This window comes from Medicago truncatula, chromosome 1 (assembly GCF_003473485.1).
Source record: "Medicago truncatula cultivar Jemalong A17 chromosome 1, MtrunA17r5.0-ANR, whole genome shotgun sequence".
In the NCBI taxonomy this organism is placed as follows: Eukaryota; Viridiplantae; Streptophyta; class Magnoliopsida; order Fabales; family Fabaceae; genus Medicago; species Medicago truncatula.
The window spans coordinates 14654647-14708680 of record NC_053042.1 but is presented as its reverse complement, the minus strand read 5'-3'; the positions used below and the strand labels follow the sequence as shown (position 1 = coordinate 14708680).

General features: G+C 33.2%; 4 protein-coding genes across 7 annotated transcripts; 2 read left to right on the top strand and 2 right to left on the bottom strand.

Moving 5' to 3' along the window:
* The first annotated feature begins 8611 nt into the window (after positions 1-8611).
* LOC11424927 (65-kDa microtubule-associated protein 6) lies at positions 8612-13645 on the top strand. The gene is made up of 12 exons (XM_003589704.4): positions 8612-9355; positions 10120-10323; positions 10494-10766; positions 10872-11087; positions 11187-11342; positions 11425-11584; positions 11678-11829; positions 11919-12006; positions 12084-12157; positions 12258-12332; positions 12734-13106; positions 13201-13645. The coding sequence occupies exons 1-11, from the start codon at positions 9281-9283 to the stop codon at positions 13085-13087; spliced, it is 1827 nt and encodes a 608-aa protein (XP_003589752.1). The 5' UTR covers positions 8612-9280; the 3' UTR covers positions 13088-13106; positions 13201-13645.
* Positions 13646-16004: 2359 nt separating this feature from the next.
* LOC11423618 (uncharacterized) lies at positions 16005-27364 on the top strand. The gene is made up of 17 exons (XM_039834338.1): positions 16005-16367; positions 17907-18105; positions 18762-19067; positions 19374-19463; positions 20187-20660; positions 20804-20911; positions 21387-21517; positions 21607-21736; positions 22860-23226; positions 23317-23810; positions 23933-24112; positions 24194-24352; positions 24684-24758; positions 25196-25313; positions 25947-26098; positions 26329-26544; positions 26651-27364. Exons 1-17 carry the CDS (start codon positions 16156-16158, stop codon positions 27293-27295), a joined length of 4056 nt encoding a protein of 1351 aa, XP_039690272.1. The 5' UTR covers positions 16005-16155; the 3' UTR covers positions 27296-27364.
* Positions 27365-31723: 4359 nt separating this feature from the next.
* On the bottom strand, positions 31724-36216 carry LOC11423619 (pentatricopeptide repeat-containing protein At2g35030, mitochondrial). Of its 2 annotated transcripts, none has more exons than XM_024778421.2 (4): positions 34169-36216; positions 32467-33670; positions 32252-32318; positions 31724-32172 (listed from the first exon to the last, which is right to left on the bottom strand). In XM_024778421.2, exon 1 carries the CDS (start codon positions 36114-36116, stop codon positions 34239-34241), a length of 1878 nt encoding a protein of 625 aa, XP_024634189.1. In that variant the 5' UTR covers positions 36117-36216; the 3' UTR covers positions 31724-32172; positions 32252-32318; positions 32467-33670; positions 34169-34238. The 2 variants fall into 2 exon arrangements, with proteins under 2 accessions (XP_024634189.1, XP_024634194.1); XM_024778426.2 differs by having other exon boundaries at positions 32260-32318.
* Positions 36217-37058: 842 nt separating this feature from the next.
* On the bottom strand, positions 37059-50185 carry LOC25482851 (myosin-1). 3 transcript variants are annotated; one of them, XM_039834333.1, is made up of 24 exons: positions 50166-50185; positions 48760-49144; positions 48092-48193; positions 47853-47996; positions 47616-47766; positions 47472-47499; positions 46826-46991; positions 46639-46702; positions 46486-46499; positions 46318-46402; positions 43441-43544; positions 43183-43321; positions 42234-42352; positions 41848-42000; positions 41648-41737; positions 41459-41536; positions 40861-41019; positions 40477-40683; positions 39827-40032; positions 39570-39702; positions 39346-39475; positions 39107-39253; positions 38394-38461; positions 37059-38254 (listed from the first exon to the last, which is right to left on the bottom strand). In XM_039834333.1, exons 2-24 carry the CDS (start codon positions 49120-49122, stop codon positions 37592-37594), a joined length of 3513 nt encoding a protein of 1170 aa, XP_039690267.1. In that variant the 5' UTR covers positions 49123-49144; positions 50166-50185; the 3' UTR covers positions 37059-37591. The 3 variants fall into 3 exon arrangements, with proteins under 3 accessions (XP_039690267.1, XP_039690260.1, XP_039690259.1); XM_039834326.1 differs by lacking the exon at positions 50166-50185 and adding an exon at positions 49800-50152; XM_039834325.1 differs by lacking the exon at positions 50166-50185 and adding an exon at positions 49901-50152.
* Between the last annotated feature and the right edge of the window lie 3849 nt (positions 50186-54034).

Below are 54034 nucleotides of genomic sequence, written 5' to 3'. Positions count from 1 at the left end.
GGTTTCTATCATTCCATGCCATGCATGATTGCTTTGATTATTTAATAATAAACAAAAATAGAGTTATTAATGATGATTAACTATTTATATTACAAACATGATTTATTATTGTCATTATTGTTGAACAATGAAAGGATTTGGATGTTAAACCTAATCTAACAAACCAATAATTTCCATAAATGTTGACCATTTTCGTGTGAGATATGCTATGTACCATATAGGTTGATCAATTATTATTAATTCAAGTATTTTGATGTCAACATTTATTAATCCAATCTTTTTCAAGTTGTTAATTTTCTTTCTTTTTTCCTTGTTCATTCTTCTTTATTGTGTGCAATAAGTCCAATGTAGTAAACCTAAACCAATATCTTATAAATGTCTTTTTTGCTTTTCATAATCTTATGAATATATTTAAGAAGAGAAGTGTTATATGCAGCGAAAACAAAATTACAAAGTTCTCTTGGAAAACAGAATTCACGATGTACATTGATCGACTAACCATAAGGTAGATATTGTTTTAATAGGTTTGACTTTGAATATACTCATTAAAAATGATAATTGTACAACCATTTTGTAACAACTTTTAAATAATTTTCTTTCTCATACTCATACTCGTTATACCTTTGTGATTGCTTCATAATGTTGTTTTTTGTGAGAAACATTTCTCATTTAAAAATGTCTGAAAACATAATTCGAGTTGTGAGTGATTGACATTGAATGAACTCTACTAAGAAAAGATTAGGTTTAAACACTGAAAACTTCAATATAAGTTTTTTTTTTTTTTTGACAAAAAGTTTGTTAAGTCTCTTCTCCAAAAAAGTTTATTGAGCAATTCTCTTTAAAAAAAACAAAGTCTCTTGAGCAAATTTTCCCTACCGTTAATGTGGACACTAGTTAAGTACAAAAAGAAAAAAATCAATTTTATATTGAAAGGAATATTTTTTACACTTTTGTACAAATTCAAAGTTTTATTTTTACTTTTTGTCAAAAAAGAAAAAGTTAATTGTTTCTTTAACTATTGCCACATTAACTTCTTAGCATTTTCCCATTTCGATTAATAAGTGTATTAGAAATAGGAGATTATGATAGTGGATGTCTGGATGATAGTGGTAGGTGGTTAATTATGAGTTTGTTAGTATTCCATGATTTGAAATCTCCAGTGCATAACTAGCCTGCATATTATTCTCTCTTTTTCAATCATGTATAATAATGTTGCATTTCTTTTAAGAACAATTCTCGACAAAAAGCTACAGAGGCAAATTTGGTATATAAATATATATATATATATATCATTTTGGTCCTTTAAAATTTTAAATACGGTGAATAAGCTTTTTCAGAATAAAATTTTGCAATTAATTGGTCAAGTTTTTTTATATCACTTGCATGAAGAGACAAATGTAGATTTAAAGATGTATTATTTTTATATTGTTGCTTCTAATATTTTCTTCATGTCTTCAACGAGTTTATATCGTAACATGTATATTTAATGCTTCACGTACATGTTTCTAATTGCTTAACATGCTAAATATCTAAGTGCCAAGTATATGTCTATGCATTTGTACATGCCATCTTAGGATTAATATGGATATGACATCATCTATTCACATTTTCTAAATGAATTCATGTTATAAATATTTCACATGCTCGTGCATGCATTAGAACATGTTCGTCTACAACCATATGAATTATGTTTGTGTTTTCTCCTCAAGGTAATACTTAAGGAGGAGAAATAGTTTTAGGAATATATTTTCTTTGATTTGTAAGGAAATCATGTCAGCATCGACTATATGTCTCTTTTGTAGTTTATGTGATTTTCATTATATCTATGTAAAAGTGTAAAATGTTACTACATCTGTCCCTAATTATAAAGCTCTTTTGAGAAAATAACGGAAATTAAGATAGTGGATATTTGTATTAAATATGTTTGTAATTACTATTATTTTTACAATTTTATCCTTTAAGAGGGAGGGTTGGTTTATGTTTTCAACATGTTATTTATTGCTGATTGAAGAAAAAGATGTATAATAAATAGGGGCATGTATGTAAAGAAATAATTAATGTAGTTGAAAATAGCAAAGAGGTTTTATAAAAGGAACAAAAAAATTTCTCAAAAGAATCTTATAATTAGAGACGAAGATAGTACATAGTTGAGCATCACCTTTAAAAATGAAGTTAATCAAGTTTTAGTTCATTCTAGAATTCGATGTATATTTTTATACTTCAAAATCGTCATATTTTGAATTATGTTGTCAAATGGGGTTTGGAGTGACCAAGTTCTTTCTAACGATCCGTTCTTAATTGGAGCTAATTAATCATTTAAATTAAATCAATTAATTTTTTAAAAAATTAGTTTGAAGACGAAACATCCTAAACTATAATTTTATTTATCATGCAACATGAAATGGAATTAATTACACTAGTAACAAAAAAAATATATAACTGTAAGTAAGATGACATATTAAATCCAAGAGTTTGATCTAGTCGTAAAAAGATATTTTTTTTTTAATACCATCCATCCTTAATCAAAGTTTATTATTCAATCTAATTATTTAATTTTTTTAATTGGTTTGAAGACAAACATCCTAAGTTATAATTTTATTTATGATGCAACATGAAAACGAATTGATTATAGCAACAATTTTTTTATAAGAGTGAGAAAAATGATATTTGCTCTAGTCGTAAAAAAGACATGTCGAGTTCCGCTGATAGGGGTGGAAATAGGCTAGACCGAGTTAAGTTTTGCAAGGTCTAAGTCTGACCTGTCAAAATTTTTAAGACCAACGGCCTATCATAAGCTCACTTTTCACTTTTCAGGCATGAGTTTGACCTTCTGAAAGTCTCATGTGACCTGCTAACCTGTTTTAAAGCATATTTCATAAAAACATCTTTAAATAAGTAATGTGATTTAAAGTTAAATAGACTAGCAAACTAATAGATCATTTGTGTTAAACTCTCCTTTAATATTTAACATGAAATTTTAGAGAACTTTACTATATATTATATCATATTTGAATTCTTATATCATATTTCAATTCTTACTTATAATAATACAGTTAAATATGCAAAAAACTTATGTATACTAATAAGCTTGAATTGCCGTAAAGGTTAACAAATTTATAATTTAATTCAGAGTAAAATATATAATATAATAATAAATAATATTATTCATGTTTATCTAAGTAGGCCAGCCTAATAGAATTAAAAGGTTTTTTTAATGGTGTGTGGCATGTTCTATTAAGCTAAAGAGACTTCTAAAGAAACATAGGTCTTCTCTATTTAAGAAAAGTTTGGCCTAGCCTCGCCTGTCATAGACTAGGTTGTTGGTCCGTGTAGGCTGATCTGACATATTCTCATCCCTACCAGCTGATGTTATTGGAGGAAGATACATTTATAAATATTTTTGTAAATACTCTTTGATCTATAAGGTATTCTTTGTCATAGAATATCATCCTCTCATCTTAAATTTTCGTTATAATCGTTATAAAAAAAGAAGAAAAAAATGACATATAAATAAACTATCTAATAATTTGTTAAAAGACACCTTTATAAAAAGGTGTCTTCTAGCAAAACCCATATATATATATATATAGCGCTTAGAGAAACAGAAGGTAAATAAATATGTAATAAATAAAGAAAGGCAAATTGACAGCCCAAATATGGGATATAATGTATATATAGTAGTAGTATACAAAGTAAAGGCTAACAAGTGTATTCCTGAATTTTGTCAACAAAAAAAAAAGTGTATTCCTGAATAAATTTTGAAATCATTTCAATTTCAATTTATTATATTTTTCATATTTTTTTAAGGAATATTTTGCATATATTTTAAAATTCAGGTACATACATATAAATATTTAACATACCCAAGAACACTTAGATGAGATGACACAAATCTCATCTAGCTTAACCTAAATCCTTTTTGAAAAATTAGTCTCCCAATTATGCGAACAATGTCATGATATGGAAGACGCTTCTTTTGAAAGCAGCCATAAGTACACGAAGAAATAAAGTTGCTAGTACTTTCAAGTTTGGAATTATGGTTTTTTTAAGACAAATTTGGAAATATATATGTTTTTTTAGAGGAGGGGGTAGTCTACTCATGTGTCCTTATATATTTAAAATAAATTGTAAGCTTGGTAGCTTTTTTCAGAGAGAATAGACACTTCACCAAACTGGTATTATTTCACCCTTCTATAATCTCTTCTTTTTATTGTCGTATGTATTTTGTTTGAAATTTGGAGAGTAAGAAGTGATACCACTATGGTCTTTACTCTTTATAGAGATGGCAAACACCGAAAATGTGACAACATTCAAGGTGACGGAAATACTCAAATTTTTAAATAAAGTTGATTTGTTAATTCGAATCAAACAAATACGACATAAAGATTGAAAATCAAAGAAACGCCGCATAAAGAGAAGAAATCAAATAATATGACAGAAATGTAAAAACTATTAGTTATTAGATAGATTAAAAAAGAAAAAAGAAATAATTGATTATTTAAGGACTCATTTTGTTGCTCTTCAAAGTTCAAAACCGAGTTGTATTTGTCTCATTTTAAATTTGAGTAATTGGTTTTCAAGACATACCCGCACGCATTCTATCTATTTGTCTTTAGTATATTTATTTTCTAGGAAGTGAAGTAAGTACAAATCAAACTCATTTAATTCCAACATTGTCATGAATCTAATAACTTATCCTTCCCTACTTTAATTGTTGACTCACCTTTGAAAGCAAATGGAAAGGAAAGAGTAGGCATCTTTTGTAAATGCTTTTTACTCATTGCACACGAGCGATAAAGTTACAAAGGAATTATGTGAACTAATTTTTTTTTTATCAAAGCAATAAAATATAAAGTAGGAGAAGCCTGAATCAATAAATCGGAGTTACATTGTGTAAAATTTATGAAAAGAAAAATCGGATCTATCCCAAAAAAGGGAATGTCATAAGGAACGAGGTGTCAAAGACAACCCATGAACAGAAAAACTAATCAAAATACGACCATTCTTGGCCAAACAACGACTAAAAGACCACTCTCTCTAAAAAAAATTGAACAAAAGTATTGATATTCCCAGATATTTTATTGCAATTGACCAACTATATGTATCTGTCAAGTCGACTTTGGAGGTACCCTTTTGGACACGAGTCATCATTCCGATTGAGTTAAAACTAGAAGGCTTCACTTTGTTCACCTGTTTCGCTTTCCGGCTGAACTAATTAATTACAAACCACGTTAAATAGTTCTTTTAAACTTACAATGATATATCTTCGTGAGCTTAGTTCAGTTTTTTTATAAGAATTTAGTTCAGTTATTTTAAACAGTGCATAATATATGCAAGATTCGAGGTTCGAACCCCGAATACAAAAAAACCTACAATGACATTATAATGTTTTTTTGTTGGAATAATGACATTAGAATCTTTGAATGTACCAGAACTAGAAGAAAAATCAAATATATTAGATATTTGTAAATTTATAAATTCTATTGATTGTTAAAGGACACAATTTAAAAATCAAACCAATAAACGAAAGTTACACTTTAATAATCCAATTATTCTCATCATGTAGTAAAATTTTTACTTTTTACATTTCTTACCCATAAAAACAACATTTTTCTTTTCCCTACCTTCCTTTCTTTGTCTTTTGTACAAACACTTCAACTGTTCACATCAAAACAGCTGCTACTTGGGTCACAACAAATTCAAATCACACGCGCTTATATACCAAAAGTTAAAAAAAGAAAACTTCCTTATATTATTCGCAAGTGATCACCACGCGTTTCATAACGAGTATGGAACAACAAATATCAAGATTCCATGTCCGAATTTTTTCCCTTCTTTTCTTCCCCACAAATGAAAAGAAAGTGGAGGAAAATAAATTCCACAACATATGTCCTTTATTATGTTCCCTCAAAAAAATAATGTCATTTATTATGTTCTAAGCATTTATTCGATTTTTATCTATTTAATTCAGTCATATTTAAAAATAAATTTTACTTTTTTAAATTTATTAAATAATTCTTTGTAAAAAAAAAATTCATTAAATAATTAATTTATTTGAATTATAATATAGTCCATATAAATTAGTTATTTAATGAATCTGAAAAAGCAAAAATTATTTATAAATATGACCAGATGAAGTATTTAATATAGAAAAATGTTAACTAGTGCTTCAGAGATACTAGTTAGAGAATTAAATACAACAATATTATATTAAAACTTATGTGATCAATGCCTCAAAAGTCTAAAAAATACAATTTTAGATTTAAAACTTCCTCTTTTGGTTTACTTAACCAAGGATGTTGACACTGATTAGCATGATTCTTTAATATAAAATTTAAATTGTATATACTACTATCATTGTAATATTTTTAACTCACATAACTTAAGGTACTATAGCACTTTCATTGCCCTTATTTCTATGATTACCGGTATGGAACATCAATCAGACTTCATACCTATCTCTTTGATTGGTTGCACGTACAAGATTTTGGCTCGATTTTTAGCGAACAAATTAACGAATGTTATTGGTTTTGTGATATCTCAATATGCTTTTGTTAAAGGGAGACGTATACTTAATGTCATTCTTATAGCAAATGAGGTGGTTGATGATGCTAGGAAATTGAAAAAAAAAACTTGTTGCTTTTTAAAGTGGATTTTGAAAAAGCTTATGATTCAGTTCATTGGAAGTATCTGAATGAGGTAATGGGCAAGATTAATTTTCCTTATTTATGGCGTAAGTGGATGTTAGAGTGTGTGGGGTCCGCAACGACATCGATATTGGTTAATGGTTCCCCTAATGATAAGTTCCCGATGGAATCGGGTTTAAGGTAGGGTGGTCTTCTTTCTCCTTTCCATTTTTTTGCTTGTTGCGGAGGTTTTGAATACATTGATGAAGGCAATGGTTTATTCAAGAATCTTTACAGGTTATATGGTGGATCTTGAGGAATCTATTCTCATTTTCCATCTACAGTTCCCATACGAGACTCTGATTCTTGGAGAGAATAATTGAGCCAGTGTATGAGCTGTATGTGTGACTCTTATTCCTTTTGAGGCTATATCAGGTTTGAATGTCAATTTTAATAAAAGTATGTTGACTAGTGTGAATGTGTCCGATTCTTGATTGTTAGAAGCTTCAATAGTAATGAATTGTAAAATAGGAAGGTTGCCTTTTATGTGAGGAGGTTGATTTTTTGGGTTCCTCTGTTAGACCCTATTAAAGCAAGACTTTTAGGTTGGAAGAGCAAATTTTTATCTTTTAGAAGCCACTTGATCAGGGGGTGGGCCCATATATGGTGGTTTGACGTGGCTAAATTATGAAAGAAATTGTAAACTATATATTTGATTTGTAATACTATATATAATAATAATGTGAACTATAACGTATGAAACACTATAGCAAAATGGCTTAGACATGTATGCCTCTCTTTAATGGCTTAGATTTGAACCCAAGACGCGCCTTTCATTAATCACCTTTATATCACTAGGTCAAGCATAACATTGTGAACTTTTAGCGACATATATCTCACATAATTAGTTTTTTAGATCTAATTTTATAAAAAAAAAAAAAAATATGGGGTAATATTCTGGCGTGGCTATAGCCACAATCAGCCATACGGTGGGTCCGCCCCTGCATTTGATTCTTCTGAAATCTCTCTTCGTCCTTTATCCATATCTACTTTCTTTCCTTCTTCAAGGCTCCCACATGTATCATCTCCTCTATTGAATCTATTTGATTTTTTTTTTTTAATGGTGGTGAGGATTTTAGGAAAATTTCTTGGTTCAAGTGAGACTCTATTTGCTCGATTAAGGAGGAATGAGGTTTGAGCGTTAGAAGGATGAATGAATTTAATTTTGCAATATTAGGTAAATGATGTTAGAGGATGCATGTGGTTAAATGTGGGCTGTGTTATAAAGTCATGGTAGCCCGTTATAGAGAGATTGGGGGACAGTTGCAGGATGGATGACGACATCGGTTACTATGGTGGAAGGATATGTGGAAGATTCGCAGAGGGGGTGATATAGGGGAGGGTAACTGGTTTGGGTGTGTTGTGCTTTGCTCGATAATGTTGTTTTGTAGGTTGATGAGATGGATAAATAACAGTCGTCTCCAGAACCATCAAAATTATACACTGTTATTTGAGTTTATCAATTATACACAAGTGTAATGTTAATGACACTTTCTTTTCAACACTCTCTCTAACACTCATTTTTTTATTGGATGAAACTAATATATGTCCCACCACTTTAAGTGGAACCCATTTCCAATATGTGAGATTCACTTGATTTAAACAATTAATAAAACGAGTGTTTAAAAGAAAGTTAAAAAAAGAGTGTTGCTAGCACTACCCTTATTTACAATCAAAGAAGGTTACACATGTATCTATAGATAAACTACTAGAATTTTATTTTTTATATTTTCGTCATTTTTTTTCTTCTTCATATCAACAAGAATTAAACCTACAACCATGCAAATGAGTTAATTCTATGTTGACAAAAGTTTCTTAATAATAAGATTTTATATTTAGAAAAAGGTAAGAAAATAAGAGAAGCCACGTTATTGTTATTGTTTACTATACCCACTACAGATCATTGGCAAATGTGTACGTACACACACAGCTATACACACTCACACACACTATACAGAATAGATAATACAATTACAGATCCATTTCAATACAATACCTTGCCTCTTTACCTGCTCCTACATTGCCTCTTTACACATTCATTTTTGCACATTTTAGCATCATCTTAACAACCACCAACCAAACCCTAAAAATACCATTATCTTTTTCTTTGCATCTTTGCTTTTACACAAACCCTTCCTTTTTATTTTTCTATTTTTTTTTTTCATTTTCCAACTATACATTATACACCAAGCTCCAACAAATAATAATCATGGCAATCATTTTCTCTCTCTAACAGAAAAAAAAAACAACCTTTTCATTTCTCTCTCCTAAAAAAACAAACAAATCCTGTTCCTTCTTAACTCTTCTTCTCTTAACAGATCCTGTTCTTTCTTTCTTTTTCTGAAACAATTTCTTCAAGAAAAAAAGAGAGTGACCCTTTAACCAAAGCTTTCACCTTTAGATCTGTTAATGTTTGTTTTGTTAGAAAACAATGGAAACAATTCGTGTTTCTTTGTTTCTCACATGAAAGTTTCTTGCTTTCTTGTTTAACTCTTAAAAGGGTTTGTTCTTGTTTTCTTGAATTGTGTTGTTTTGAGGTTTTATCACTACTAGTGAGTGTAGAGAGTGAAAAAGGGTCACAGATTCTGTGAACAATGTTGGCCATTGGAAGTCCTATCACTAGTATCCATATAAGCACTACTTGCACTTCTTTGCTCAAAGAACTCGAGGTTTTTCTCTTTCTTTTTTCAGAATTCAACTTTGTTTTGATAACTTTTGTGTTTTTTCAAAATGATGAGGTTTTGGTTTTTGTTTATATGATAATTTGTTAATGATTTGTTTATGATACTAACTATTTCTTCTTATTTGTGTTATTCTCTAACCAATGATGTTTTGTTTCTTCTCAGGTCAACTTTTTGTCTGTTTTACTGTTTAAAAGAGAAAGCACTTATGGTTATAGGGTTTCTGTAGGTTATTTTATTGTAAGGGGGAAAGGGGATTTGTCTTTCTTTGTTCATGAGATTTATCTGAGTTGAAAAAGTCATTTTTTTAAGCTTTTTGCTTTTCTTTAATTTTTTCTTGTTTTTAGTACAATTTTCATGTGGTTGATTTTCAACAAATGGGCTAGTTCAAAAATTGAAATTTCACTATATTGGTTTTGTTAACAAATTTTGGAAGTTACCAATTCAGTTAGTTAATATGGGATTTTAGGATGACTTGGTCTTTGATAATCACTTTATATTTCTGTTTTTCTTTTTATTTATTCCTATTGTTTTTGCCAAATAGGATAGACTCTGCATATAGAATGAGTCTCTTGATTGGTTGAAGAAAGTTTTAGCATTGGTAAAGTTCTGTACCATATTGATTTGCTTGTGTTTTCCTCAGAAGAAAGTTCTAGCACTGTTAAAGTTCTTTGATATATTGTTTTACCTTTTTCGTTATTTGTTACTTCAATTTTTTTACCTTTGGTTGACAAATCCCATTTTGTGTGCAGCAAATATGGAACGATATTGGAGAGAGCGAAAAGGACAAAGACCGTATGTTGATGGAGCTAGAAAGGGAATGCTTAGATGTTTATAGGAGAAAGGTTGATGAAGCTGCCAACATCAAAGCACGCTTTCATCAATCCCTTGCAGCCAAGGAAGCTGAGATTGCAACGCTAATAGCTGCACTCGGGGAACATGATATGAGCTCACCGGTAAATACATAAATGACTTGCTTGTGTTCAGTAGTAAAAAATCAATTTTATGCATGGTGGCGTATCAGTAATTGCTTCCTCTATAATTTTGCGCATTTTGCAATTGATAACATTGTTATTGTTTATATACTTGAGGCTTTCTGATCGTTTTGTATATGAAATTTATATAGATTAAGATGGAAAAGAGATCTGCATCGCTGAAGGAGAAGCTTGCATCTATCACACCATTGGTCGAAGAATTGAAGAAGAAAAAAGAAGAAAGGTTGAAACAGTTGGCAGATATTAAAACTCAAATAGAAAAGATAAGCGGTGAGATTTGTGGAATCCATTCTGTCAATGATGACGTGAGTGTCAGCAGCACAGGTGGTGTAGACGAACAAGACTTGTCACTTAGAAGACTTAATGAATATCAAACGCATCTTCGTAGTCTTCAAAAGGAAAAGGTTTGTATCAAACGCTCTTCGATGCTGCTTGTGATCGATTCATACTAAGTTTCTTTCTTGTATAACTCATTTGTGCATTTTTCTGTGCTTGTTTTTTTCTTCCAGTCGGACCGACTTCAGAAAGTCTTGCAATGTGTGAATGAGGTGCATTCTCTCTGTGGTGTTCTTGGATTGGATTTCGGCCAAACGGTAGATGATGTACATCCAAGTTTGCATGGGACTCAGGTGGAACAATCGACTAATATTAGCAATAGCACATTGGAAGGTCTAGAGAAGACCATTCTGAAGTTAAAAACAGAAAGGAAAGCTAGAATACAAAAGGTATTTTATAATCACAATCCTTAATTTCTAGTCTTTTTATTTGTTATAATTTCCCTCCTCTTCAACCTAATAATTTAATTGTACTGTCTAAAAATGCAGTTGAAGGATATTGTCGCTAACCTATTTGAACTTTGGAATTTGATGGACACTTCAAAAGAAGAGAGAAACTATTTTCTGAGGAATAATTCTATTGTCACAACTTCAGAATCAGAAATCACCGAACGAGGTGCTCTTTCAACAGAGATTATAGAGAAGGTTTAAAAGCTTCTTTCAATTCACTCGCCGTTTATTTTTTCTTTAATTTATTTTTCAAGTTCACTGAAAAGTACTTTTGCAGGCATCGGCGGAAGTGGAAAGACTTGCTGAACTAAAAGCCAGTAGAATGAAAGAACTTGTATTTAAGAAGAGATCAGAGTTAGAAGAAATATGTAGATTGACTCATATTGAACCTGATACAAGTACTGCTGCTGAGAAAGCTAGTGCATTAATAGATTCCGGTCTGTTCCCTGTCGCGTTAATGTGAATTTATTGTTTTCTTCAGATTAACGTAGAAAGACCTGATACTATCGAACCTTCTGATTTTGACACAGGCCTGGTTGATCCGTGTGAACTATTAGCTAACATTGAAGCACAGATAGTAAAGGCAAAAGATGAAGCTTTGAGTAGAAGAGAAGTAACAGATAGGATTGATAAGTGGCTATTTGCTTGTGAAGAGGAAAATTGGCTTGATGAATATAGCCAAGTAAGGCTGTAATTCTCTCTTGTATACTTTCATTCATAGTGCATGTTGATTATTTAGCTTGTTCTCTGACCTGATACGGGGAATTTCAGGATAACAATCGGTACAGTGCTGGGCGAGGTGCTCACATTAATCTGAAACGTGCAGAACGAGCAAGAGTAACTATAACCAAAATTCCAGGTATTGCTGTCATAAATGGCCTATTTGTTGTTGAAAGTTCCACGCGGACCTATAATGACAGTGTGTTCTCTTTCCAGCAATGGTTGACAATCTTATAAGCAAAACACTAGCATGGGAAGATGAAAAGAAGACTTGTTTTCTATATGATGGGGTAAGCTTCAAAGTGGTCCCATAGTTATTTCTGGTTTTCACCGCCTTCGCAGAGTTATTTTTAGCGGAAAGTTTAATTTAATTGTCAATGTCATATGTAGGTACGTTTAGTGGAATTATTGGATGATTACAAACTGACCAGACAACAGAGAGAAGAAGAGAAGAGACGACAGAGGGTAAATTTACCTTTTTACCCATATTTTCCTATAATCATTTGTTGTTTGTCCTCAAATTGATCTTTGTACTTTGAATATGCCTAGTAAGTTTAGTTAATAACAAATGACCTGCTTATGTGTATTTTATTACTCCCTTTGGTCTGACAGAAGAAATTTTTGGTCCTATTTGTAAGAAAAAGTCACAAATTTAAAGCAGCATTAATGACTAAAATTAAATTCCTTTTGTACCCTTAATTTATTTCCTGTGTAAGTTGGTGTAGAACATTTAATATGATGGCTATCTTAACCCTACTAGAGGTAGTAAAAGAGAAGATAAAAGATATAGAATTAATTATGCATTGGTCTAAATTAATTACTATTGTAAATAATCCACTTCTGGTTTTCTGTTTTTAATCTCATAGGACCAAAAGAAGATGCAAGATCTACTCCTAAATCAAAAGGAAGCCATATATGGGTCTAAACCTAGTCCAAAAAAAACTAACAGCTTTAGAAAGACAAACGGTTATCGTGCAAATGGCAACAGCATCGGCTATGGCAATGGCAATGGATCTATGCCTCCTACACCTCGACGGAACTCAATGAGCGGTACAACATCTGAACTACACACACCACGCTCCTACTCTGGTCGTCATAACGGATACTTCAACGAAATGAGAAGATTGTCTACTGCACCTCTCAACTTCGTGGCTATACCTAAGGAAGATACAATGTCATATAGTTGCAGTTCCGAACCCGAGTCCCCTCCCCAAGTTTAAGTTCAAAAAACCAAAAATGGTAGGTTGTCCTTCCAGTTTTCATTTGTTAAATATATATAAAACTTTAGTCAAAAGGTCATGTTTATAATCTGATAATGATTCTACTTGTGCAGGAATAGACTAAGATTTTCCTGTAAACATTGTTAAAACCAGAGCAAACCTTGTGAATAGTATGTTGCTTGTAATAAGCTGAGATATATACATGGACAGTGAGACTGAGTGGGATAGCTGACATTTGAGGACAGGAAATTAGCTTTGGGAAGTGTTGATACAGGTAGGGACAGTTAAGGAGACAGTGAAGATTAATAGTGTTTGACTATATGTGTGTGTTGTGGGTTTTATTTGTTTTTCTGTGTCTCAGCTGTATATATATGATTTTCAGCTGTAGTAAGTAACAACTAAGATTATTTTGATCCATAATTGTAGGAAATTAAGTTCGTGCTCATTGTTTTGATGTATGTGAATCTATAACACGGTATTTCTGATTGAAGTTGTGTCTAGTGTTCAATATATATGTGTTCGATGCTCGATTCCAACATAACATTGACACTTGGTGTATGTGTTGGTGTGTATACTAGTATGTGATGATTAGGGTTTAAAATGTGGTGGTGATTAAAGCTGGCTGAATGATTAAACACGGCAACCTTGCATAAGTGAGGTTTTATAAGAGTTGAATATGGATTATCATTGTGGTCTCTGTAGGACATGATTAATTAAGGAGGCTGGCCTTGTTGGTTGCATGGTCTTGTCATCTGTGTCATTGGATACTTATGGTCTGGAGGGTACTCATGAAATGGTTGAACTGTAGCACTCAAATATATGGATGCCAACATTTTGTACGACTGGTTGCTCAATTAAATGATGCATAGTACTATTATTGAGAAAAATAGAATAAATCATAATTAGTTAATAATTTTTCTATTTTTATGTGTCTGTATAATTGCATTTCTATTAAAATTGTTCAGCAGTTAGATTGTGCACTTTACATCGGAATACTCTAGAAAGTTTTTGGAGTATAGTTGACAAGATAAGATGATAAGAACTTTAGGATTATCTAATATAAGTAGACCCTGGTGCAAAAGTGTACTAACAAAACTATGAGTCACTCTATTAGTTTCTTTCTGAGAGAATAAAAAAGTCCAAACTAAAAAAAGACTTTTATAACCACTAATATGGTCAATTTTATGATGCACAAGCGAGAGACCATTTTACATGTTAGACAAAACTAAATGTATGTTAGTTTCATTTCTAATGAGCTCTTAATTGATTCTGATATGTTTGATTGCTGTTAAGCTGTGAAGTCTGGATACGAGATATGATACTGCATCGATACGGGAGAATTTCAAAAATCAAGATACGATACGGCTGTGATACGTTAATAAAAAAATTATATAATTAAATGTATAATATAATTAAAATATATTTTTTAATATGCAAATATATTAACAAACACAAAAAACTAGACTCGTAGTACATTAACATAAATATAAATAATATTGACGATTAAGAGAGTGTTGATTAGTCAATTACATACGTAAAATATACCAAAAAGAGCACCATCAGTGTTATATCAATGCTATACTATATCCAAAAGAAACATTGTTAGTGCTATACTATATCGATCCAAAAAAGAAGCACCATATCCAAAGTGGAAGGCAACCATTTTGGAAGAAAAAGTTGAAACCCTAATTTTTTAAAAAGGGGAAGATGAAATTGTTTCTGTGGTATGGTGTGGGTCGTACTGGCACCAAAGAAAGATAAAAGGAAATGTATATATTATAGTAATATAATGTTTTTATTGTTATTTTTTTACAAAAAAAAAAACAGAAATCAAAATAATATAAAAAAATCACAAGTATCCGTGCGTATTGGGATATATCGGAAAATTATTTTCTTAAAAAATAAAATTTAATATTTGGATACTCTCCCAATACGTATCGGGGAGTATCGGACAGGTATCGGTGCAAGATACGGTACGTCATCCATTTTGAAGTATCGGGCTTCACAGCTGTCAAGTAATTGATCGTGCTTCCAAAATTGATTCTACATGAAGTTAGCTTTTGAATATATAATTGATTTTCATACACAAATTTATAGTTAAACTCACTCTTACGTGAATGTGTCTGAACACAAATTTCTTTTTACCAAAATCAATTTTTACCACCGTACTCAAACACACCGTTAATGTTAATAACAGTTCCAAATTAACTGTCAACTTTAGGGGCATATCTTAATATTTTGGCCCTCACAATGTATCCAAACTCATAATAGTTACGTATTGAGAAAAAAGTAAAGCATTACGATTATTACCATTTGTTGCACTATCTATTTGATAACCAATGGACCATCAAATGTTAGGAACTCTAGATGCAATTGTAACACTTTCCACATGAAATGTACTAAATAATATCGCATAGGAAGGCAATAAAACAAAGCTTTTTGCACACTACATCCCAATCATATACGACCTAAAGTAACAGTGATGATGGCTATACAATTTTTATCCATCAAAATAATCTATCCTCATGAACCGATGTAAATTATACTAGTTTTATTAGCCACACTTCAATAAGTTTTTGTTTTTTTTGTTAGAATCCACTTTTTAAAATGAATAAGTGAGGTGTCTGGGGGTTCAAACCTCAATCTCTGTATATAATAAAACATTGTCTCTGTTAATTGGGCTATGTTATAGTTCACGAGACAAAGTTTTAGTTACTTGTAAGCATTAAATATAATTTTGGTCCTTTTAAATATATCAACTTTTATTTTTAGTATAGGTAAAAAATTTCTAAAATATATTTCTAAAATTGAGATCTTCTTTAAAAAATAAAATCAACACCGGTGTAGTAGCAAAACTGGGGAGGTTCGAAAAGCAACAACACTTTTGAGGGTTTAGTACTTACTTCTTCACCCAGGTTCTGGTGAAGCATTTGAATATTCCAAGCAATTCTACAGCTCTAACACGAGAATCAACTTCTTCAACTTAAACCTCCAAACGCGCTTCTTTTTACCAAACTAACTTCTTCTAAACGCGCGTTCTAAAATCTAAAACCTCAATCATCGAAGTTATGGAGGAAGTTGCAGAAGGAATAGAAACTGATGAACTCAGAAGCATTACTTTCCAACGCTTAAAATCACACACGTTGAATCTTCTTCAACTTTTGCAAAACCCTCAGAATCAGAATAATCAGAATCAGAAGCATTTTTCTATTACTGCTATTCCTCAATTCCTTCATTTTCTTCACAATTCTTCACCTGAGAGTTTACAACCTTTCTTCGAGTAAGCTCTCTTATCTATTCACCATTTCTTTGATTGATAAGGATCAAAATATAGTTAGGTCTGTTTAGATTAACTTATTTGAGCTTATACACTGACACACACTTGGAGACTGTTTTTGAGAGTTTAGGGAAACAACTCATAACTTATATGAAAATGATTTCACTCTACGAAGCACGGAAACGGACACGACATGCCCACACCACTAATAATTTGAGAAAATCACATAATTTAGTGTAATTATATGTCTCGGTGTCGGACACGACGGGACATGCCTAATCTGGGAGTGTCCATGCATCATAATTTTCACTTTATTTTATCATTTGTTATAGAAATAGTGACAACTATGTACTTATATGATAAGCGCTTTTGTCATGAGCTCTGTAGCACCGACACTTCTTATCGGTGGTGTGTTGGTGTCCGACACCAACGCAACACCGACATATGTGATTACATTGAATTATGTCATTTTCTCAAATTTTATCGGTGTCGACTTGTTAGTGTCTGTGTCTATGCTTCATAGGCTATGAGCTGTTCATTTAGCTTTTTATCCAAATAAGGACTTAATCTTAACTTTTTGATGTAACTTGACTGAAAAGAAATGCAATTGTAACATTTAGCATGTGTTTGTTTGGTTGAGCAGTGGGTAACTGGCAATGTGATTTTTAAAGTTCCAATGTGTAGTTTCTGGTACACTGTGTTTTTGGTGTTTTCCAAACACACTTGCACTGCACTGTTATTAAGCTATAATTTTGGGATATGGGACCTGTTTGGATTGGCATATTCAAGCTTATCTACTGTCATATGTTTTGTGAGACTGTTCGGGTGAACTTATGAAAACAAATTATGACACTTTCGTTAGCTTTTTTCAGCTTAATTTCAAAGTCCTCCAAGATAGCATTTGGAAACAACTTATAGCATATACAAAAAGGGAAATGCTAAAGAGTGCCCTTGGGGCATTGGTTAAAATGATAAAAATAGAAACATTGTATTGGGAAATGGTGAAAAATGAAGAATTTAACTTTTTAAAAGTCAAAACATTGTTGAATTCAATGTAAATATACTATTTTTGGTTTCCTTAACCATTGCCCTGAGGGCACCGGTTAGCAAGACCCATACAAAAACAATTTAACTTTATTTTATCTTGTTCTGTAGAAATAGCTTATGTTAGCTTATACATAAGTGCTTATCATGAGAAGCGCTTGTGCTATAAGCTTCAAATAAGCTGTTTATCTAAACAGGGCCTTAGATTTGGATTTTATGCTGTAAAGCACTGCACATTCGCACAATCAATTAATTTACAGACAGATTAATCCTACACTTAACTTTTCTTGAAAATCAAACACTTGTGTGAAATCCATTAGTGTAAATTCATTCACTACATGAATGTGTGGTTACATGACAGCAATGAATTAGTTTTTCCCCTATCTACTGCATTGTGGGTTGGAATTTCATGATTTAAGTTCTGAGTTTTATAGCGTTGTTTATTTTTTTCGACGTGCACTTCTTTCTTATAATATGATGCTATTTTTCTTTTTTCAGCTATACTTTGTTTCCATTAGTTCTGCTTCTCGATGCAGCAATTCAGTGCAGATCTACTCATAAGTTTGATTCTCAGGAAAATTATAACGTGTCTGATATTCCAAAAACACCGTTTAAAGTGAGTGATAGTGTTGCTGAAGGTATAGTTCATTGTTTGGAGGAACTTCTGAAGAAGTGTTGTTTGAATTCTGTGAATCAGGTAGGATGATTGATTTTTCCTTGATATTTGATCTAGGTTGTATTCAAATTATGGAATGTTACTTTGGATTTATTTACTTGCTTGTTGTTATGTTGTTCAATAAAATAAAACTGGCATGGTTAAGTGCGCAGAATGTGTAATATGAAATATAATGCATTCAACATTAGAAAAAAGTGGACCAAAAGAGATGATTGAAAAATAAATCTAGGGGTCAAAATCGTTTTACTGAAGTGTTTTACTTTAACAATTTAAGCCAAAGAACCATTGCATTATAACTCATCCATAGGGGTCAAAATAAAAAATACATGACTACTCCTAATATGTTCTAGTGTAAAGATACCTTGTGCAATATTATTTGAGACAATTATACATAGTCAGCGCATGTTCATTTTGATTCCTTTTGATTTCATTTCACGGTATGTTATTGTTTTAACTTATCCATCATATATGCTCTTTAATATATCAGACTGTATGCTTATTTGCATACAGTGATGTAAACTTGCATACCCTCAATAATTGGCATCACAATGAAATCATACGTAGAGGAAGGTTCCAAAACCATATAGTATATACCTTAGTTTTGTCAACACAACTGCTATGGAGTACCCCTCATAAATCATGACTAAATGTTTAAAATCAATTTTGTTCTTTAACAGATGGTTGTGATACTGAAGAAGTTAACATATGGGGCTTTGCTGTCACCGTCTGAGGCTTCAGAGGAGTTTCGTGGAGGAATTCTGTTGTGTTTCAAGGCACTACTTTTGAATTTAAATTCTTGTTCTGATGCATCATGCTCTTGTAAACAAATTCCTGGTTTACCTGCACTTTCGGATAATGTTTATAATCATAGACTTCATAAGAATTTGAAGAATGATTCAGAACCAGAAGAATGCTTACTCGCATTTCTCCGGTCCCAAACTGCATCAGCTGCTGTAGGACACTGGATATCACTTCTTCTCAAAGTATGTGAATTTACATCGTTGTTGAGTTTTAACGGAGAAATTTATCATTTTGTTTGGTTGAGTGGGGTGGGGGTACATGATTAAGTTCTTTTAGTAACTGTTTCTGATCACATTTTATAATAAAATAACCAAGATTCATTTGAAGAATAAATGACATTCTATTATAGAAGAAGGCAACTCCAAGTAATCAAGACAGAGACCTAAATCTTTTTATCGGAAAGCACCTAAATGGATGTCTCCCTTTCTTGTTATCAAAATTTGGTTATGTCATTTCATAAGTTTGTAATACCTATTTCTTACAAAAAGGCTGCAGATACAGAGGCTGCAAGGGGACAACGAGGTTCTGCAAGAATTAGAATTGAAGCCTTCAATACTCTGAGAGTGCTGGTTGCTAAGGTAATGTAATAAATTAGTAGCAGTTGTTTATTTGTTTTTTAACAAAAAGAAAATATTTCTAGAGCTGAATAGTTTATAAACAAATAGAAACGAGGGAAAGATATCCCTAGAAAAGACAGTAAAAATGTAAAAAAGTGCAATCAAGTTTGTCTCTGCTGTAAAGCTTTCTGCTCTCCTTGCAAATTTGATAGGGATACCAATAGAGAAACCATGGTAAGGGGACCAAAGAAGTTATAAAATTTTTACCATATCATTACAACAATAAAATAATGAAACACTCTTGAAAATTTGAGCATCCTGCACAGAAAATATATAAATAACTGAACAAACAAGATTCCCTCAAAAAGCTGTACCTCTTTTCTATCTGTGAAATCCTGAAATCCTTTGAAGTAATTCTCTTTAATGTTAAAAGCGCCACATAAAAACACTCCTGTGTAGAGTGTTTCATATGGTCTTTGAACCACTGGTATATGTCATCTGTGTGAATCCTGTTAAAAACCATTCTGCAAACTAAAGGAATAAAAGGGAAAGAAAAAACCATTGATTGTTGTATTAGAAAATAGTTGTTTTGTTGTTCACAGTTATTAGGAATAATTTTTCGTAGCTACTCATATTCTTTTGGCTTTTTTTGTGTGAAAATTTTGCCACAACAATATTCTCTTTCATTTATGAATTCTTTCATAAGAGATTGATTCATTTGATTGTGCTGGCTTACTTTTGCAGGTTGGTTCTGCAGATGCATTAGCCTTTTTTTTACCTGGCCTTGTTAGTAACTTATCTAAAGTCTTGCATGGTGCAAAAACAATGACAAGTGGGGCTGCCGGAAGCATGGAAGCTATTGACCTAGCAATTAGAGGTTTGGCAGAGTTCCTTATGATAGTCCTTCAGGATGATGCTAATGCATCTGTCCTGGATATGGAAGTATCTTCCAGCTCTGATCCAAACGAGTGTAAATCTAGTCTTTCTCTTTTGGAGGAGCTTCGTCACTTGCAAGTTAAAGATTCTGTTAAAACAAAAGTTGTTGAAGATAGAAGTATTGAGTCAGATAAGATATCCTGTTCCGAAACTCAACTCCAAGAAATGGGAAGCACAGTTCCTTCCGGAGAAACCTTGTCTTTGCATGTGACCCGAACAAAAGATTGGATCCAGAAGACATCGTCACATGTAAATAAGCTGTTGAGTGCAACTTTTCCACATGTACGTTCTTATTGATGGTTAATTACATTAGTTTCCTTGCATATTTTTCAGCCTTCAGAGTGCTTTATACCCTCAATACTGAGTGTTTATTTTAATACTTCAACGTAATGATTTATGTGATCAGTGAAACCATTGAATTTCAGATCTGTATTCACTCTTCACAAAGAGTAAGAAAGGGACTTGTTGATGCCACTAAAGGACTCTTATTGGAGTGCTTCTACACACTGGGGGACAGTAGACTGATGCTTCTGGTGAGCTCTGAACTAGTTAACCAGAAATAATGTTTGCTAGGTTTGTGCTATGGCATGTTTTACTTTGGCTGTCTGGTTGACATATTATAATGAAAAATTGCTTATATGTGCCATAGCTTAGTATAAACTTGTGTCCTTTGCAATCACTTAATACTGGGTTTGATATAAGGCTCAGTTAGTGAAGGTACAGGGTTACCTATATATAACTGATGTCTCTATTGTGTCTGTAACAACTCATTACTTACCACCAATACATGAATCAGATTCAATTCTATTGCAATGACTTTCTCTCTTATCTCATAAAGTACTATATATTTTTTTCTTCTTCCCTTTCTATGCTAAGACACTTCATTGTCTTTTTACTGGTGTTCCGTTTTATTTTATCTAATATTAGTTTGTAGAGTATATCTATCCTCTGATGCAATCTTCACTCGTAAATTGCTTTTTATTTTAATTCTTTTTGGTAATGATTCAGGAATGCTTAAGTGCTTTGGCTGTCGATGAATCTGATGACGTGTCTTCAACTGCACAAGATTGTCTCGAGTGTTTGTTTTCTCAGAGTTGGAAATCTCGTATAGAACATGATGCTGCTGAGATATTTATCAGGTTCATATTTTTTTGACAAATTACACACTGCAGATGTTTGTCCCACTATCTATGTCCTTGATCATAATTGTTACCGCTTTCAAATTCAGGCACCTGGAAAAGCTTCCCAAAGTGGTGCTTAGCAATGACGAGCCACTTGCTGTGTTACATGCTCAACAATTACTAACGATAATATTTTATTCTGGTCCTCATCTATTGGTGGATCATCTTCAGTCACATGTATGTGCTTCTATAGTAATATCTTATGTTTTTACTATGAGAATGTGTGTGTATATATATATATCCTTAAATATGTATATCTTAATATGGATTATGTGGTGCAAATTGGTATATATAGTAAGTTGAAATCGGAAGAGGTTATTATGCCTAATTGCATGTTATCACCTCTTGTAACAAACTTTGCATTAATCAAAGATTCAGTAAAATACTCTAGAATTCAATACATGTCAATGATCACACATCTTTATTATGTGGAGATTGGACAAACATAATGTTATTGTTAACATATCAAGAGAATGTCTCATATATCACTTTTACGAGAGGTTTCCTAATATCATTATATTTCAAGATTTGTTCCCTTATTTGATTAGGGTTAGAATTTTGATATTTGTACAAAGAGGGATTAAAGATGGTTTAGACACATGGTATAAAGAGGGGTTGAATCCATTCTTCTCTTCTCTGTGTGTGTATTCTTCATTCAGCAAAGCTTCTAGAATATCTAAATGTACATGCATGCGATATTTCATACTCATCACCAAGGTTCTGAAAATCGGACCGGACAATTCAACTAAGAGCTGTACTATTGTTTGGTCCTAACAGACTCTTATAATGCTTACATTCTATATGATTTTTGTGTGACTTCAAATCTTATTTGTCATGATTTGTGACAATCAAAAGTAATATTTAGTTTTAATATTGTAAAAATATAAATATTTTATTATTTTCATGCTGAATATTAATATATTATATTAAAAATGATTAGCCCACAAAAGTTGGCATCAGGAGGATTCGAACTTGAGAGTCGAGACCTTGAGAGGAGCACGCTCCAAGGTCCAAAGTCTACACCATAGGCCAAACCATGTGGGTTTAATTTATATTAATTAATATTATTATTATTTAAGCCATACCTGCCTCAACTACAATTTGACCACGGTTAAACCATTAAGCCTTAAACCGTTACTTTCATTTCATCAGTTCAACGACTGGTCCATTTTTCTGAACCTTGCTCATCACATTCTAAACAGAGGGTATATATAACATGTCTCTCTATGTTTATGTTTTAGTGAATCCTTATCCTATTTTTTGTTCATTGACATCAATTCTTATGCTTGAAAACGACTAGTTAGGAGTGGCTAAGTTCCTGGATGTGTTTGCCGCATGCCTAAGCCATAATTCAGTGTTCTCTGGTTCACTTGGCAAAATCACTTTGGCAAGTCAATCATCAACCGTTGGATACCTTCCCTCCATCACTGAGTTGAAATCTGGATCTAATTTCTTCAGTCGTGGCCTTCCTCTTTTAAACTCCGGTGTCTGTGAAAACCCTAAGAGCGGGCTTATTGACAAAAAATATGTTCAAGAACCTGTCAAAGCTGCACAAAAGAAATATGAGCTTCCTCGCATGCCCCCTTGGTTCAGTTATGTTGGCAGTCATAAGCTATACCAGCCTCTTGCGAGGATTCTCCGACTTGTTGGTTTATGTATATTGGCAGGTGATTTCAAACTAAATGTTATTTTGCTCATGGTTCTTGTAGTGTTTATCTTTAACCTGAAATAACTTTTGTTAACTTTGTCGTTGCTAGATCAAAGAGGTGAAGGGCTTCTGTCACATTTGGCGGAGACCCTTCTTGGTTACTTCCGCAAATTGATTACTGAGCTCCGTTTAAAAGAATACAACAAAGAAAGCTGGCAGTCATGGTACAGCAGGACTGGTTCTGGACAGTTATTGCGGCAAGCAAGCACAGCTGCATGTATGATAAATGAGATAATATTTGGTCTATCAGATCAAGCAATTAATGATTTTGCTAGAATATTTCATAGGTCTTCTATAAGCAAAGGAGTTCTGGTTCAGTCTAACAAACTTGATTGTGCTGTTCATGAATCTTTATGGAAGATTCCAAAGGAAGCTGATGTAAAGAGTTATTTAGTTGATTGCATCGGTGGGATCTTACACGAGTATTTATCTGCTGAGGTGTGGAGTGTTCCTGTTGATCGCAAAGTTTCTGACTTGCAGCTTAATGTTTCAGTTGAAGATATTAGTTTATACTTTTTCCAAGACGCTGCAATGCTACATGAGGAAAGATACTGTTTGCATAAGCTGACATTGCTGTTTATTCTCTTCTACAACTTGATCTTTTCATATTTATCTCTAAATCAAGTTCATATAACATTGACAATGGCTTCTTTCTAATGAAACAGGTTATCATTGATGGAGTAGGAATCTTTAATCTGTGCCTTGGAACAGATTTTATTTCAAGTGGATTTCTTCATTCTTCTCTTTATTTTTTATTGGAGAATCTCAGTTCTTCAAATTACCAAGTTAGAAATGCCGCAGATTCTGTCTTGCAGATACTTTCCACCACATCAGGCTATGAAACGGTTAGTTTGTTAGTCATAATGATTCATTTCCTAACTTTTCTTGCACAACTATTGACTTATACAGCGTATGCATTTATCTAGGTTGGACAGTTAGTTTTGGAAAATGCAGACTATGTGGTTGATTCAATATGTCGACAATTACGCCATTTGGATGTCAATCATCATGTGCCAAATGTGCTAGCATCTACTCTTTCGTACATTGGAGTGGCTCATAAGATATTGCCCTTACTGGAGGAACCGGTATGACCATGTCTTTTTAAATTTTTACACTTTACACTGCTTTAAGGCAAATAGCATAGCATCCTGATCTTTTAATGACCTTTAGTAGTTTGTGATGTATGTATCAAGTTTTTGATGATTTCTCTCTTTCGAATACCAAAGAAAGGTTGATTCTAATAATGCTCAATTGCTATTTGGAATTGTCTATTTAGTATTTATATTTGTATTTGTCTGGTCATTCGCTAAACTCTATCCCCTTCAATTAAAAAGTCCCTTGTATATATGCAATGAATAGAATTACGTTCCAACATGTTTAAGCTTTATTGTGATCTAATGATGTGGTATTGAACAGATGCGCCGTGTGTCAATTGAACTCGAAATATTGGGTAGACATCAGCATCCTGATTTAACTATACCATTCTTAAAGGTTTGTTGCCAGCTACCCTCTTTCCCCTTCCTTCTCTTTCTGTACATTTATGCATGTATTTTCGTCTAAGGATGTGCTCTCAATTCCTTGCTTAGTGGATTTTACTAGTATTTTACTAACATTAATTCAGGCATGTAATTAGCCAAGCCCACTTATACTATGATAAGTAACCCTAATATTCTCACAACAACCTGCTCTGTCTCTCTATATTCTTGTTGGTGATATCATAATTAGCAAATTCTCTAATACTGTCATTGAACCCAAATTTAACACAGCTGTAATACTTACTGATCTACCAGTTTCTTGCTTCAGAAACAGCTGTGGCTATTCTTTTTGCTATTTTTTCCTTTCGTAGATTACTTCTTTGAATGTCTTTAATATTGGAAAAATATATCAATTCACAATTAGTCAGTTGTCTGTAAATTTGTTGATTTTAGGCAGTAGAAGAAATTGTGAAGGCTTCGAAACGTGAAGCTAGTCTGTTGCCCCTTCAGGCAGAGTCATTTTCCACAGATGTCAGGTCTACAATCTCCAATGCAAAAGAAACAACAGAAGGTTCAGTATCATATCCGTCTTTTATATCATTAATTTGTATTTTTATTAGAAATTTGATAATGAAGTTTGCCGTGGAATACAAAATTCATCCTTCAATTTGTAGCAGTCTCTAGCATAATTCACCTTTCTAACCCTTCAATTACACATGATCAGCTTACTTCCTCCATGGTTGCTTGCTAAACAAATGGCACCTTTCAGTTGAATGGGTACACCATGCAGCTCTTGATGCAAAAGCGACATGCATTCTATTTCAAAATGTCACTTAAAAGTTTGATAACAATTTTAGTTCGATTTGAGAGAGAGAAAATAATTTGCATCTGAATCTGAAATTCTATTCTAAAGTTTAGGTGAATATAGACATATTTATAGACAAACCAGATATACTAAGCAAGCTTTATACTTGTAACAGAATATAAGAGTCCTAACTTAGAGGAAGCTTACTAAGTGATCTTTACAATCAACTACCCTTCATTTATTTGGCGTATTATCTTTTTGACCATGCTTAATGCTTATCATACAACACTACAATAGGACTTGTATGACGTTCATGAACCTACCAGATTTTGTGATCCTTTATATCTTGTAGTTGCGGTGATTCCTTGATTCACACTGAATGAGTTGTTTTGCTTGTAGATCAGTGGGAGGTCATTTTGTTCAAGTTAAACGATTCTAGAAGATATAGACGAACAGTTGGTTCTATTGCTGGTTCATGTATTACTGCTGCAATCCCTCTTTTAGCATCCTCCAAGCAAGAGATATGCTTGGCTTCCCTGGATATAATTGAGGTATACTTTGGTTAAAACTTTTTTACATTTCCAACATTCTAGCATGTCGTATTTACACCTCCAACTGGTGTTCGGAAAGTGCTTGTCATTACTGTTTTCTTTTATGAATATTAAATGATATCCAACATGTGAAATATATTTACTTTCTGTAAAAGTCTGACTATTCATAAGTTCAATTGAATAATTATTTTATTATTTCTTAATTGCTATTGGGATAATTCCTTGTGTAGAGTGGCGTATTGGCAATATCAAAAGTAGAAGCAGCTTTTAAAGGTGAAAGAGAAATCAAAGAAGCCATAGAAGAAGCGCTAGAATCACTCTCATTGTATCACCTGAAGGATACTTTGGATGCTACTGAAGAAGGGGCTGATGAAAACAGACTACTTCCAACAGCAAATAAAATATGGCCATTCCTGGTTACATGCATTCAGAACAGGAACCCAGTGGTGAGTAATCCCTCTTTGATGTTTATTTCTTGCTTTAAGATCCGATTTCGACATCTGTCGGAGATTAAAAAATATCTGAAAAATACTTATTGAATGTAATTAATAGGCTGTCCGGAGATGTTTGAATGTGATCAGCAATGTAGTGCAAATATGTGGTGGAGATTTCTTCACACGCCGCTTCCATACTGATGGAACACACTTCTGGAAACTTCTGACAACATCGCCATTTCGGAAACTGTCCAATTTCAAAGATGAGAAGACCCCTTTACAACTCCCTTATAGAAGCAGTTCTGTAAATTCAGAAGATTCAATGGCTGAGACTTCATATCTGAAAGTTCAGATTGCAGTTCTTAACATGGTTGCGGATCTATGCAGCAATAAGAAGAGTTCCACAGCATTAGAACTTGTTTTGAAAAAGCTATGTGGCTTGGTTGTAGGGATAGCTTGTAGCAGTGTTGGTGGACTTCGCGAACCTTCTCTTAATGCCCTTCATGGACTTGCGTCTATTGATCCTGATCTTGTGTGGCTTCTCTTAGCTGATATCTACTACTCTGTAAAGAAGAAAGATGCTATGCCTCCTCCGCCTAGACCAGATTTACCCGATATCTCTGAAATCATCCCTCCTCCGTCATCTCCCAAAGAATATCTATATGTGCAGTATGGAGGACAGAGTTATGGTTTTGACATCGATTTCGTCTCTGTTGAGTTTGTTTTCACCAAGATTGATTCTCAATATCAAATGTATAGCTGAGATCTGTATTTTCATATATAAAATTTTATTAATTTTCTCTATCATGTTCAACCAATCAACTTCAATTTCCTCTTCGGTACAAAATCTTTCTTCAGGAGTATTTGATTCACCTTTGACTAATTTATATTGGACGAGGTTTTAAACAAAAATAACTTTTTTTAATTTGTTTTGGAATAAATTTAACCCATTTTTGCCCAACAACAAATCCAAGTCAAGCGAGACTAAGCTCTTTATCCTGGTTTCATGTATTAAGCAACGAGAGAGGAGGTAATTTTAGTCCACACTTACTCATTCAATTCACCTTCTGAATTGTTCCTAATCTAAAAGTAAGTAAGTAAGACAAATTTTAATTGAATCTCTATAATATATTGATATGTATCAAATAGGTGTGGAATGAGTTAGAACCGCTTAATCGCTTTGTTATCGTTTGATGGTTGTATTATACACGGTAGTTAAAACAAGCCGTAATAATCCCCGTAAGTTTAGCTCCATTGGTAAGGATATTGCATATTATATGTAGAAGTTGGGGTTCAAACCCCAAACACTCCACTTCTCCACAATTTAATTGTGCGAGCTTTAGCCACTAAACTACTTGACAAAAAAAACAAGTAGTAATAATTAAAAACTTTTTATCCCTAAATATAAAAAACCTTTTATAAAATTTCACATGCATTAACGACTTATTTATAAAAATACCTGTACTACTATTTAATCTTTCACTGAAAAACGTAAATATATTCTCTTTTAATTTGCCATTGAAAAACGTAAATATATTTTCTCTTTGTTACAATATTGATATGGGAAATGCTAATTAGTGCTCTAAAGGTATTAGTTAAGAAGATTAATATAGAAATTATGCATTGAAAATTGATGAAAAGTAAAATGTTTAATTTTATGAAAGTAAAAAAGTTGTTGTTTTTAATGAAAATTTTCTATTTTTGACATCCTTAGCCAGTGCCCTAAGAGTAGCGGTTAACAAAACCCATATTTTAAATGTACAGAAGTGGGGTGTCCGGAGTTCGAACCCCGACCTTTACATATATTATATAATGTCCTAACAACTATGTTAAGCTCACGGAAACCTACACCGTCAATTTCAATATATGACACACGATAATTCTTTACCACATAATTGTATTATAAAACTCATCGCTGGTATAAAAAATTATTTCTCTATATTATTTAAAAAAAAAAATACAATATGTTTTTTTTTTAATCGGCAAATATTATTAAACGTCATCCCCACAAGATGCAAGGTATGGACAAAACCAAATACAAATGGTGTCGCATATAGACGGTACACCATAACCACTATTTATATGTATATAGTTGCTATAGCTATTTATATTAATACCATTAAGACATTAGGGTTGACTTAATTGGTTTATATGATGGTGCAGAATCCACCTCGACCAAACACATATATGCCATTTGGAAATGGAGTCCACTCTTGTCCTGGTAGTGAGCTTGCTAAGCTTGAGGTTCTTGTCCTCCTTCACCATCTCACCCTTTCATACAGGTAATTTTAAATTTATCCCTCACCAATTAATCACTATACCACTATTAGAAAAAAGTTAAAATAATTGTATCAAATGATCGTGTTTAATTTTTTCGTTAACTTTCAACTCAAGTTTGATTCGTTTTATTCATGATCTAAATTTAACAAATAATTACTAAATCAAGTTTCAAACTATTTTCGAGTTGATTCAGTTCTTTCTCAGCTCTATTAGACACCAAAATGGATATAAGCAAGTGATTTGGTTCAAGCGTTTGTTTTAGAAGGATAAATTGTTCGAAGAAAGAACTCGTAATTAAATTTTGACTGAAATAATCATTCGTTAGATTTACCAAAAGATTTATTGTGACAAAAAAGAAAAACTAAAATTGATATATATTATTTTCATTTTTAACATCTCCAATTTTTGTGGATATCTCAACTTCTCTATTAGATGAAATTTAAGAGGCTAAGATAAATGAATATATATAGTCACAAGCCAGAAAGTAAACGATGATGAAAACAAAATCTTATAACTTATCTCTCAAGCTTTTATTGGTAGTCATAGTAATATAACACCTCTATAGTTTTAATAAATCCCTTTCATTACACCAATACAATTAGTACATATAGATCTTATGAGACCCTAAAATGTATTGTTCGTGAAACTCTAGTTTGGTCAGACTTTTTTTTACCTCTCGATCGAACTCCACATTACTAAGACTTTTTTCTCTATAAACTGGAGAGTTAAAAAAAATTAGTTTATCTCTGCTGGAGATCTGTCACTTGGCCATTAACATATTTGTACATCTATTAATAATGGTGATCCTAATTAGTTACTTATTTATTATAGTATAGTGTTCCTTGAGATGTGGAAGTGGTCCTTGCTTGAAGTTGAAAGAATATAGGGCAGCTTTCTTGGATTGTATATTCCAATATATTTTAATTAGTTAAAGAAAATAGTGAGTAGAGTAGGGACCTCTCGTCTCAATGATCATGTATTTCATACGTGAACGTGGCATACATGCATGTTACTGTTCACCAAATGTCTCCTTAACACATTATTGCACATGTAATTTGCTAGTGACCAAAATATATTGGCGTATAAATCTCCAAAGGTTTGGTGTAATGTTAAAAACACGTCTTGAATTCAAAAGGTCCTAGGTTCGAGCCATATTATTATTTTTAAAGAGAGGTAAATATAAATATTTTTGTAAAGTTTTGTCTTACTTTGGACTAGGGTTTCATCCTCTAAACCTAATTTTTTTTCTAACAAACAAAATATAGTCATATAAATATGTATTCAAAAGATTTAAGCAAAATTTTGCTTGGTTCAACTTGTTCGTATAACCATGTCTTTGCTTTAATTAATGAATCAACGGGACTTATATTTTTTTATATGTATATGTATATTGGCCTATCAATATTAATTGTTGGTGAGAGAGTTCGGGGGACCGTCCACATTGAGGCTAGAACAACCGCACAAATAAGAGAGACACCACACTCTTACCCAAAACCTTAAGGCAATAGATTTATGGGTCTTCTTACTTATAAGGTGTTCAACCTTTACTATTTTATCCGACGTGGAACATATAACTCAAAAACAACTTTTTCTCTCATTTTAAAGAGAGCTGTTCATTTTGATAACTAGAGTTTAAGCCACTCTTGTCACATTATAAGTATTATCCTTGCTTGTGGCCAAATTTAGGAAGATTGAGGCGGACAAAAATCCCTCACAAATAATCCGCCATAAAATTCACAAAATTTGGTATTTGTGATTGCAAAATGTTATAATTGTTTTAGTCTGGCACCACAAACAACTTTTTTTTTATCAATCTGCACTTTTTTGTGGTAGTTTATAACTGCCGTAAATTCTATTGGTGATTTGTGGCAATCAAAATGGCCACAAATTTGTAGTGGCCAAAACAACCAAAAATTTGTGGCCGATTGAACCCTCACAAACCATTTTCCTTTGTTATAAAAAAATAAGACATTTATGACAGTTTTTTTTTTTTGCCATAAGTGTTTGTGCATAGCCAATGTTGTAGTGCAATACATTGACGACAAATGAGAAGTATGGTAGCAAGCTACTTAAGTGATTTCTTAAAAGAGGTGATTTAACATCGTGTGATTTATTAGGTCACATCAGATATTAAACCTAATCTATGCATCCTAAATGACATTATTTCTTGGTTGATACATATGAAAATGAAAAACACCCCTAAATTAATTTAAAAAGAAACACATTCACATTTAAACTGGATGACATTTATGGATTCAAATGGAACAGGGAATACCCTAACAAGTAACAAGTAATAAGTGGTCATTGTTTCAAAACCCAAAAGAGCCTACGTGGCTAACTTACAATGTTGTAAAAGACTTGTTGAATTTGTAGTTCCAGGACAAAAACTAACCTATTAAAATCTCTCCTCATCCTTCATTTTCATGAGGTGAAAAACTTTGTTTTGTTGAACTAGAAATCAATCTCCACAAACATATTGTTTGGACATAAATCATCTTCCAATTATTTTCTGACAAGATAGTATGTTTTGTCTCACATTAAAATTTACGATAAGCCATGTTAGATCTATGATTTTCAACTAATTTGTGGATATTCAAATAACTTGCCAAATTCAGGATTAATGGGGTCTCTTTCTCATAGAAACCAAATAGCAAAAACAACTTAGTGTCACATTTAGTCAAACCAACTTGTTGTTATATTACTAAGCACCATAAAAAAGAATGATACTAATTATTGATCAACATTCACACTGTCTATTAAAACAAAAAGCCCAGGTTGTGCCAAGGCAAAAGAGGGACAATATTTCTTCATTCTGGTACTAGTCTATTTTCGAAGTAATGTGAAATACACATTAATGTTTAAACTAAAATATTATAAAACTGAAACAAGTAAATTAAAACCAACATTATACAAATGGTAGATTCATGTATCCCATGTCCTTGATTTTCATCCTAAAATTGGCAGCTCCTTTCCACTATACATTTGTTGAGAGTAATAAATAAATGTTCTCAAGAAACATCAAATAGAATTTTCAATTGACTATAAACAATAAAGGGGAAATATGCAAGCAAATCAATAGTAAATTTTAAATCCAAAGAAGCTTAGTAATATTTTATTACATCTAAGTTTCTGAATGAACAGGTAAACGATTGATGAAGTATCGTATTCTTGATGTAAAACTTGTAAAAATGTAATTCATCATCGTCTGTTTTTCATATTTCTTCATATACAGTCTTGGAGATGCTTGCAGTCAGTTGGCTATTGTAAAATCAATATGTCTACAGCCTCTGAACCTCTCTTTTTGATCCGTATGAAGACAAAATATGTTTGCAATTTCTCCAAAATCTTCAAAACAATTTTCTACAAAAAAAAAAATTCAACTGAGTAAAACAGTACAGAAAATAATTGACAAGCACCTTCACAAGATGTATATAAATACCAGCTCACTTGAAATTGTATGCAAAGTTTCAACTTTCAAACATATAGTGCCTCTGATTCATACAGTACTGAAAATAAAAACAAAAAACTCAGTAACATATCATATCTCATTAATTTGACATCTTACATTGCAAGAACCAAGAAAGTAAGAAACAACAATTTCACATAAATAATAACAAGCACTATCTTATGAAAGGCATATTATCACCACTATACCTTGTTTGGGAACGCTAACTACACTGCAACTTCAATGAGGCCATTTCATTGCGAAGCTGAAGAGCACTTTCGTCGTTTCCCTTCTGCATGTGATCAGCGATCAACTTCTCATATATACTCACATTTGGAGCCAGCGATCGACCTTTCATAATCCTTAAATACTTCTCTGCATCATCAACCTTATCAAGATGGCAGAAACACTGAATCATCGATGAATAAACAGAAAATCCAGGACACATAGACTTATACTCCATTTCATAATAAATCTTAAGAACTCCTTAAACTTCGTCCTTTCTCTCATAACAATGTATCAGACAATCAATAATTAACATCACTAGGCAAAAACCCTTTATCTAACAACACAGTCAACATATCATTCACCTTCTCTACTTCCCCATCACAAAGCTTCTCAGCCACCTTATCAAACAACAAACCACTAGGAACAAACCCAACACTCAACATTTCTTCAAAAACACTCCAACACTCATTCAACCGTCCCGAATCTGCACATCCAACAATAACACATTCGTAAGTCTCATCATAAGCCCTTAACCCCTTCCCTTCCATTTCCGTCATCAAACCAATCGCTTCATCAACCCTTCCCTTCTCACAAAATGCTCGTATAAACGTGTAAACAAGCGAACTCTCACTAAAACCTCTTCTCACCATCTCATTATACATCTTCAAAGCAAAATCTAAATCTCCTAAACTAACCTTAACATAAACAATCAACGAGTAAGCAACCAAATCACCAATCAACTTAACCGAAGGCGTATGTGAATTTCACTTTCTAATAATTGGATCCACGGTATCTACATTCCTTTGTAACCATAAACCTCCCAAATGGTTTCGAACCGATTACATCTCTGTCCCAATTTTGTTTTGTTCAGACAAGTGTTAGCCAAAAGCAGAATGGTATATGGACTTACGGAATACAATGGACAGAACAGGATTGTGTTGCGTCGAAGCGCCTTCAATTTTCTGTTTGTAATCAGGCCATTTAGCAACAACTCTTGCTTTCCATAAACTGATTCTATAGCAAAATCATTTCATCTAACAAAGCACATTTAGGGCAACCAGGCTGAGTATATGAATCTGCCAATGCCAGTGAAGCCTTTGAATTCTGAACTCTTTGCTTGCTCGTACATCATGTTATCTCATACAATCAATCAAAAATTGGCAGATTATTTCACATGAAGTTATTCTGCAAAAACAAATTCTTAGATTCAGTATTATTTGATGATCAACATATTTCCAGTTCTAACTCAAAATCTCACAAGGAAGGTTCTTTTTTATTGTCTGATTAAACAAGCATTATACAATATATGTATCAATCTCACAAATAAAATACTACTTTGTAAACAAAGAGTGAAAGTTTGAGAAGCCAGCTATTCTTTAGAAACATAGAGGATATAAGCTACTCTGATGTAATTTAAATAACAGTTTACAGTCCTCGAAGGTGTAGCCCAGTGGTTTGAGTCGGGACACCGAATGAGTTATATGCAGGAGGTCCATGGTTCAATCTCTACTACTAACTTTCTCCTCCCCCCTAACAAACTAACTACGAACATTTGCGTATCAAAAACTATAATCGCAGCGTACATGTTAAATGTTAATGAGTTTGTTTGGGTCTGGGAGGAGAAAGAGACCAAAGTAACTTAATCAACAATTTCAGTCAGCGAAAATTAAATGTGTTATGTACCAGGGGCAGTAAATTTCACCACAATTCAACTCCACCGCATAAATCAACAAGGATTTGAAGTTTTGTGCTACTAAATTTCGACATCAACCAATAAATCATCATCTGACATGTCCCTGTTCTTCTTCATTTTTGTATGTAAATCAAGAAGTAAATACTTTAGCATCTCAAATTGAGAATGTGATTTATCATTGACTACAAATACTTGCACAGTATTTCCAACGTCAATCCAACTACAACCTGGCTGCTTCTTTAAGCCTTTTTTTTTCATTTTCATCCTAACATTGGCAGCTTCTTCCCTCATTCCAACAGAAGCATACATATTTGAAGCTAATAAATAGGTGTCTGCATTTTCTGGTTCCATTTTCAAGACTTTATCAGCCACGAGCTTCCCAATATCAGCATTCCCGTGCACGCTACATCCAGCTAGGAGTGCACCCCAAAGAGACAATGACACCTCTTTTCCGAGTCCCTCAATGATATTTAAAGCTTCATCCAGCCTTCCAGCACGACCACAAAGATCAATCAAACAAGTATAGTGATCTTCTCTTACTTGTATATATCGGTTTTTTAAAAGCTCATCAAAGTATTTAAACCCCTCGTCAAATAAACCAGCATGGCTACAAGCTGTGAGAAGTCCAACATAAGTGACATCATTTGCTTGGAAACCTAATTCTTGCATTTTATTAAATAGGTTTATTGCTTCATTGCCATATCCATGGTGTGCATAGGCGGCAATCATACCATTCCAAGCTATCAAATCCATGTGCCCGGACAGTCCATCATCAAACATCTTCTTTGCAACATGAAAATCGCCACATTTAGAGTACATGTTTATCAGCGCTGATACCACGTATGTGCTCTCCTGAAAAACTGTTTTACTAATCATTTGATGGATTTGTTGTCCTTCAGGAAGACCTGCCAAATCACTACAAGCACCCAAAACTGTCACGAAAGTTCCAGTGGTTGGTTTTAACCCATCATTAGCTTGCATTTTGTTAAATAATTTCAACGCTTCTTCACTTAGACCATGTTGTACATATCCTGTCATCATAGCAGTCCAAGTAATGACATTCTTTTGTGGCATTGCATGAAATAACTGCTCTGCCCTATTCAAATCCCCATTCTGAATAAAACCAGTGACCATTGTATTCCAAGAAGGCATATCCCTCTCCGGCATTCTCTCAAACAACTTCAAAGCCTCATCAAACCTTCCATTCTGCGCATAACCTGCAATCATCGCATTCCACGAAACCACATTACGAATCGGCATCTTATCAAAAACTTCCCTCGCAGCATCAACTCTTCCGTTTTTCGACAAACCTGCAACCATAGTAGTCCACGAAACCACATCCCTTTCCCGCATCTCATTAAAAAGCCTCTCCGCATCATCAATTCTCCCACAATGCGCCAAAGCCGTCATAACCGTATTCCAAGAAACCACATTCCTCTCCGGCATTCTACCAAACAAATCCAAAGCCTCCTGCGTCCTTCCATTCCTCGCATACCCATCAATCATCGTATTCCACGACACAACATTCCTAACTGGCATCTCATTAAACAATCTCTCAGCTTCCTCAATTCGATTCATCTTAATATACCCACTAACCATCGCAGTCCAAACAATGACACTTTTCTGCGCATCCGGTCTATCAAACAACTTCCTAGCTTCGTTAATCAAACCACATTTGATATACCCACTTATCATTGTAGTCCATAAACAACTATCTCGTTTAGACATTTCATCAAACACCTTGCGTGCTTCGTTGACTTTGCCTTCTCTGCATAGCTTTGAAATGAAGTAATTGCAGCGTTTCATTTCTGAAGTAAGAGTGGCAGTGGATGATGACCTGATTCGAAGATTGTTTTGAAATGGGTAGTAGCAATGAGTGATTTTGAGTTTGGGAAGATTGATGAAAATATGAGATAAATGATAATAAAACTTGTTCATATTTGAAGTTTGGATTATGATTGATGCATATTCTAGAGTGTTGGTGTTGTTGATAGTTCTTCTTCTCTGAATGATGAATAGGAAGAAGCTATAGTTCGTGCCAAAAGGCTACTTTTGAAAATGATTTTAAAAAAATATGAATTTTTTTATATATTTTTTCTTAAAAAAATCAGGTATTAATCATCCACCGTAAGCTACAAAACATATATGATCCAACGGTTTCTATTTAAAAAATAGATCAAACAGTGTTAAAATGTAACGGATAGGACCAAAAGAGGTAATGACAAAAGACATAAGGGACCAAATTGAGACACTTTATAGCTAGGAGACCAAAATAAAATCCAAAAATAAGTTAAGGGACCAAATCATGTATTAAGCCTAATAGGGATAATTTCCATAGAAATAGGTTAGGATTAACTATGTATAGATTTTATTGGTTTGATGTTGAAATCTTTGTTAACTCGACATTCATTTTTCCTTCAACAAGGTTTTACCCGCATGAGTTTTTCTTGGTAGGATTTTTAATGAGGCATATGTTGTTATATACACCTTGTTTGTTGCCTTGTGTATTGGTCTACTCCCCCGAGTTTGTATTTATCTTTCTTTTTACCATTACACCTTTTAGAGTGATGACAATTGATAGGTGACAGTTTTGGATTTCCAACATAGTTGAGACTTAGGATGTCATAATAACTAACACTTGTTGTTTTTTCTCAACTGTTTCATAAAAAATGAAAAAGTATCTTAGAGCACCCACCTCAGTATGAGCGTTCAATTGATGAGTGATAATCAGATATTTTACTTGCTTTGCTGGGACAACAATCCAACCAAATCCCAAATCAAGCTCACAATAATCATAGGACAAGAATATTAATCCAGTCTTCCTAAGAATTGTAGTATTTAGTTACTTTTACAATGCATCAAAGCTGAAGCAAAGAAGTATTCAATCAATCCACATAATACTTTACAAGAATATCAATTTTAAAATTTCTATAAATATCAGTATCTTACAATTACTTCTACAAGGCCAATAAGTTTCTTACTAGATTACATTTTTAGGCCTCCATAACATATTTGATATACAATTCACATACCAGAAAAGAATACATGAATCACCAAGTTTTGCATTATAGCTCTTCACAGCTCAAGCAAAATAAAACAAAAAGAATAAGACAATGTAGTGTTACAAAGCTCTCTCTCTTTCTTTCATTACAGATCTATTGTAGATAGTCACACCTTGCATTTACCAAGTATTTGCAAGAGACTGATAAGTTATGCAGTGGCTAGCAACAACTAACTAGCACAACAATCGTAGAATAACTTCGTCCGTGGACTTCTCCTATAAGTCGTATTCTTTTACCTTTCCTATTATATTTTCCTCATTTTCCCATATTTTGTTGGCAATGCACTTGAAACTGTGCATAGACCAAAGCCGAACCTGAAAAATTAAAATAAATGAAAAAAGTTGAATGATATCAATTTATCCTTGTACTGTTCCTTCTTCCCCACCACTTTTTCTTCATTTTCTCAAGTGCACTATCTTCAGTTCCAAGTTTATTTATAATTAACTTTGTTTCACGCAATCTTGCCCCGTAATCCCTTTTCCAAGCTTCAAACATCTGTTTTAGCCTTCTAAGTTCTTGATCTGGATTCAAACTTGCTTCTGCTTGACCAGATTTTACCTCAACTAAGAACTTGGCATCATCACCAAATACTTGACTCCTTTGCTCAAATTCTTCAGCAAGCCGACTTATAACACTCAAACTAGCACTCGTTGATCTTGTTCCGTTGCTTTCTTGGCGCCTGTGATTACTTCCCGCATCCCAGCTGTAATCACGCTCATCACTTGCATTATTAACAGATGCATCTGAATTTCTGTCAGAGTCATCAATAGCAAGGCTCTTCTTAGCAATGGAGAGGCTAGATTGAAGTGATCTCATTTGTTTCTGCCACACGTCTTCCATGGATTTCATCTTCAACTCATATTCAGACCATCTGTTCTCGTACTGTTGGATACGTTGGTTAAGGATGTCATTTTCCTCATCTTTCTCTCTCAGAGCAGCTTCAGCCTTAAGTACCCGGCGCTGCAATTCAGCCAGGAAAGATGACTTCACCAGAATCTCATCCGACCCTGTTGTCTGTTTCGGAGTTCAAGATTGTTAGTATCACAAAGATGAAGCTTCTAAAAGCAGAATATAAGAAATTGATTTATTATTGTACAAAAGAAGGATGGGATATTAATATTATATAGTCTCTGAACTTGGGGAAAAAAAATACCTTTGTGTCCCCGTGTTTCAAAAATCCAATATCTCCTGAGCATCTTCTGACCAACCATCCCCGAATGACTGCAAAGAGTAGCTCAAATAAAGTTATGAAAATTTACCAACAGTATCGCTGAAAGACAAGCGTCCACATCATTACAACAAAATATGTAAGTTTTATGTATCATCCTCTTTGACTGCATTCCAACAATATAATTTGGAATTTGGGATGCAAAAAAGTTGGTACAACACCTATGCTAACTTGTTTTACATCTATCATTTGCACATTTAAGTAGGAATTCAATTTTTTCTGTTTAAAGAAGTCACAGATAAGATCAAATTAACTTTTTTTTTTCTTTCTCAAAAGAAGGTGACCAGCCACTCTTCACATCTCACATAACTTATATCCCCATTCTCTCATTTATATATGGAATATGTTTATTACAACAGATGCAATTCATATCACATTTTACCAATATTCAAACTTCCATCACTATTTTCGATCATCATTGGTAAACTGCAATAATCTATTCATTATATTTTGCAAATTATTGTATTTACTTGTATATGTATCTTAAGTGTATTGTATCCTGTATTTTTCAAGAAACGAGCTATCATGGTATCGGATACGCATCGTATCCGACACTCGTATTGACATATTGGGTCAAACATCCAAAATGCAGAAATGGTTGCAGGTATCTCGGAACCTACAAAAATATAAACTCTAACCTGATTGTATGACAATTGTAGCATCTCTAATAGTCCCTGTTCTGTTTCTTATGAGCAATGCTTTTATCCGCTTCTGTATAATAATAGCAGCTCTATGTCTCTGAAGTAAAGCAGCATATGCCTTTCTCGTTTTCTGTCCCCGAATAACTGCATGAATAGATAATATGTTTCCATTATATAATACTTAAATTTAGACGATATTTAAGGCTGAAAGAAAGAGGCAGGGAAAAACGAAATACATGACTGCAAAGTAGAGATTCCTCCTCGAAGCTTCTTGAGGGAACGACGAGCTTGGTAACCCCTAAAGCAACTTTGGACACGTAAGATGCCATGAAGGGTACGATTTCTAGTATCTTCAAGCACACCAATCTGAAATGTAGTCAAAGCACATGTAAGATGACTTTGAAATGAACGTCCATCTAACAAAAAATTCATATCATCATATTCATATATACAAGATTACCTGCCCTGTTCGGAAAAATAACTTTGTGTAGCCAACTTGATACATCTCAGGCAAAATATTAAATTGATGAAGAATTGAAACTGAAACACTAAGTGGATCCTGTGATGCCGCATTATCAAGGAGAAAGCCATATCTGATTCACCACACCCAAGCCAATAAGAAAAAGGTTAGACAAAAACAAACCACTGGAGCAGAGGGGTGTACGTGGTGGAAGTAATTGAAAGGAAATGAATCATCAGTTACTTTCTGTTATATACCTTCTGGCAAACTTTTGGTGAGACATTCTGGTTGGAAAGCCGGATCTTGATATTCGAACCACTTCCAGCACCCCACAGCATCTCAGCTGTTGCAGTACAAGCCCTTGTTCATATGTTTCAGGTGATTGGAGATTATTGGGCTTAATGCAGCGAATAAAATGTGGAGTTGTGCTCTCTAAGCGTTGCATCAATTGGAACAACTGACCCTGCATGACAATGGAGGAAAAAGTTGATAACATATCTAGCTTTCATATAATGCATAGTTTGATACAGTGGAGTTTTTACACTATACTCTACCCTGCAACACTATGCAATTAAAGTTTTGGCATCTGATCCTTTCCTACTTCTGATAACCTAAACCATATGCACAATATTTATTTGGTTTAAACTGCAACTTTTTATAACTAACTAAGAAATTTGAAACATATTGGTTTAGGCTATATTACCAGAATTTTAACTAATATTTTGATGAGACGGCCTATTTTCCAGCAGTAAGTGCAATATTTTTGCATAGTTTGGTAAAGATCAATAAAATCAGTAGCATAACAAAATTTAGAATATTCAAGAATCATAATTTTAATTCGTCTAAGTTTTAGACTATTTCATGATACTTGATATTTTGGACCACCTCATAAACAACGCTGATATACCTTGAATTTTGTTGCCACACTTAGCTTTTGGGAATCTGGCCCACCTGACTTGTGTGAAGGACCAACTACTGGCTTTTCAGACTGTGTAAGCATATGGGATGCAAATATTTGAGGAAGATGACATGTACATGAGGATAGAAGTTGGATGGAATCCAAGTGCAATAGGTCCCTATTCTTCTCCAGAAACCCAGTTGTATCGTAAGTGACCTAAGGAAAGGATCAAAAAGAACTATCAAACAACAGTCAGGTAAGATGAGCAAATTTGAATCAACAAGTTACCGTCTGCTTTTAAAATAACGATAGAGTTTTGGAGTTAAATATTCAGTACGATATTTCAATTAAAACTGGCCGACTGTTTTTTTATTAAAATGAGAAGATTATTACCTCTCCAGCATAATGACACACAGTAAAGGCTTGGTCTCTTTCTCCTTTGAAACATGATTTGGAATTTAAATGCTGTTTAAGCTTGTTGGCAAATGTCAAATCTGTGCCATTTGGGAAAGTGGATTCTTCATCTAGCAGGGATAATAACCCCAGTGGTCTCTGCAAATATATATCAGAATTCAGAATCAATGTACTGATAAAATCAGAAATCGTATGATAAAATTGGCATGCAAAAGCAACACAATGGCTAATGAACCTCGGCAGCGAGTTAATTATCTATTGCAGGAATAAAATTACTGATTATAATCAATGTACAGGGAAAAATATGGCGTACCCTTTGCAAGATACAAGACATAGTATGATGAAAATCAAAACGATATGTATGTTAAAATATTTCAAAATAATATAAAAAAAGTACTAGACAAAAGTTTATATGAATTGCACACAGCAAACATTGGTGCTGCTAAAAATTATTTTATATATTCTTCTTAAAAAAGTTTAGTTTATATATATTTTTTTAGGAAAGTTTAGTTTATATTCAATTACAAGCACCCTAAATATTGTTCTGAAAAGGGGTCAGGGAACAAAAGTTCTGTACCTTCTCAAAAAGATTAAGGCAGTCTTGATTGTCTTCAAATTCCACTTTAGCCCAGTCAATGCCATCTTGAATATATTCCTGAAAACAATCAACAAATATAAGGTAAATGTTTAGCTTTTCCAAGGTCGGTATCTTATTATATTCTTTCAAGATATGAAGGCATTCAATACTGGTTTAGAGCGTGCATACCTCCTGTTCTAACTTGAATAAGTGACGATTGAAGTGTTGCTGCAATCTTTCATTTGCATAATTTATGCAAAACTGCTCAAAACTGTTCCTCTGCAGATATATGTCGCATTAAAGAGCCAAAATAATTTAAAATTTAAACAGGAAAAGGATAGTCGAATAAATATAAAGAAAGAATGAAATAAAGTTTAATATATACTTACATTGAATGATTCAAAGCCATATATATCTAGAATACTGATTGATCTTCCGGTACGTCTTTTGCCAACAGCAAGTGATTTATTTATTTGTTCAACCAACCAATCAAACAGGCATGAATATATAGACTTCGCCAAAGCATCTCTTGCATCAATTGCCTACAAGACAAAGTATAATATGTTAGGTATTGAGAAAGATTATATTCATCATTATGCGTTCATTGCATTTGGCCTTTTACAAATCGACCGGTCTAACCTCTCCACTCTTTGAGCATAATGACTTGTATGATATTATGACTAGGAACATGGAATATACAAACGACCACAACCCCAACCCAAAAAAATATGCTAAGCAGTCCAGTATTCGGTATTCAAGAGAATAGCCATTTTACCTGTGATTGTGTCAACTTTTGGACAATATTATCATTCCCAACTTTCATTTTGCGAGTTGATAGAGTCAACTTGAGATCTTCAACTTCACAGCCAATCAATTCGGCGACGTGTAACAAACCTTTAGAAGTAAGAAAAGATTCAATGTAAGGGAGGTATTGAATAACTTGACACGTTTTAAGGCTACTATATGTTCAAAAAATTAATACCAAATATTATATATATAATTAAAAAAAAAATGTCAATTTTTAAAGTTTCAACACCAGCAGAAAACCTTTTTCCCACTATTATATATAAATTACAGTTATCAGACGAAAGTGAAAACAAGTCACAGTTACAACAAATTTTTTAAAGGCTCAAGAGAAAGCTCAATAAATGTTTGATAATTTATGTAAAACACACTCCGTCATGCATGACTCTTTCCACCTGAAGTATGAACAATACACAGATCTAGCCTATCTTGTGCCGAAATTCAAAATTTAGAGGAATGGGAATGACAAGGATCAAACTCATAATCACATGATCATAGAGGCTTTGACATTATGATATAGATTTATAATGACAACAAATTGATAAAGAGCCTACTTTATATTTTCCTTCTAGAGATTATTTCTCATAAGCTTATGGAGATGGTTGGATTAACAACTTAATTAAGCATTTTTGGAACGAACGTTTATCATAAAGCTCATATGCATAATATGTTTGATCCCCATATCCATATCATATTGTATCTACGTACAAGTCCCATGTCGTATTTTTTCTTTCTAGCCTGCTTATTGGAACAAGTTCAAGCATTGCATAACATAACAGACATAAATTTGTATGCGGTACATTGCAACATAGGATCCAGAGTATCTAATGCTAAAAAGAGGTGTCCCAGTAGTAATTAGGAACTCATCACACTTAAAAGAACTATGCATTCATTCAGTAGAGTTTCTGAAATTCTCTTACCCTCATTTTCAACAGCTTGAACATGGTTTTCATTATCAATGACAGTAAATGATATGTTCCCTAACCATAATACTGCAGCTAACATAGCAAACACAGTCTCTTGATCCTCTTTACTGATGTGGACAATATCAAGAGCTTCCTGGAAATATAAGGTTCATATTCATGTCAAACTATCATTTCAAAGTCAATCAATTGATAAGAACAATGATTAAAGCCTCTATGTAGGCAAATCGTCTTTTAATGATAAAAAAAATGTACCATGACTATGCGAAATTCTTCTGCATCATTAACACCAGTAATTGAATAACAATTGCTCTGCTTCAAATATTTATAATCTTCTGCATTTTGTAGGTTGAGCTTCTCTGAAACAAGAAATCAAACATTCAAAGAAACAGTAAATTAAACAAACATGAACAAAGAATATTAAATGTTATGCATATGAGCTTATATTCATGTTGAAGTTGTGAGATTTTAGATAAAAGTAGAGAAAATAGTAAGAACTTGAATATTATTGATAATAACTTGATATTGACTTGATAGTAGCTTGATACAAAAGAATACATACTAATCCATATTTATTGGGATACATAGACTCAATCTTAAATAATAATAATAACAACAACAACAACAACAACAAAATAACAATAACAATAAGAAGAGAGTCCCCATGAGCATTGCTCGGTTGGTAGAGACATTGTGATATGCAAGGGATGGGGTTCGAACCCCGGATTCCCCACTAGTTCATGTTCAGGGGCGAATTCCTAGCCACTAGGCTACTTGCCCAAAAAAAAAAACTTATAAGAGATATTGAAAATTAATCCTAACAGATAATCTAAGTCATGCTAAGATTGAAAACTGATCCCAGGAGATAAACCAAGAGATTTTGGCATAATAATAAGATATTATGTTAGTATTTTCTAACAGTTCCAAATTCCATGTAATCTTATTAATTTGTGATTTTATGCGATTAGTATTCTCCCAACTAACTACAAATCAAAGTCAAAGTTCCTAAGTTGGTTCAGACTTCAGAGCACAATTGTTATTGAATTGAGTAAAGCCCTGATTGAAAAGATAAAAGTCAATTTACTATTGAGGGGCAACTTTTTCTGAAAATCACATGGGTATCTCCCCAAGAATTAACAGTATTTCCCAACAAACACAGATTGTATTGTTTAAATTAGAATTAGTGGGATCCTAAACTAGTAATCACTGTCACTGCCACTCATGTCTCATACCATTCTATTTAAGTTAACATCTCAATTATATGTCTTCCAGTCCAACCATCTCTCACTCTAGGCGATGGTTATCATATCAAGTTCTTAGAAGCTTTAGTGTAAGTGTGAATAGTGAAGTATAGACCTACTATGTCCTGCATCTGTTTGATTCCAAAACGTTATGAACTAACCCAGATGCATGAGTGTAAATGCTAAATCAATGAAACAACTTTTCTTCGGAATCCTTCCTTGCTTAAAGCTTACTCTTCTAACCACCATTCCTTCTTCACAACCCAATTGTAAATCCATGGACTCCTCAAAGATCAAATCCTTTCTTTGGACAACATCACAGTAGAAATTAGAATTAAACTCATGACTTGTTGCAGACTTGTAGAACCGGCTTCACTATATGTTGGTTATTTAAAGCTCCAGATCATAACTGTTCATCAGAGCATGGTAATTTACTTGGGATAGATTGTTTATGGGTCATTGATGAGCACGTGGTGTGTCCTACAGTGGACTATTGGATCGGTTTTTCTGAAAGACGCTCTGATCTGCCTGCTATTTCCACATCATACCATTTATGCCACAGTTATCATGCTAAACTGCCAAGCAATAGCCTGCTTGGAACAGTTTGGCATCCCATACTCAAAGAAAATAACAGGACAGAGGCCTACTATACCTACCGAATACAGCTTCTATGGGAATCACAGTATCCTGTTAGTCAGAATCACCACCAGATAAGATCATCCTCACACTGCCACAAGTGGAAATAAGGCCTTATTAGATTTTCTATCTAGTTAGGAGTTTGATTTTTATACACTGTTAGTCTGGAAAGTTTTATACCGCCAGAGAATCACAACCAATCATATGAGTGACTTTAAAAGTAGTTATGATTAAAGTCAAACTTTTATAACGATCTGACGATGCTGATTGATTGACAGTGTAAAAAATCTTTACATTGACAATGTATATGATTATATCCTTTAGTTAAATGTACGATACCAAGTTCTATTATCAATAGAAAGCATTTTTATTTATATTATTCATAAATTTTGCAGCATTATAATCATTTCAACTATTGCACTTTGTGCACAATATATGAACGGATTTCTGTTTTACAATAAACCAGTAAGCTGTTATACTAGAAGGTGTGAAATGTCTCATAATATCTTTGATATAATGTTAATATTATGTTAGATTATCTCCTAGAATCAGTTTCTAATCTTAAGCATCTAAGATCATCGCATAGGATTAGTTCCCATCCCATATTACCTAATTATCATCATGATCTGTTGCCAGATATATTTATTTGTTTAAGATTAGGAGTCTTGTATATCCCTATAATTATATTTCTTCTTATCCTTCTCCTTCTTTTACCTAAAACTCATAACTTCAGCAATACAAATAGAAAACAAAATATATACAACACTAAATAGATTATATTCTCCCTAAATTGGAGGAGATACTTTTCAACACTCCCCCTCTAGCTAGGGCATACAAATCATATGCACCAAGCTTGTTATAAATGAACTGAGTTTGAGAATCTCGAAGAGACTTCATTAGAATGTCTACAAGTTGGTCACTAGAATTGATAAACTCAGCAATTTCCTTAGAGAGAACCTTCTCTAGAAAATTACTGCACCATCTCGAGATGGGCAAATAATTTACAAAGTTTCTTCCGGAATGTCTGAGCACAATCCATTATATATACAAGGTTTACAATTTGTATTATTGGAAACTATACAACTAAGGAACTAATTATATGACAGCTAAACAAAAAATAATAATATATATAACACTAAATAGATTATTTCTTTGAGTAGGAAATAGTTTCCAACAACCATTGACAAGATAAAGACTTTCACAATATGCAACAAAGTATTGCAGAAGTGATAGTCAGGTACAAGCCAGTAATTACCTCGAAGAGATGGTGGTGCACCGGCACATAGATGATAAAATATATGATATGACCTTTCCCCTTCATTGCATTGAACTACTCTAGACTGTCCAGATACCAACTAACATTAGTGTCTACTGATGTAAGCACAAAACTTAGAAAATTTAGCTCAGAAGAATGTATAATTACCTTTTCAAGCAAAACTGTTGATGGCAGGCCAGGAGCATCACATGAATTCAACACATAGATAAAAGATTTAACATTATAATTAGTTATAAACTTTTAGAGGGAGCAAAGGCACATTGGTTTCAAGTTTCAACCATTAAACAACAGAAAACCTACATGTTTGAATATTAGCACCAGAAATTTTTCCAGTTTCGCTGAAGTGAATCTCAATGAGCTTTCCCTGTCACACATTCAACCAAATTATGAGAACTTCCAGAATTGAAGAATATATAATAACAGGTTTTGCATGATATGCATAATAATAGCCATTTCAAGAACTAATATGATCAGTTGTGAATCTTACAAAACGACTTGAGTTGTCATTTCTCAAAGTTTTTGCATTCCCAAAGGCTTCGAGTATTGGATTAGTCTTTAATATCTCATACTCTATTCCACTTCCACCTCCAAGAGCAGCCAAGTACTGCATTGCTATCTTTGCTGTCTCTGTCTTCCCAGCTCCACTCTCACCACTGAATTTGTAGATCATAACTATTATTATATGCCTCAATTCAAACACAATACACATCTAAGGGGAAAACAAGGATAAAGAACAACGAAGAACAAGTTTCACAATAATGACAAAATTTGCATACAGTACAACAAAGAAGCCTCTATATCCATCAACATGTCAACCAGGTAAGTAAGAATGAGGTCATCCATATGTTAAGTTTGTCTCTATCCCAATAAATTCTACAATTTGAATAAATATTTTCAAGAAAAGAAATGTAAGCAACCTACGATCTGACAAAGACTAAAATATGATAATGTTCAGCTAATTCTAAAGAAAACAAGTATAGACAAGAATAAATTCAATACTTGTGACAAATTATAGTTCACAATTCGAGAGCAGCTTATAGAAATTAAATTTAGTACAATCTCTCATGAGACTAACTACCCATTCTCATGAAACTGGCTACTCATTAAAGGTGAATTCAACAACAATAACTGACCTTATAATTATTGACTGATTAACTTCATCTGAAAAACAAAACAAGAGCTGGTGTAAGTTCTTGCTTAAAACCATTGGAAGAAGTCTTAACTCTTATCTCTAAAACTCCATCCATATATGTTCATATGAGGAAATAAAAAGTTACCTCGTATCATTTCTCGGATGGCTGTGTCTGTAATCGCATATACATGAGGGCTTTCAGTTGCTTTACGCTTGTAGGCTTCAATATAATTGTTACCATACAGAGGAACTTTCTTGAAAGGATTTACAGCAACCAAAACAGGTCCCGCTTTTGTCTGATTTGCATAGTTACACAGATAATGGTAAGAGTTATGATCAGATAAAATGCTGTGAAAAAATTTGAAGAGACATTAAAGCTTACATATATCATATTTTGATTGTATCTATACTGCAGATCGTATAAAACTGACGGTTCGTTTAAATAACTAAGTTGCATGAGGTCATCCACTCCATCAAGAATATCAGGATTGGCCGATACCAAACTGTCTTGTTTCACTTTCAAAACCTAAAACAAAACCCAAAGAAGGTGAGACTGTGCAGTTAATAAAGCTAAAAACTAAGAACACCTCTAGAGAAGTATTCATAACTTATTTATCCTACCTTCCCATCTGGCAATGAAATAACAGATTCTGTTCCAGAAGTTTTTATTATATTTGCCAGCTCCCAATTCCCATTTGGAAGTTGAAACCAAGATTGAAGTTTCTGAAATAGTCAACATCAGAAGTAAGGGAAAGATGTAAAAATTTCCAAATTTAAGGCAAACAACTAATGATTGATAACTCAAACAAACTCATCAAACTATTTTCTGGAATTGCTAACATGGTATTCCTTGTTTTGAATCTTTTAGAAAATTTGATTCAAAGTAACGGTAGAATTGCTTACCACTAAAACAATTTCACACACACCACAAAATCATATTAAAAACATAAAAATAACAAAGGTAAAGATGCTTTTGTTTGGCAATAGAATAGTGACAGACAACAAACGGTAGCAAATCACTAAATTGACATAAATTACTCTATCAAGACAAGGCATTCTAAGCAGTCAGTAGAAAGAATATACGAAACTGAGTCAATAAAAATAAAAATATCAAAGAAAATGAATAATCATCAACTTCAATGTTCAAACCACCACATTAGGATATATGATGGAAAAAAAGCATCCAATTCTAGAGCATCCTTCAAGGAAAATCACCATATTTATCCAACTGCATTAAACAACTTCAAAACCGAGAATAAGATTAAATTATAATCTGAAGCTAAAAGTACCTTCTTTGAAACATAAGGTGTCGTATCACTCCACCTAGATTCCCTAGAAGACACTGAAACTGATTGGAAGGGGAGAGGAACAGATTCCAAGCCTTCATCAACAATAGATTCCCTGTCTTCTAATAATACAGATTTTCCACTATACGCTATGTCCTCATTGAAAAGACCCACACCACCGGCACGATCTTGAGCTTCTTCAGAAAGATAATAATTTTCAGGACTACTTGATCCAGCCAAACCACCGCTTCTCAGTTTAGCGTCTCCACGGCTTTCCATTACATCATGGATCAGATTACCGTTAACCTTGAAATCAGGAGGCAATGATTTGATAGGCTGGAGAGAAGGAAGAACCTTGGATCCCATAGATATTTTCCCTTAAATAACTCTGCCACAACAACACAACCAAAAATGGTTACGAACAAAACATAGAATCCATATTCAACCAAAAGTTCCTATCGAACTTTTTAACAAGGTCCCATTGGAATGACTTAATCAGTTAAACATAATGGAGGGGACCATAGGTCCATAGCTCTAAGATACAGACTCTACTATCTAGTGGTGTGGTTTCTTCCTTAAAAAAGTTTCTATTGACAAGTGCAACTCAACCTCATCTCAATTCCAAACATGTAAAAAAAAAAAAAAAAAAACTCAATAAGACAAAGTCTAACTCACTCCCACTGAGTCATCCTAATTCCTAATATATGGTATATGATATAACATTATGGCGTAATTTGATCCATGTATCAACCCAGTGGCTAATACATACTCAAATAACCCCGGAATCTTGCATAAAATATGGTTTCAGCCAAACCACTAGGTTGTAACAACATGGACTGAGCCTAATCTTAAAGACCAAACAAAAACAACAATTTCTTTGATTTAGCCAAACCTAAAACATATCCGATCTAACATAAACATGAATCAAAGTCTAAATCATTCAAACACTTGAAACCAAAATCTATAAACAGATCCTCCAATTTCCAATAATATCTAATACTGAAAAAGTAAAAAATAAAAACAAAAAAATCAAAATGTGTTACTTTAGTTGAATCATCCACTAAAAAAGTTGAAATCAAGCTCTGTTCATATGCATCACTTATAAACATCCAATTCTCATTTTCAACAAAGCAATAAAAAGAACCTAGATTCTCCAATGAAAGTTGAACCGATGAAGGAAGTTTAGAGGATCAGTGAAGAAGAAACTGTGAAAACAGAGATGAAGGTGATGTAGTAGCAGAAGAAGGGAGTGAAAGCGATGAAAGAGAAAAAACAGAGACAATGGTAAAGAAAGAATGAAAGGTCTCTGACAAGCACAAAAGTGAAAGATGTTTGGTTTTGGTTTCCGAGAAAGTTGAAAAAACTATCAAAAATATTTGCATGTTATGTTTCAAGACAAGAACAACCACCTTTTTCTCCTCTTCTCTTCTCTTCTCTTTCCTTTTTTAATTTAATTAATTACTATTTAAATCATAATCAATGGATATAAATTCATAATCATAAAATACATACTTTTTTTTATTAAGGGAATAATATGATTAAATAGATATTTATCAAAAATTATATGATACTATTTCAAATAGATCAGGAAAATACTAAACAATTTCTTTGGACGATAAAGCATGTGTGGGTTAAAATTTGACTAATTTTTTTTTTGAAGAGGTAAAATTTTTAGTAGCTTTAATTTTAAGATTTATCGGATCATGCATTGGTCGTTGTCGTTTAAATAAGTATATCATGATGTTGATATGTTCAAACAAATAATAGGAGTAATAAATTATGATGTTGATATACTCATTTTTTAAACATAAAAAAAAGTCGTTACATAATATTACTTTTATATTCTATTTTTAGTATGGTCGTAAAAAATGTTACTCAAGAACTCTATTTGTTTCACCATATAGAAAAATATAGATAGTTATGTTATGTGTGTGTATATGTGGGAATAACATAATAAATAAATAAATACAGAAAAGTATGGGATTTTATATATTTTTTCCAACTGATTTTTGAATTTTGAAATGAAAAATCGAAGTATTGCACCGTTTTACAGTTGAGACATACATGCGTTATAGATACGAGTTTGATATTGTTTTTGACAAAAGATACGAGTTTGATGTTGTGTTGCTCAACTAATAATTACTTAAGATTTTAGGAGTTAAATACTTAATGCACCAGCACCGTCCTACATTAAACGACAACAAACATTACAAATTAAGCAAGCCAAGCAGGCTAATAAATTAATATCGGTCATCAAATCTATCATTATACCACTTTAATCAATAATTTGATACCTACTTTGTTGCTTAGACAGTTAGACTATATCAACTATATATAGTACTAGTTGTTTAGACTCAATTTCCTTACATATTTTGGTAGGACTTCCTTCCTTCCCATCAAAATTACTATGTTGTTTTTGTGTCGAAAAGAATACCCTATTTTGATCTAAATGCTTGTAAATTCGTGAAAAATATATAAATAATTTTAGAATTTAATTGCTGTGTATTGTCGATATAAAAAAATTGAAATGCAAATCTAAACGTATTTTATCACATAGTTAATTTTGAATGTGTTTTAGAAATTAACAAATTTGTTTTGATTTGGGCCAAGGTCTGACCCAGTATACATTTCAAGTCGTGATTTGAAAATGACCCATAGTATAATATGGATCGGACATGAATAATAATCCCTAGGAGTAATATCGACTCTCTAGTCTAGATCTGAGACCATCTTCCTCCAATCTACTTGCAATCATCCCTTGAGGACTATAGTTGTTCCTCTTGGACAATTGTTTAGGTAAAGGTTTAAGGGCTAAACCCTAAATCTGGACTATAAGTAATAACTCATGAATATAGGGTCAGGTATGCTCACTTTAGCCTAAAATAACTATTATTACATGATGCTTACTGACTTGACTGTCGAAGTGCGTGCAGCTAAACTATCCTCATTCGCTTGAAGAATAAGGAGGATGTTGGTGGAAGAACCCTACTTAAAGTCTATTTAAACCATTCAATAAAGGATCTCAGGTCCAATAGGATCAATGTCGACTTCACTAGAAACTTTTCCTCATAACAAGCATCTTCGTTCTTTATAAAAAAAAATAAAAAAAATAAAAACAGATCCCATGGTTAACACACGTCTCCGTTCAACATCTGTTCACATCAACCCTCTCCCACAAAACGATTTGAGGGATGGAACAACCGCCTCTTCATCTACCCTCGAATCAACAAAACCGTGATAATATGACAATACTCCAACCACGTCTCTCATTTTTGACTCAAGCCGGAACACCCTCGATACCTTTGCCAGACATTTGTCTAATGACCTCGCTTCTACCACCACTCTGTCCAGCTTCTACAACAAACCACCTGGCGAATCTTGTACTGAATCATGTCGTCCAACTGCTACTGCAGTCGAATCTCATCGTTCTGGTCTATAATGGAGGGCGTGTTACCAACGACCTCCTCTGCAACATGTTCACGACATTCAAAGCCAATTAGAACTCATTGCGTCCCAAGGCAAACACCTGGCTGTCGTGGAAATAGGCCAAGTCTAGATCCATCTAATGAGGAACTTTAACGACGGTGGAATCATCCTTAACCTCGCCCCTATGGTGAGTTGCTCAATTATCTATACCCCAATTAGGTCGACGGTCCACGTCTCGATTCATCGGGATGATGGAGATCGGCGACTCAGGAGATCACCAACCAAATCCATCAGAATGAGAGAAAATCAGGTGATAGAGACGTGAAGGGGGAATTAAGAGCGGCTCCCCAAATCCACCCATGTGACGTCTAGGCAGACGCATTAAGAGCGGCTCCCCCATCGTCGTCGTCGCCTTTCCTCATCCATGTGACAAAGTGACTATGATGAAGAACCTGTCTCGAGGAATGTTTTTATGAGGATAATCGATGATTATCCCATGTCGAAGGACCTTCAAAAAATGTTGGCTTGATAACTGTAACACCCCGTTTTCCCAATATGAAAATTTTTAAACATTTATCAGAGTAAACAACATAAACGGGATATCACATTCTTTTCTTAAAATCATAAACTGAATAAATAACTATTTATCCTTTAAAATTCAATAACAAAATCTTAAATACTTTGCAGCGGAATTTCTTCAATAACTAAAAACAGTCTTTGGCACTAAGGCCTCTTTATAAATGTCTCATAAAAATCCAATCTAAAAACATAGTCATGAATCTTCAAAAACAATACGTAAGGAATATAAAAGTAATAACAAAGTTCCCATCCCGTTACGTATCAGAGCACCTAAAGACACACATGAGAGCTAATCCACTCACAACAGCAACTTAAACTCGATCACCTGCAAGTTACTCATACGAAGAGCAACATTTCCAAGCAGAAGGGGTGAGATTTCACAAAACAATAATATTAAGCATATAATTCAACAATTATATTTAATCAACATCAAATCATCTTAATATTCATTATAGATAGTAATATATCATTTAGCACTTCAATCATAGTTTGTATAAACAATTACAACTTCACAACTTATCAACTTAAACATCCTTGACTCGACAAATGTGACTCCAACTCGATTATGCAACTTAGACCTCTTATATGCATGTGGTACCAATACGGAGCATCAAGCCCCTATCGCTATTTGAGTATTATTATACTTCCAGAGCATCAAGCCCCAATCGCTATTTGAGTATTATTATACTCCCGGAGCATCAAGCCCCAATCGCTATTTGAGTATTATTATACTTCCGGAGCATCAAGCCCCAATCGCTGAATGCTAATGCATGGACTCGACCTCTTAAACATCTTAATTCAACGACCTCTTATATTAATCCAATAATTTGGAACATCATCATCTTCAACATTTTAGACCGACTCATGCAGCTTAGTTAAATAACAAACAGCAACATAGGTAGTATGCAAACCATCATGATATAATAATATCGAATGTAAATCAACAACTCAATTATCAGACTTAAGTCATGTAATGTATATACAATTATATAACATTATAACAACATCAAATTATGAACAAAATCGCGTAATATCATAAAATAATTTTCAATATAACTATCATGCCTGTAAAGATATTACTATGAAATTTTAATATATTCTTTCGGCCAAAATAGCAGCAAATATTCGGTGCTCATACATATGCACATAATCCTTTAGAAGTATACTCACTTTATAACCTATTTGAAATTAGCCAAGACACGTAAATAATTACTAGTGTAGCAACTCTATCCAAAAAAACTACTAATGTAGCAACAATTCATAAATAAAACAC

Coding starts and splice junctions, on each gene's coding strand:
- LOC11424927 (XM_003589704.4), top strand. CDS start 9,281: ATGTTGGCCATTGGAAGTCCTATCACTAGTATCCATATAAGCACTACT. Junction 9,356..10,119: donor CTTTGCTCAAAGAACTCGAG/GTTTTTCTCTTT, acceptor TTTTGTGTGCAG/CAAATATGGAACGATATTGG. Junction 11,830..11,918: donor GGCTTGATGAATATAGCCAA/GTAAGGCTGTAA, acceptor GGGGAATTTCAG/GATAACAATCGGTACAGTGC.
- LOC11423618 (XM_039834338.1), top strand. CDS start 16,156: ATGGAGGAAGTTGCAGAAGGAATAGAAACTGATGAACTCAGAAGCATT. Junction 16,368..17,906: donor AGTTTACAACCTTTCTTCGA/GTAAGCTCTCTT, acceptor TTCTTTTTTCAG/CTATACTTTGTTTCCATTAG. Junction 23,811..23,932: donor ACGCTGCAATGCTACATGAG/GAAAGATACTGT, acceptor CTAATGAAACAG/GTTATCATTGATGGAGTAGG.
- LOC11423619 (XM_024778421.2), bottom strand. CDS start 36,116: ATGAACAAGTTTTATTATCATTTATCTCATATTTTCATCAATCTTCCC.
- LOC25482851 (XM_039834333.1), bottom strand. CDS start 49,122: ATGGGATCCAAGGTTCTTCCTTCTCTCCAGCCTATCAAATCATTGCCT. Junction 41,738..41,847: donor ATGGCTTTGAATCATTCAAT/GTAAGTATATAT, acceptor ATATATCTGCAG/AGGAACAGTTTTGAGCAGTT. Junction 39,254..39,345: donor AATCTCTACTTTGCAGTCAT/GTATTTCGTTTT, acceptor CTATTCATGCAG/TTATTCGGGGACAGAAAACG.